This window comes from Synchiropus splendidus, chromosome 9, assembly GCF_027744825.2.
Source record: "Synchiropus splendidus isolate RoL2022-P1 chromosome 9, RoL_Sspl_1.0, whole genome shotgun sequence".
In the NCBI taxonomy this organism is placed as follows: Eukaryota; Metazoa; Chordata; class Actinopteri; order Syngnathiformes; family Callionymidae; genus Synchiropus; species Synchiropus splendidus.
In genome coordinates, this window is record NC_071342.1 from 17,349,023 (window position 1) to 17,421,111 (window position 72,089).

The window sequence follows — 72,089 nt, forward strand, 5'->3', positions numbered from 1 at the left end:
GTACAACAGTTATGGCCGCACAGTAACCCAGCAATCGTTTGGTTGGAACTGATCCCGGTCGTAATTCAGATGTTACTTGTAGTGGACAATCCAAAAGGAAACTAAGCGGAGTGCGCAAGCACGTCTTCACCTATCTGATGCTGCAGGTAGGAGGAGCCATTCCACTGCCACTCTGCATGACTACAGTAGTGGAAATGCTATTTGGGGAACGATGGTCACAAGAGCTCCAATAAATGCCCCATGCCCAGATACCATAAATATATCTGGGCATAACTATACTACTAATAACAAAGTCACTTTTTATTCTCAATACTTTAAGAATGACAAAAAAAAAAGTTGGTGGTTGGTGTTTGGCACCACTACGTGTCCGTCTGTGCATACCCCATCTGAAATGGTTCTTATTTGGTTTTGGAAAAGCTTTACCAAGCTGGTTCTCTTACGGGGTGAGGATACCTTGCTATATTTTTGACTTTGGTGTTGAAGTCTGTACACATTGAAGACCGGGGTTTGAATCCAGCCCTGCAGAGGGATTGTCCACTCTCAAGGTGCAGGCCCGTTGGTCACCAGTAGGGATTCAATGTCGGTGTGAAGAACCCAAAGGTAGAAGCACAGTTGGTGTTGTGTGACGCTCAGGCAGGGCTGGACGTGTTGGTGGTGCTCCATCTCATGGTGGAGTATGTGTACCGACTGCAGTGCCATCTTTGATGTTGTCTCTGCGCCGGGGATTCCCATTGAACTGGGCAGGTGTCATTCAGTGACATGATCTCCAGTAGGTGGAGAAGAGCTGGAGGAGGTTTGTGCGGATCGGGAAGTTTGGACTTCCCTGCTCCGAATGCTGCCTCCGCGACCCGACCCCGGATAAGCGGCAGAAGAAGGTGAAGGTGAAGGTGATGTGTGCTGTGTTGTGTGCTGTGCTGTCTCTGGGCCCACAAGTTTCCTCCCTTGAGCTAGTGACATGCACACCACTAAATTGTTGAACTTCTTCTTGACAGTTTGCTTCAGCAACCCCGGCTTGCTGGGACGAGATAAGTGCAGCATCCCACATCTGCAGCCGTGTTGTCTTCCGGGATCATTCATTGCCCCTCCTTGAATTAAACACAGCTGTACGATCCACATTCTTATATTTGGATTATTTATATCCCCTGCTCCAAGAAGTCGTCCTTGTTTGCTTCTGATTCCGTCGACATGCGGATGAATAAGTTATCCTCGCGCCTCTGTGTTCCTGCCTCCTCGGTCTCTCAGCTAAATATGTGTTGATGGTGTCAACCTTTATTGTCAATTAGAACCAGCGGGGCCCTGCCCTACTTTCCAAACCGCTGAGGAACAAATAATCACACTGAGCCCAGGATTTGCCTGGCACACTCTCAAACAGTGGATGCTTGTGTGCAACATCCTCAGCCTCAGCTTGTCTGAGGCTTTACAGAGGAGCTCAGTGCTTCTTTCAGTCATATCGAGACCTCTACTGCCACCTAGAGCGTGGTAACTGACATGTCACATTGTCTTCTGTTGACTCCAGAACATTCGTCTCGTTTAATTGCTGAGATTATTCTGTGAGTCAGACATTTATATCTGCTTTCCAATAGATTTGGACTCTCGTCCTGCGCTGTCGCCATGAGTGATTTTCAATCCGATACTGAGTAATGTTCATATATATATATATATATATATATATATATATATATATATATATATATATATATATATATATATATATATATATATATATATATATATTGCACAATTGAAAAAATGAATAATTTATATTAATTTAATTTTTTAAGGCATTATTTGTTTAAATATTGTACTAGCAATTTCAGTTTTGAGTTGCCAGTATAATAGTTGTTTGTATCCCCTTTTTGTTGATAGCTAATATTGGATTGGTGTCGGTATCGCCGGCACCAGCCTGAACATTACTCAGTATCGGATCGAAAAAAAAAAAAAAAAAAAAAAAAAATATATATATATATATATATATATATATATATATATATATATATATATATATATATATATATATATATATATATATATATATATAGGCTTAAGTTTGATTGAAAATAATACAATATTTGGTTGCTAATCTTGTGTTTTATTCATCTTTTCTAGTTTTCCACAAAGGCTGTTTATTGTCATTGCACTGTATCATTTAAAAGACCTTCCATCCACGTGTCAGACAGGATCTCAGCTTGGTTACTTTTCTTCGTGTGCCTGTTAAGAATATACATTACCTCAAAATACTTTTGTATCGAAAGTATTCTAGAGAAGATTTCAGAGAATCAAGATCCGGTATCGGAGGTATCGATATTTGCACATGACTACTCGCCGTACTCTCCTTCTCGCAGTGCACCAGCAATGACAGCAGCTCTCAGTGCCAGGAAAGTCGCCTGCAGCTCTATAAATGAACTGTCTGTTCTCAGTGTGGGAAGATTTCTCTTTTTATTACACTAGTAAACCCAACACTGCCAGAGAGCGAGAAAGCCAATGATCACCGCGGCCTAAAAAGCCTTTTGATATGCGATCGTCCAAGCCATTTTTTATTAAAGACCGGCTCATAATTCAGATGATTCCTTCCTCTTTTTAATTACCACGGTCATTTAATGAAACCATCTCGGGCACAGGACATTACGCTCTCCATATGTCAGGCAGTATAGATGGTAAAATGATGAACACCTCGTGATGACCTTTCTCAGTCACTGGCGCGGCTATTTCCTCGCCGTATTTATCTCGTCGGTGCGCGCCGTCCGCTAATCCTAATGGTCTTTTCATTAGCAGCGGAGCTTCGAGGGCATTCAATGAATTTCAGCTGCTTTTTTTTTTTTTTTTTTTAAGTGGTCCCTCAAGCTTCACGTCGCGGGTACACATTAATTTGAGGGCAGTTTAACCGACATTAACCTGGTGCTGTTCACATCAATCACTCTGGCACCTTGTGTTGCCTTCAGGTGCCGGAAAGATTGAGGAGATGGTTGTGTCATGGCTCCCTCTACGTCTTTAATGTTTTATGATAATGTCTTTGATGTTTGTGAGTAACGCTGTAACAACCAAAATTCCAACCAAAAGAATAAAGGCAGTCTGCTCTAATCCAGTCTAAAGATGTTTGACAGGGTGAAACAGTGGTCAGTGCAACATCACAGCAAGAGCTTGAGGAAACATTTTGGCTTTGCTTCCTCCCACACACTAAAAATATAGAGGTGAATAGATGAGTCAAAATAGTTTATATCTGTGAGTCTGTCTGCGTGTCATTGTTTCTCAAATTCGTGACTCATAAAAAGTCACTAATTCATGTTTATAACTTGGAACCAGAGCAAGAGGCATGTTTTGATTTGTAAATCCCAAGTTCAATAGAAGAAGGAAGTTATTCAGACGCTAGTATTATTGTATTAGTATGGATTATATTATATATAACTCATATCTAAATCATTAGTTGTCGACTATTTCTGGTTTATATCTGATGTAGGTTGGTTTCTATCGACCTGTTTCATCTTCCACAGTGTGACAAGTGTGTTCCTGACTACACCGGCAAAAATCAATAAATAAAAGGTCAGCAAAAAAGGAAAAAGAGTCCTCCATCTCCCGTGGAGTCATTTCCATTCTAAAGTAGGAGCCGTATTTGTCCGGCCAAACTGAACTCACATGGTGAAACCGGCTATTGGATGATGTCATTACACGAGTTCCTCCGAGTCTAATTGCATTTATGTTAACTCAGGACAATTGAGGTCCATTTAGGAGCCATTTCAGCCCAGAGAGTTTTTGTGCTCAACAGTCGCTTTCACTGCAGATCGCCTTTGATCGTACCAATAAAAAGAGCCATACAGAATATTGCGGTCAAGATACGACAGCACTCTTGTGGTCTCACACGGCTCATCCTGGGACTATTAAAGGTCCGACTCCTCCCAGACTAAAATCCAGACCAGTATCTTTCAATACACATTGTTATGGCTGTTATTTGCGTTCAGCATTTTTGTTATTATTTTTAAAGCTTTTTCAGTTCACCAAGTGAGGAGTGTTTTTCCACGGTGGAAGCTACCTCCTCTTTCTTTGCTGGTGTTTTATCTGAAATACTTGGTGGGTCATGTTCGTCCTGAGTCACGTGGTATAATGTAGAGGTACTTTAATGACTATCTAAACAATGGTTTTGCAATGACAAAATAGTGGACTGGTTGATTTTCCACATCAGCTTTGTTAAAAAAAGAAAACAACAACAAACGACATGAAACACAAGTACTTTTTCCACAAAATACTGATAACTACTCCTGAAAACGAATAATAACATGGTAGTAATTGCATCTCTTCCTTCACTGAAGCGGTCACCTTATGCCTTTCGATCATGCTCAATGACGCTCTAAATGTGATTTTTCCGTCATTTTAATTCCTTCATAATCGACTTCAAGTGGCGATTACATTGAGAGTGAGCGGTGGTGTCCTGCCGGTAGATGGCAGTAGTGTCTAAACATGCAGCGAGTACACCGTATACAAAGGTCAACCAACGCTGCGGGAGAAGTCAACACACATATATACCTCCAGGGACTTTCTCAAGTATCTCGCGCAGCTACTTAGTGTGAGATTTGCCAGAGGAAAAGGGCAGAAGTTCCACTTCCACCCCAACAAAATGAAGTCAGGGGCTCCAGGGATTTAGCTCTGACCTTCCAGCTCTGCTGAGTGATTTCAAAAATACCTAGGGTTAAAAGGTGTTGCTGTTCAAGTCCAGAAGAATTTGAGTTAGATCAGTATTAACCTCTAATAAATATCTCACTGACAACACCGTGGTTACGTGACACACCACAGTGTCCCCAGTCTACTTTACGGCTTCATGCCAATCTTGTTTGTTGAATGTTTCGTGGACAGAATTCCTCTGGTTCACTTTAGACCTGTGTGCGTTTTATTGGCTGGTGTGGGATTTGGGCAGGAAACCAGAGCTAATGCCCCCTTTCCCACTTCAAACGGATGCCAGGCACCCTTAAATGTCATGGGGTGGTTAGAGAGTTGAAGAAGGAGAGGGAGGGAGGGGGGAGACACTGGAGCTGGCTGGATGAAGCTCACCTCTTATCAGTGAAGGCTGGATGTAGCCTCAGCCAGCCTGTTAAGGGAAACCAGATGCAGTTCAGGTTGCTCTGTGCCACCATGTGTTAGGTACAGCCAGGGTCAACCTGAGGCGCCACGGCGCTACAGACCAGGAGGAGGAGGAGAAGTTCAAACTTGCTGCAGATGTTGCCGACTTGTGTACAGTAAAGCTGCGGTTGATGGACCGACAGCAGGAAGGTAACATGGTGTCACTTCAGTTCCCCTGTCCCAGGTAAGCTGCACGGAACAGCTCCAATAATTGCAAGCAAACCATTCCTAACCACAAAGTGCTCCTTTTTGCGAAAACGGTCATGACAGAACTCACTTTCTGAGATGACTCTCAACTCTGTTATCCCATTTAACAGCATCCATTAACCCAAAAAAACTGAGAGTCAGATCACATGACTTGGTCATGAAGGATTTGAGCATGAGCCTAAAGGTTGTTTCCCTACTTGCTTTTCTGATCTGGTGTTGTTCATCGGGAAGGTAATACAGTGGTACCTCGGTTTTCGAACATCCCCGAATTCGAACAAATCGGAGTTTGAACAAAAATTTCGAGATTTTTTGCTTCGGATTTCGAACGAAAATCCCGAACTGGAATTCCAAAGAAAAAAGCCGGAAAAAAACATAACGCGTGCAGACCGATCAGCTGACCCTCGACACGCTTTGTTATTGTGTATAACGCAGCCTCTGTATGCAGACGTGTCCCGTTAGCTACATTTACTGACTGTTTTTTCTTCATATTGAGGTGTAAAACCTTTCCTGTCTCCGCACTGGACCGTGGTAGAGTGTCACAGGGGAGGTGCTCGCTCTCCACACCTCCGAGGCTGGAGCGCACACTCCAGGGTTTGATGTTGTGGGCTGGAGCTGGGACAGGGATGAGGCGAGTCTGGGACAAAGCTAAGTTACTTGCTTTATGACTTTGTCACAGCCAAACTGCACAGAAGCGCACATTCAGAGCTGGACACGCACCGGGCACCTCTTCACTTCTGGAGAGACGTCACTCACTCGGCAACCCCTCCCACATGCAGCGGCCACACACATAGAGGAACAGCGCACCTGCAGCAGACACTCTACATTCACTCCTACAAAAGCCTATTTTAAGGCTTGGAACGCATTCTTTCTTTTTCCATTCATTGTAATGGGAAAAATCCATTCAGATTTTGAACAAATCGCTTCTTGAACGGCCGTCTGGAACTGATTGTGGTCGAGAACCGAGGTACCACTGTAATGGATTTCAAAAAATGTGATGGCAACGTTCTAGGATAAAAGTCACGCTAATGGCTACAGTGGAATTTTTCGTCAATCATTCGGACCTTTTCTCTTTATATTCTTTTGCTCTCTTTGCTGACCTTGCTTTCCTCTGCAGGGAGGTTGGTCCCAGTCTTTATCAGAATAAGGTAAAGTAGATCTCCTCAAGTCATTTTGGTGGAAAAGGTTGAAGAAAAGTTTGACATTTAACATAACCAACAGTCAATGTTTTCATTTGTTTGGTTATCCTCAAGTAAGGGAAGAGAAATAAAGTCAGTGGATCACAAAGACCTAAAAACACAACCAAATTCCAATAAATACCTGTCATCTCTTTGTGTTTGCTTCTTCAAATGATGACTAGTTACCTTAATCCAGCCCTGCTCTCTGTACGGACGCAAATAGAAAGGTATTTGCAAAGGTGGGTGGATCACCATCACATGATCCTTTTACAAGTAGCTCTCGAGCCAGGAAAAATAATAAAAACGAAGTTTGGTCAATAGAGCGATCACGGCTTGTCTGGACCTGCTTTCCTAGTCACTGCGGCCCGACCTGCCTCGGGGAGCTTTCACCTGCTCGTGACACCAAGGTTAAGAGGAATTAGCCTCTCGTACATGTCCTGGCATTGCTGCGACAACTTTTAAGAGCAACCGAATTAAACTGCTTTTTAGCCTTTTTTCAATGTGAAGCGCCTTCCATTCCCATCATGTTCTTTCTATGGCGATCATATCTTGTCCGTCGCTTGACTTCACCTGTTTTACTGCAAGAAATGAGGAGGTTATGGTGTTGTTGTATTGGTACTTCAAAGATTTGTGAAGTCAGAAAGCTGAACCTGGTTGCCAGCGCTCATGATCCCAGTGTCTCTGCCAATGGGCTTCTTCTCCCGCGAGGATTGACAGCTCTCTGTGGTTTATAGCTGCAATATCAAAGCCCTGTTGTTGTGTGTTCTGGGTAGCGTTGGTCAGAGGGAAACCCACTGTGTCTTTCTACTCCTGCCAGCAGCCGTGTTTATAGGATTTTGCCTCATTTTCTCCAGCGTTAATTTATTTCCATACAAGCAGCCATGACACATTCTCTCCTCCGCCGTCTGAGTCTGTGTGGTTCTGCCTCTCTCTCTCCGCTCCCAAGCCTTTCCTCCGACCCTCTGAAATAATTGAGTGCACTAACCTCAGTTCCTGTTTGTGTAGTTATTTTGACAACAAACATTAGCATCACACTCGGTTACTCTGTGCTTCATTAGTTTCTTGGGAAGAGCTACATATTCCAGCACCTCTGCTAAACCTGCCAACAGAACTGGCTCTACTGAATGAAAATGCAACTGTCATCATCAACATCAGTTGCCAAACTGTAAATTCTCATTCTTCACTTGAGTTGATGCTGTAAACACACATATTATTGTATGGAAGAGAAGCGCTCGCACCCCAACTGGGAGGGCACTGCCATGCCGAGTCGTCATTGCCCTACATCACCTTTAAAATAGCCATTGTGATTCGGAATCCTCATCTGCAACTGGTTGAAAAACCATTAGCATGTGTGCTTTTTCTGAGTGACCCGTGAACTTTCTCATCAACTGTCAAGCATAACTGGGCTCATCTCGTCCCCTCTCAGGCTCTTTGGACCCCCGGGGGCCTGGGTCAGGGTTTGGTAGTGTTTGTACTGTCTTTCTGTCAGACTTGCATGATCCACTGCCACTTAACAAGGGAGAGCGAGGCTGAGAAATGAGGCATTTCCGGGCCTGGGGCTTTATTCCTGCAGCACAGTGGATTACATGACGGCATACAGACAGAAGTTATGAGCCACTGAGAAATGTTCCAAACTCTGATTATAGTTTTCTTCATGTTGCCATGCGTCTTGATCAAGCATTTCTTCCTCTAGAATAATGTTGAATTTAGTGCTGTAAAAATCCAAGTTAAGACATGAAACAATAGATTCCCAGTCCATTACAATCAAAATAAATTGATATTTTTATTGACATCCAACTCTCCCACACAAAATACAGGTATAATTCTGATACATAGTCAAGGACACACATAGTGTAAACATAATGACAAACCACCTCACACCGTATACAATCCAAAAACTGCTGACATGAAGCTTGACCACTTCATGATTCAGTTCATTCCTCCATATTTCAATAGCTCCAAGATTTTGTGGACATTTTTATGGACAAAAAATGCATGACTTTTGACAGATGTTCTAAAAAAAAATGTGGTGAAAGGTCATTTAGGTGGAACAACATGATGGGAAATAATGGAGACACTTTTCAGGCTAAAAAAAAACAACAACCAGGCTGCAAAGGTTTTAACCAAATATCCTTTATTTGCAAAAAGTATTTCAGATGCAAAGAACAACGCTCACACAATAAATAAATAGATTAATAAATGTGAATACAAAAAAATAACTATATATAATAGGAATGTATTGGAGGGGAATGTTTGTGTTTGTGTGAGTTGTTCAGCGGCTCACCAGTACAGCGAATTACAACCAGTGATATAGCATGTTACACAGGGTTGGGATGTAGACTGTCAGAAATAGCGTTCTCGCGGTCAGCCATGTTTGTTTACGTCTGCCCTGTATAGTGTTTGGGTGACAGCGCACTCCACTAGAGAGTTTTGCTGTTCAGTCCTGTCTATAATAACATTAAATACTTGGACATTTATGAATCGACTCCGAATCGTTCATGTTTGAATCGTGATCCGTGGCAGCAATATTTTGTGGGCAAATTGTTTGTGTTAATGAATATGAAGATAGATATAGAGGAGTAGGCGATAGGAGACTTAAGAGATTGGTGGAATTTGTGTGTATGTTTCAGTGACTGGACAAAATTATAGTGATTAAAAATTGCAATTTCTTGGAGGGACTGAAAATTTTCTGTGAAACAATCTCATCAGCAACAAACCCAACCTTCCATGCCTCACGCTGGAAAATAAAAGTAGCGTAAGATTTAAATGGAAGTGTCATACAGCATGCAACAATCTTGATATTAAGTCTGAAACCTCCAAGTGTCAGGTTCACCATGAACTTTGGGTGCTAAATTAGGATTATGGTATGGTACAAACTTGTTAACAGCAAACAAAGTAAGCAAATTTTCTTTACTGCTTTCCTTTTCTTTGGTCCAACCAAATGGAGTTTGTCAATGGAGTGTGCTGCCTATTGGGCAAACTCAAGTGTTGCGGGAAGATGAAGCATGACTGAATGTCCTGAGTCATTGGTTAGATTAATAGCGTTGCTCATTTTTAACAATGATGCATCTTATTCTTACTTAAGATCTTGATATTCTAAGTTTCTGGTTGTTGCAGTGCCTCCTAGTGGTGTTGGCAGAAGCTGCTCTGTGGGTAGGCAGTTGGTCTTGAGAAGATCTCTACAGGGATAAGAGTGTCCTTCTTGGATAGGAGAACAGAAAAATCCCCATTGGCATGTACGACTTTGCATGCAGCTGGTTTGGTTTATGGGCAGCTCAAGTAAGACTTGAGTTGAAATCTTTGCGGGATGTCTGGCCCTGGCCTACCAAAACAGTTCTGGGGGGCTTTGCATTCGGACCCCGATATTGCAAGACCAGACAGTTATCCTTCTGTCAACTAATGATGGTAGTGATCCCTGCCATGATAAACGGAATGGTTCAGATACTCAGAACAAGTGGAGAAGTTTGGAGGCAAAGTTAGGGGGGCGCAGATGGTTTGGACACATGAGGAGGAGCCTGTTTGGACCATGAATGGCTCATGGATGAATGAAGTCATGAAGTTCATGGCAGCTAATATGGAGGAGGATTGAGATGAAGTAAGTAGAATAAGGATGACTCGCTGTCCCAACCCCTGTTGGGGGAGAAGGAGAATTCGCTTGTTCTGACTCAGAGACTACTGTCACTGTCCTCAAATGGCCATCAGTTTCCTTTGTGATGGTGTTTCCGTGGCGATTTCATCTCTCTCAGGGCGTTGCTTCTGCAATGGATCAGTCAGATGATGCCGGAGAGCTGGGTGCAGCCGGAGGGTCATGGGCGGCGGGGGTTGGCGAAGGACGACAATCTGGGCAGTGGGTACTTGGAGAAGCTTGTTGAGGTCTTCCTCTGTTGAGTTGATCACCTGGACACCATTAACTTCCACAAGCCTACGAACCATAGAACGTGGGTTTGCATGTTGGTTTCACTCAGAAAGACTTCAGCATCATGTCCAGGTTGCTCTATGACCATGGTTCTCAGATGAAGAAGTGTATGGAATGTCTTTCCCGTGTAAGAGCCAATCCCTACCACCAGTGAAGGAGCTCAGGTGTCTTGGGATCTTAGCGTGCGCGAAAGTTGGAGCACGAGGTGGACTGTCAGATCAGTTAAGCGAATAAGATGACAGTCTGTCTGAAGAATAGAGCTGAGCCAAGGGGCAAAACTTCTGTAAATACTTCACCTCCCCCAGAGAAGCTTTAGGCACTGACTACGTGAACATGTTTGAAGGGCTAAAACCAGTCACAGATCTCTTCTTATCCCAAACATCTAGGAGAGCTCAATGTGGACCCACTGGTCCTCCACATCATGGAGGGAACATCTTCAGTTGGCTTGCTAGACAGAATGAATACTGGATGCTCCAGGTTTCTAAAGACTGTTGTCAGTATATAGTCAGTCTGGCGCTGCTTGTCTTTGGTTAAACTGTGTGTGTTTGGCTGGTTAGGACAACAACCTGCACCACCCAGCCCTCTGAGGACCGGATGCCCAGGTCTGTATCTAAGGTTTCCAGAGTTACCTGTCGTCGACACACAAGTGGGATTCCTCCGCCTTGACCACCACCAGCCCGCTGCCTTCAGTGTACCGGCAGGTGAAGCCATAGCAGCCGTCCGGTCCTCGTCTCTCCTCAACGACAAACATCATGGCAGGGGACTGCGGCGACACCAGCTGGCTCAGACTTCCAATTGCAGGAGTCTTTTTTGGAGCCTTTTCCTGAATGAAAGGGTTTCAATGTGAGAGCAGTTACACTTGAAACAGTAGCGTTTACTGGACGGTTGTCTTCAAACCGAATACCAGTTCACAATGACTGAATTATCCTGACTAAACCTAAATCCCAAGTTATAATGGAGACGTGGTTAAGACAATAGAGTCAAATTCCAAACTCTTACATGTTCTCTGTTTATCCTACAAGCAACTTAATTTAATTTTCTCTCTTCAATAGCTTGGATAGCTTGGACACATGAGCACATATCTGGCATGGAGAAGTGAAGGATGTGTTTTGACGGCTGCTGCGTCACTGTACTGTGGTTCTGCACGGATGGTTTAACATACTGTTGAAAGGATTTGCTGCAATCTGCAGAGATATTTGTTGACCTCTTTTTTTTTCTACTCTAAAGTGTTGCTGCTGCTCTTATGACCTCTGGCTTTGATTCGCACTAGTTTTTGCGTACATGAACAGGTGAAGAGCTGCTTGAACTGCTTCATGTTCCCGTATTGATCTGTTGTTTGATCCAGAATCGTAGCTGTTTTATCCAACGGGACTGGTCTGACCTGCACAGAACCAAGTAACCAATGATCTCTTTCTCACCGTCAGCTGTTTCCCTGGAGCCCATTGACTCGATTTTAATGGCCTCCTTTGTGGTAATAAATAGCAAGCTTCTATTCGATTCTTTTCGAGCTTTCCAAGATAAATCTGTGCTTTAATGCATTTGCTTAATGTGCTTTGTGTGAAGTACAACAGGCGACAGACGCAGGTTGCTGCCACCAAACCGCTGTATAAATATGAGCCATTATTTCGCCTTTTTTTTGGATGGCTCCAACTGTGCAACACAAAGATGCAATATGTTGTTGTCATCGACGTTTCCTCTAAGCTGTGTGCAATTGCTCACAGCTGATACAATCTCAGTGCACGAAAAAATCTACGCTGTGCAACAAAATGTAATCTTGAATTGAATGTGAATTATCGCAATTTCCGGACAACAGGGCGTCTTACCGTCCTGAAATAAAGCCTCGTGACGTTCAACCAATAAAAATGAGCGCCCACCTAAGCGGCGCTTAAGACCGTCCGTAAACGTTTGTAAACGTTTACGTATATTTAATTATTTGTAAAATACAAATATTAAAAATATTAAATATTTCTAAAAGTTGCTTGAAGTACTTTGATATCCAGCACCCTCTTAATGCTTTATATATATATATATATATATATATATATATATATATATATATATATATATATATATATATATATATATATATATATTCCCACAATATTACTGAATCAAGTGATGGACCCATACGTACAATTTTGAATTTCACAAGTTCCATTCCTCAATGTGAATTATGCAAATAAAAAATATTTTTGTAAACGGTGTTATAAACTACGACAGCAGTCACCACAGCCGACAACGACAGATCGCTCACAGTGGTCCAGGTGACCGCTCAGAGAGTTTGTGTGCTAGAGGGAACATTGGTTGTCATCATGAGTCATTTTAAGCTTCAGTATCTGTGAGCTGTAACTTTCTGTAGACGAATATGAAGAAGATCTAGAACCCTTCTTAGCGTGTTTGTATGCATTCACATGCTGTAAGTGTATCGTCCCGATCTGAAATGTCATCGTGTGGCATTCCAGCAGAGAGAAGTCGGTGCGTCACGCTGCAGACCACCAAGATGTCATGATTCGTGCTTCAAGGAATCACACCACCAAGCAGCTTGTGGGGATCAGGAAGAAACTTGTGAGTCTGACCACTGAATTCCAGCGTTTCCTTATCCAGCCTCTTGGCTCCCTGCCCCTCCTCTAACTGGCGTGTGAATGCTTTGCGGCAATAGCCGTCGTCTTGCCAGGGTTACGGGGTCAGAGCTTAGAGCCCCTTTCCTCAGACAAGAGGACCAGACAGGATATAACAACGGAAACTCAGCTGAGGCTCCTTGACAATCGCTCTCTAATGCGCATCATTTTGCCATTTATCTGACCTCAGTGTTTAACATCAACCTAAAGACGTATGGATTTTCTCTTCATTTTCCCCGTGTTTAGCTATAAGATCCGGGAAATCCAACTTTAGGGGCAGAAACAGACCACTCTGTCTGTAGCCTCGACATATGGCAGTGAAGAACTAAACATTGACTCAGACTGTTCTTCTTGTAATCGCTGTGGTTGTTTCAGCCAAGTCCAACTGTTCTTGCAGTGAAAGGCAGGGGACACTACTACGTTTATTCAGACTTCTACTGACATGCAAGTTAAAATGGTGAATGTTTTCTGTGAAGCTGGAGCCCAGATCACAGCCTCCTGATGACACACACTTGCTGGCAAGCTCGGCGAAATAAATGTTGACATCAGGACCAGGGGCAGACGGTTGCACATGTGTGGTGTTCTGGACTACCATCTGGATCCAGGAGTCTTTTGAGGGATTTGTCTCTGACCTGTTTGGCTACGATATATTTGCGGAAAACACATCTTTATGAAACGCCATATGATCAAGTCCATTAAGTACTTTCAGGTGGCTGTGGTGCCAAAATGTAGTTGCTCTGGGGTTGCTTAAGAGGAGTGCTTGAGGGATCTCAGGAACTTGGATGTCCTGACTCTTCTTGAGTGCAGAGCTGTTCTAACAGGTCGTGCTGCTACTAACAGCTTCTTTGAAAACCAAAATAACATTGGCTGAAAATGACTTTATGAGCTGCTTGGCAGAGGTCTGCATCCTCCGACCACTTTTCTCCCGTCCTGCTTTACTAGTTTGTTTCGGACCTTCTAGCGTAACCAGACGATTTCCCATTCACTGTGCTTCCTGGTTTGCAAAGTCAGTTACCGACTTTATGTTTAAGAAGGTGTAAATTGTGAGTCTACAAGTTTGTTTAGGACTGTGTTGTTGCCTATTTCGGACCCTCTGACTTACCTAGTTTGAGACCCTTACATTCACCTCATATTTTAGACTAGGTGTATTGGATCCATTTCTCCTATTTTACCACGTCTTCAAACTTATTTAAACAACTTTATTTTCTGAGTCTGATACAGTATGTCTAGTTTTGACTATGTCAGAGTCTGTACTGTAGTTAACCATGTCTTTTTCTGGCTGGTTGGAACTCATGTTGATCCAGTCTACTCACCACTTCCTAGTCCACCAGACTTAAACGAAAAGTCACACTCTGACAATTTCACCATTGTCTGAACACACTCAGACCAAAGTGTTTGCACTCAGATGAAGTGTGTGATATTTATTTATGAGCAATTTTTTTGGCATCACCACAAACGTGATTTTCTTCCAGACACGCAACAGTGTCTTGAGTGGGTTGTGTTAACCCAGTGTGAAAATATTTAGACCCAAAGATACTGTGTGGCATGTTGTTCAGCACACACACTGCACATCTTCATTTCAGTCAACCCTCGGGCGAAACACAGCAATGTGAGACCAACTTTTCTTTTCTTGCTTTTTTTTTTTTAATCTAAAAAAAGTGGGACAAGCTGTTCCCATTTTAATACCCGATCGATGACAAATTATTCTTTTGTCTTAAAGCAATGAGAGCCTTGAGCGGTGAAATGAAAAACAGCGAAATTCCCCTCTTAAGAGTCCGTCTGAAGTTGTCGACTTTCTAAGCCAATTCCAGATAATTTCCGCTATTTGTTGTCCTTCCCCTCCTTCCTCCTGCTTTGTTTCTCTTTCCCCTTCCTTCTCTGCCGCGTTATTGATGCTCACCAGTTGGAGTGGATCCTGGAGATTAGAGCGCCGATGATGAAATATTTCCTGACGCTCTGTAATACCGCGCGGCCTACGAGACAAGCGCGGGGCGGTCTGCTCCTTATTAAAGCGGCGGCTCCATCAGTTCCCAGGCTGCCGCTCGGCTCTGACCTGTGTGTTAACTCTGATTAGGTCATATGATAAACATTAACGCTGCTGCTTTTCCCACAAACTCAGCACCTAAATCGGCGCGGCCCGGGGGCAGCAACGTGACACAGGGCACCTTTTCAAAGCTGAAGCCGCGTGTGTCCTTTCATGGCACCTTGTTAGGACTTCTCCGGCGGGATAAAAGACCCACATTAAAAAAGGAGAAGTGGGCTCCTTCGGGGTTAGATGCAGATAGTTTTACACACGCTGGCCCACTTCTTCACTGCACTCTATAGCGGTGGCTTTTGTCGTGCACATTCCATTGTTGGTATGGTCACAGACTCTCGGGTGTCTGCGCTCGACTTTCTCCCAGAAAAAAAAAAAAGAAAAAGAAAAAGAAAAATGCACGTCCGTGTTAAATACTTGAGTCTAACTACCTCTGCGCCTCCCAAAAACAAAGTGAATGCTGCTTTGTGTTGTCAATCACAAGAGGAAGATCAAAGATGATGGACATAATAGTGACGGCTAATGGTTGACACTTTCAGGAAGCCGCTTGAGCGAGAGATTTAACCTTTTGTTGGCAGTAGAATGCGATGTGACCTTTACCCTTTCCACGGATTATTCCATCTTTCATCATAGAAAAGCAGTTATTCCAGCTTAAATATAGTGTTCGTATAACTAGTATGTTTATATACTTCCTGTTATTCAGAGTGAGATTGTGTCAGACAGGAAACATGGGCAAAACATGGGGAGAATATTTGCATTTAAATCTTTTTTAATAAATCACATTTATTTGAATATAACTGAATGTGGGAAATAACTGTATTTTCATTCTCACAATGTATGTTTATTTAATTTGAAAATATATGTCTTCGTTTCTTCTCTCATTCATTTCTTTGAATATCGTATATTGTCACTTGTTTATTTTGCTTTCAAAACACAACTTTCTTTTTTACCTTTGGACACTAAAACAATCTTTGTTTTAATTTATTTTTTTTTCTTTTTACATACATGAATTATTTGACAAGAGCCACAGGATTTTTACCTTTTAAAGAATTGATTCAAGGCCAACCTGAATTCAACATAAAGGGAAACATCTTGGTGCTCTTTAAGCTTCACTGCCAGGTCATGTTAAGATGTAAGATGTAACATCACCTTCCTCACATCTCATATCATCATTCTGAGAGTATGCCATGGACGCCTGGTCCAACTCATGCGACTCAACTGTACCTTGATGGAGTTCTCTTGCAGAGCAGTTTGGAGGTGAGCTATCTGCCGGTTGAGATGAACCATTGTGATTTCCTCTTTAAACACCTGACAGTTCATCTTCATCTTCTCCAAAAGCCGCACGTCCATCTGCCTGGGTGAAAGTGTAAATCACGTGAGTTAGCGTCCGGTTATTCCGTTTCTGATGACGGTATTTTTACTTCTCTTTGTGGCTGTTGGAGTTGTTGGTGTTGTCACGCAGACTCAGCATCATCCTCCTCTTCTCACTCAGTCGACTTTTCAACGCCTCTAGTTTGTGCTTCAGCTCATCAGCGCTCAGCTTCTCCACATTCACGTCAACGTCCATGTTCTTTATCTCCGAACAGAACGCGACCAGACTGAGGTGGAGCTCCTGGACCTGAGCACCAAACAAACTTGGTTCCTATTTGACTTCAGCGTCTATTTATTTTGAAAGTATTAAACCCACCTGAAGGATGACGTTCTGTAAGGAGTCCACCTGTTGGTTCAGCTCCCTGATTCTCTCCTCCTTCGCCGGCTGGATGTTTATGTTCTCGTTGGACGTGTCGGCCTGTGGTCTTTTTGGTGCCGTGTTACTTGATGCTTTCTCCTGATAATGAGACAGGAGCATGAAGCCTCCATGATGGCGCTAACAACCATTTCAGTTACCATTTTACACAAGTGCAGCTCCAACTGGGTGATGTCTGATGGGGCACTGAGAAGACTCCCAATCTGCTGATCTTGTGAGAGCTCGGCCGCTGCATCTGGACACGAGGCGAGTGAAGTATATATATATATATATATATATATCACTATATATATATATATATATTACCTTTGTGCAGTCTGAGTGAAAACAAAGTCCGGTCTTCCGTCATTCCAAGCATCTTCAGGCAGGAATCCATCACTTTAGCCACCGTTGTCTCGGTCGGGGTTCGGAGGTGAACGATCCTCTCTGATGCTGAAAGACACACACCATACACTCTCAATCTTTCCATAAACAACCACACAACTCCCCTTTTCTTGCTCAACTGAAGTACGTTTACTCTTCCAGCAGACCGAAGAGATCACCGTCTTTTCGTCTAGACAGCCGCCTCCAATTCCAAAAACATGTATGTGTGCAAGCAAACGATTCTGTGAGGATCACTGCTTGCTATATTACTGGTTTCATGTCGATGTTGTGTTGTGTCGATGTGTTAACTGATGTAATATTTCTAATACCGCTAAAAGGCACTGAGACAGTGGACACTTCTGACTGTCCATGTCTTTATGAAAAGACAACATACAATCAAATAAGTAGAACAACTTCCATGACCCCAGAATCTTTGACTTGAAACCACAGCCATGGGATCAGAAGCATCGTGCTCTAACTGCTTCCCATTGAACTTTATTTTTGTATGTCTAAGTTTCTGCACAGGCTATGGACTCACGGAGTAAGTGGACAGATAATGTTGAAGGGGTGAAGGAACAAACAACAATTGGTTGAGATTAATGTGAAGAAGTTTTGTTTCTCATCTTGTGCAAACTTTCTTAAGTTAATTTTTAATGTCAATTTAACATACTGTGTCGGTCTTTAACCCACATTTACCAACAAGGTTAAGGAGGCTACTTTTTGCCGATGTTTGTCCATCGGTTCGGCAAAATAAATCAAGAAGTTTTGAATTGATTTCAATAGAAATGTCGATGAGACAATGAACAGGCAATAGAATTCTGTCTGTCTTCCATGTGGCTCCTGTGTCCTATAGACTTTGCACTGTCATGGTTGTCTTTCCCACCAAGTAGTGTCAGCTCAACTTACTTTCTTCCATGGCGTCTACTGGGTTTTACAACAAGCTCTGCAACCTGCTGTCCCAGTGAGCTCATATGAACTTGACCAGTTCAGAAAATCTGTCATATTTCATTAAAAAAAAGTATTTAATTATAAAGATTAAATAAATATAGGCCAAAAATAATGGGAGAAATGGGGAGAAAAGTTTTCCACTATACTATACTTTTACAATTTTTCTCGTGGAATTTTATCATAGCATTATCGTCCTCAGAGGAGTGAATACCTTAAAATCACATCACATATTTTTGTTTTCACTCATTCAGGGGAATAAAGTAAATAATGTTTTTACAATTGTAATAGGCAGCTCAATTTAACCATCATTCTTGTTCATGTCATACTTGTCACTGAACTACGACTGCAATAGAAATATATCCCCTTTTATGGCTCTTATATATGCTTAAATCCATATTATATCTGTATACAGAGTATCATTAAACACTCTTGTTTCTCTGAGATGGTGGTCTCCAGTATGACTTTCACAGCCAGAGCTCTGAAGTGAGATGACACACAGTTGCTCACCGTTGATGGTAATCTCGATCAGCTGAGGGTTTCTTGGCACAGCGTAGTTGTGGTTGTTGTTCCTGTCACGAAGAGATCAACGTTCAAATAAGCGTTACAGCGCATCTTTACGCCGCGTCTCGGGCCGCACCTGAGCGATCGACGATTCAAGCTCAGGCAGCTGACGTGAGGCGACGACTTGGACTTGCTCATCGACGCTAATGTTGCAGTAAATGTCTCGACATGATTTGGCCCCAAGGTTTCTGTCAAAGAAAGAGAGGAGGAAACTCTTTGATGTGTCGGATTTTGCCGTATTTGCTTTGCAGTTACGAAGGCAAAGGTACCGAGCAGGGAGTCGAGTGTCCGGGTGATGGTGCTGGGAGGGTGCAGCTCACTGTAGATGGCAGACAGGAGCTTCTCCCTGTCCTCCAGGCTGGAAATGTGGAGGACGTCCAACATGTTCAGGTCTATAGAGGCCATGTTGGCTCCGCACAGTTTTGCCTCTGTGAGATGAAGTTTTGCAATGAGGTTGTTAAGAGCGATTATAAAGGATTACAGTCTTTTCAAAGAGCTGCTATACGATATGTATCTATGAAATAATGTAGGACTGAACTTGCCAGTTTATCGCCCATAATTTTGTCTCTTTTCTAGATCGCATAACTGGATATTGAGGGCTGGAGCCTATCAACCCTACATAGGGCAAGGGGTGGGGGACACCCTGGAAAGGTGGCCAGTCCATTTCATATGGATCCACTGTGGTATTAAAAGGAAAAACCACAGAGTTTTACAGCATCACATCTTTGACTTCCCTTTCACATTTTTAAAATGACGTACATGCTGAAAACATGAAGTGTGAACGGAAAAAGACAATAAATCATCTTTAACATGCAGAAGTTCTACCTCATCTAAGCCTGGTTTCCTTTCATCTCTACCCGCAAACATTCATTAAAATCTGTTTATGTGATCTGCGGTGAGGATAAAATAATTTGGCAGCCGCTCCGTTCCTGATGCCGCCACAGGGCTGGGAGAGGAGACAGGAGAATGGGCCCTACCTCTGATGAAAGGGAGATATTTCGGCAGTCCAATCCTTGTAAACCACTGGCAGACTTCATCTGTGTTCAGCTCCTGGAGAGATTTGGCCTTCTGCCCATCCACATCCTGAGGAGAAGGAGAAGTCGCATACCTGTTGATTACTGGGGAAAATGGCTTTTTAGAGACAGAAAGTCAAAAAAAAAAAGTTGTGTGATTGTTGTGCTGCCAAGGGTAGGTTCACTCAAAATCATGGCTGTAAAAGATGCAATAAGTGAATGATCTGGTAATGACATTTAATAGTTACACTGAGGTGAAAAGTGTAGACTCAGAAGAAAAGACGATTTTGTTACTGTTTGATCATTCGTGAAATTATTGGCAATTATTCGACTTTAATGAAATGTCATATGTTAACACCTCATCGCGTTCATTCAGCGACTGAGCTGCTTCATGAGGTCTGAGTTGATGCAGCTGGAACTGCTCCTTCTGTTGCTCCTTTGGAGCGAAGGAGCGAATGTAAACACTCAGAATACCCAGTACTTCTATGGAAAGAAAGTATATTCCCCTTATTGCCCTGTCTTTTTTCATCCCTTTCTCTCCTTTTTCGACAACCTAGCTTGTGTTTGAGGCTCTTCGGGTTGCAGCATTGATTTATTCACTAATTTATTTTCCAAAACACACTGTACATTATTGTGAATGGATCAGTATGAACAACAACTGAAATGATCTGTTGATCCAAAAGCTTTCATTGACTTTACTTATCTTTAACACAAAATGTACCCGTCATCTTTATAAAGCTAGTTATACATTTCATGTGAAAGGCAGTTGAAATTTGATCGAGGGCCACAAATGGCCCCCAGACCAGGCGCTGCACGTGACAGTCCCAGGTTTCATCCTTCACACACTTGTGCTATAGCAATGGATTTAAACTGAATGTTCTATTCACTTATAGGTCGCACAGTGGAACGATAAAAAAACACCTTGTGAATATAGACCGGCAAATTTCATATTCAAATCTGGCCCTACAGTTATTTTATCAAGCTCGAAATAGGAACATGTTGTTTAAATTCAGTGCACTGAAAACTCATTTCCAAAGCTGGTCAGTTGTGACCCACCAAGATGCTCGGCCTTGAGAATTAGCTCGCAACTAGAGCTAAGCTTCATGTGGCAAGGGACCGGTCAAGCCTATTGTCACTCACGTCTGTGGACATTAAATGTGTGTTTTTGGATGTTGCGGAGGAAACCAGAGTGCTGGGAGGAACTCTAGAGAAGCAGAGAGCGAACATGGAATCTCCACACATGAAGTTGTAGTGATGCGCTAGCACTCACAAAAAAGTGACTTCAAACTGCAGCGACTTGAATGCTGAGGAACAAAAGCTATTTTCTTGTGAAGCTATAAGACCTGTTAGTACCTGCTTAGTTTTTGTTTGTTGTGATGTTTCTCAGGAAAATGAACGTGGAAGCCCATGCTGCCTCAGTCACAGATTCCTTGTTTGTGACGTTCCATGGGAAGAAAACCGGCTTACCGGCTGCCAGCTCAGGCTTTGCAAATGACTAACAAGATAAGTGATGTCAGAAGTTTGCCTGGTCCCACACATTCCAGCAGTACACTGCCAGATTGAGGGTTTTTATTTTGAATATCATGCACGTTCAGCGATCACGTGTGATGAGAAACTTTGATTCTGAACTGCAGATAATTGGAAAGATTTATTTATGAGTGGATTTGTGTTTCACCGATTGCTATAGAAACGGGCTCGCTCGCTTGGCTGCACCACGCGGCGTCATTGCTTTGACAGATCAAGAGAGTCGGGAAATATAAACAGAGAATAATCTGTAATTGCAGTGGGCCACGTCTGTGTGCTGATGCCACCCTGAAGGCCTTGTTTTCATGGGTTACCTTCTCAGAGAAGTTTCCATTCTGATCCTTTGACTGAGGAATATATGAAGCTGTCGAAAGAAAGAACAGCATTAGCTTCATGTCTCATTCATCTTCATGTGACTGGTTGCGTACCAGGTGGCTTCACATCTCCGCTGGAAGAGTAGAAAGTGCTCCTGCTGACCGTCTCCTCAAGACTGCAGGAGCGAGTTATCCGCCTCTGTCACGTAAAGCACATTGCCGTGAACATCGGACAGCGACTTTGGACTAATCAATTTAGCATCAGTGAGCAAGATGGTCTCGATCACATGCTGCGGAGAAATGTGAAGTGGCTCCCAGTCGATACTGTAACTGCATTAAAGGTGCAGGGCTTTTTATAGAGGCATGTGATTTACAGTATGCAGAATCATGGGAAAAGAAGTTGGGTGAGCTTGTATTTACCCTTTGGTGAGTAAATGTGTCCATTGTGGCGGACTGTGGAGGCAGGGAAAGGTCAGTCTTCAGCGTGTCAGGGCAGCCCACATTTCTGTGGCCTGGATCATCTGTGGAAAAAAAGGGAAACGCCAATAAATGGCACATTAGAGGAGAGGTTATTGTGGTGCCTGCAGGCACTGAAAATGAAGACTTTGATATTGTTTAGCCAAACAAGCAAGGTTTCTTGCAGGGATTTTTATTTTTTATGGAAAGTTTAAAAATAAGTTGAGAAGAGAGAGACTTGAGGCACGTGATGGCTATTTCGGGCTCATTCTTTGTCCATTTGTTTTGTCGCTAGCATTCACACGACACGTTGGTGAGAGGAGAGCTACTCCAGGGGGTCTATCCGAAGGACTCGCACACTCGAATATTTAGTTGCTGGAAAGGCACAAGGAATAAAAATGGTTCCTACAGCGGCAAAGCAGCTGAGGGAACTCAAGACAACAGAAATTGTGTTGATGGAACTAGAAGAGTTCACCAATCCAAAATATTGCAAGGTATTTAACCACAAAAAGGGCCACGTAAACATAGACAAATGGACTCATGTGGCCCCTCCTTGCTGAGATCAGACATTATTTTCTTTTTAAAGATGGTTTGCCACACATCCTCACTTCCATGTATTGACATTGGGAAGTGGACTGTTCCGTCCTACACTGACGCCGAAGGCTGCTGACAGCGTTGTCTATCGACACATAAGGTTTTCAATTGAAGCACATGTTTCACTTTCCACGGCATACCCTGATGTCATGGGCAGTAAAGGAGAGACAGAGGTTGCGATTAGGTAAGGCAAAGGGTGACACGCCTTTTCTTCTTGATGCTTGTAAAGACCCTCCGTCACAGTGACAGCACTGTCAGGAGGAGAGCCACATAAGAGTTTATATGTAGCCAGTGGCATCCATTGTAATTCGGTGTAAAGAGTTTCCGAACGTCTCCCACACAGACGCCTGGCTTTGGCATCAGTATAGGACACAAATATCCCAACGTCAATATGTTACACCATAGGAGTGAGGATGTGTGGAGTTGTGAGCTACTTTGAAAATGCTTTGTAAGTCATGTCCATCCTGATCTTGACCCAAACCTAACCCTTCCCAAGTTGTTGGGGAAAGGCTTTTGTGTGTTTTTAATCTCTCACGATCCACCTGAACTACCTTTTGGCCAGTAGAGTAGACCCAGGTGGCGGAGCTTCCCGGACAACTCTCAGAATCAAGACCGGACCTGCGTACTACAAAACAACTCCAAATGCGTTTCAGTCCGCGCAGTTTTCAGGCTCCTGTTAGTGCGTCCCTGATGGACAGGTCAGCGAGTCTATTTGCAGTGCATTAGCTGCTGGTGATAATGGACTGGGCTCAACCAGGTTGCCCGGCAACCCGTCAGACACACAAGCGTCTGTCTGCTTGATGACATACTTCTCTGACAACTCGAGTCCTTTCCCACAGAAAGGCACACTTTCTTGCATTTTCCGAATGTCTCTCGGTCAGTAAGCAGTTTTTTTAAATGCTATCATAACAAGCAAGACGAATGATCGCGGCTTTCTCAGGCCGCCAGTCGCAGCCCTGTGATTGTGGCAGATGTTGGAATGTTTGCTGATCTGACTTGTAACTTTTATTCCTCCTGCTCGCGTTTGATAAACAGCAGTGTTTTCCGAATACCAACAACAACAACAACAACAACAAAAAAAGGCTGGAACACATGTTTTTCATTTCAGGGGCCTGATTCTGAAAGACCTGTTTGACGTGGATGGGAGTTTAGTCGAAGTCAGAATCAGATAAGACAGTGTAATGGGTTTATGTGTGTCAGCAGAGGAATCTTGTCTGGGTCCCGGAGCGAGGGAGCAGCACGGAGGAGGAGGGGGGGGAGGGATTGTTGGCACTCTCTCCATCACCTGGCCGTCCTGTGAGTCACGCTGAAGAGGACCCTTCTATCTTGCAGCCGCTAACAAATTCCAGAGCATTAAACACTTGAAACACAACTTCGCTCAGCAGAGAAAGTGGGCGCTTAGCAGCAAACCCCAGAGCGAGCGTGAGGACACGGAGATCTGTTTATTTTCAAAGATCAGACATAACAATTGATCTGAGAAAAAGTAACTTAAAGTCTCCGTCTTCGTTTCAAAACCAAATATTTCTAACCTTCATGATGGAAAGATGGAAAAGCCGCTGTGAAAGCTGGAAGACAGCAAATGGAGGGTGCACCCACAGCCCTACCACAGCCACGCAGGGACTTCAAACAGTTTGCATCTTCCCAGAAAAGTCCAAACAAAATATGGAAGGAAAGAAATCTGCTCTGAGATTAATGGTGGAGCCTGGAATTGCATGCTGCTGTGCACGGAGAGATGGCTGTTGTAACCAGCCTCTGCACTGATATACTGCACGGTATTTGGAAACTTATCTGTCCGTCATGATGTTTTGAATGTCAGTAGTTGTTACAGTGGACGCTGTGACAGTTAGTAGAGGACATTATGGGACAATGTTGGCTTCTTTCACTGCACTGAGGTTTCCTCTGATAAACTGGGGAGATGAATTGGTGACTCAACTGTGCGTTTATTCTTACTTGTGTGGACCAAAATACCTCCTTATGAGAACCTTATGCCTATGGCCGTCCTCCACAAATCCAATCCTCAATTTGAGGATGAAAACCTAAAAATAACTAGGTCACTAAAATCAGTTTTAGGTTTGGTTCAGAGTCCTGGTTAAGCTTAGCCATTTGTTTTGGTGGTTAGGTTCAGAGTGGCGAAAGCATTATGTCAATGAGCGGCCTCCACAAAGATAGAGATTCAAACATGAGAGTGTATACGCTCCTATATATCTATGTTTGTGGGGACCAATTCTTGGGAAGACATCTCCTTGTGGGGACCCCATGAGGTTAAGCTTCAATTTTAGGATTAAAACTTCAAAATAAGTGGGTTTATGTTTGGTTTAGGTCTTGGTTAAGGTTAACCATTTTGGATGGTTTAAGTAATGTCCCCACAAAACATAAAACATGTGTGGGTCAGTGCCTGTTTTAAAGACAAAAACAAGAGATAAAAAATCTATGTAAGAATTACAAAGATTCACTGTAGCCACTGGGAGGGACCCAGAAGGCATGTGTCAAACACAAGGTCTGGGTGCCAAACCAGACCCACCAAAATAGTTTCCGTGGTCCACGTATGTGAATGGGAATTACTAATGATAAAGGAGACTTTTATTTCTTCTGAAATAAGCGCCAGCCACTGAGAGAAGCTTGAGATAAGTACGGTTGTCAATGAAGTCTACAAATCAAAGGGATGTGGGGACAATGCTGTGGTGCAAATGGCTTGTAACACTCATTTGAAAGCAGTGGTTGCACAGGATTTGTTGTTATTGCTTTTGAGTTGTGATGAACGTATGTATGAGTTGTTTGTAAGGCTTTCAAGAGTTTGGGATTTCGATATGATTTTTACTTCAAGGAAGCAGAAGCATCACATGCAAGCGTCTCAATGTAGGGTTTCTCTGCGGTGGCACCTTTAGAAATCTCACTTTTGGTTTGTATTTCAAATTGATGTTTAGATTTTAGGTTGAGGATTCTCAGACTCTTGTCCAAGAAGCAATCCCTAGCACGTCACAACAAAAAGAATGTGATTGGATTACAGCACTTTCAACAGGATGTCCCAATAGCGCGTCTTCCTCCAGGGCTTTCGTCGGGGCAAGTCAACACATAGATGGACAAACACGTCGCATCTTCCCATGTGCAAACAGACAGTGATTAATGAGGCGTGTTCAGCAAAACCTGACTCACACACACAAAGACGTGATGGTTGAGAAAAAGAAAAAAAGAAAAAGTTGGACTTCTCATCACGTTTGGGTAATGGATAGGCAAATGCGATGCCTATCATGTCCAGTATTATTGTCCTGCTGGGGTTGAAAAATAAAGTAAGCTCTTTGAGAGACAACTGAGGGAGGGGAGCGTGCTGACTCACAGGAACCCAAAACCTGGGAACCGCCTGCCCGACCAAGCACTGGGAGAACACACACAATAGCTAAAAAGGGATTTTTGACAAAGGGGAACTTCTGTGACTCCCAAAGGAGGCTTTCGAGGTACTGTAGCCATGTCACATAATGACCGCAATTTCAGCTGAATGGAGGAGTGAGATCAAAACCAACACATGAGCTCAACAGCTGCACGGAGCCAATCTTCCCACTGACCTCCGACCTGCAGCCATCAAAAATGCAGACAGTGATTAAAATACAGACAGTTTGGGGTTGAAAACGTACCTGATCCGTGCTGAGTTCGTGACAGATGGTTGATGTCGGGGTGACAGCGCTCTATGATTGAAAAAGGGGGGGTTGTTGAATGAGTTATCCATAATCCAATCCGAGGATTATTGGCCAGCTTGTCTTCGACAATAAAAACGGACTTCAGTAGTAGCCAACATGTTGGACATAGGCGTATCTTATCTTGGTGTTAGTGGCGCACCACAGTGAGGCTATGTTTTGTTTAGTAGTTGGAAAATGGGCTAACTTAAAAGTGGCTAGATTTAGGTGGTGTTCTGCAGTTCCATGGATTTGGGAAGGTTTTCTCCTTCAGCTGTACGTCTCCCGTCACAATCATCTGAGATCTGAACCAGCAAAAATTGGGACTTCAGAAAAGAGCATACAATTGAATCAATAAAAATAGATCCGCTCTTCACATAGTATGAAACTGACATGCAAACACATTGGTAGGCAATGGCCGCATTCCATAGTTGCAACTCATGAGTTGGTGCGAATACTGTTGTGATAAAATAACCACAAACTCTAAAATAAAGCTTTAGAACCTTATATCACCTTAAGATCAAATAGTCTAGGCTATTTCACAGCACGTTCTAAGGCATCACACATCGACTTTGGACTTTTGCGTCCAATGTTGATGCAGCCTTCCGTGTTCCGTGCTGGCGCATAAGGTGTTTCGTTTGGATAAAATGGTTCCCCCCTTGGGTCGCAACAGATCCCCACACCCTTGGCGTAATATACTGGCGTTGGGAAGTGGATTTTTTTGCGTCCTATTCTAACGCCAAAGGCCGCCTTCTGGGTTGCATGTTGACACACAGGACTTCAGCTGAAGCACCTTCTGCAGAAGGATGGGGTAAGGTAAGCCATGGGATGGTGTTCCTTTGCTCTACACGAAATGACAGGTAAATTGCTATTGAAAGCGCCTCAAATGCGTTTGAGATATGGTGACCATCAGTAACGGAGCGAGCCTTGTATGGCGACCCAGTTGCCCAGTGCATCAAGAAAGGCTGCGTGAGCCTCCACTAGTCGAAAGCCAACCACAGAAATGAGAACCTCAGTGCTCTCAAACTCACTTTTCAGGAGATGCTGTTGTTGAGGAGCCACTTGCCAACAGTTTTCTGTATCCCCATCAGTATCCAACACTGGCTCCTCTTCCTCTCCCACCTCATCATCAGAAGCTTCTTCTGCCTTCACCACGCTTCCTTCATCCACCATATTCTCACTTGATACCTGTCCTTCTGTCCTCTCCAAATCGTCCGTCTTCTCCACAATATTCTCGCCCGTAGTCATGCTTCCATCGCTCGCTGAGGTGTGAGGAATACTTTCTTCTGAGTTAGTGTCAAAGAACTGGTCATCATCAATGACATCTGATGGCGTTGGAGGGATTAAATGAATGGCCGGGGCTGTGTGGAGGCTCTCAGAAGTGAAGGTGCCTGGTTGGCTTCCAAATAGATCGACTTCTTCAGCCGTGTCCTCCTGCTTGGGTGGAGGATGGATGGGCAGCGAAAACAGCCGCTTCAGTCTCTTCTTGTGTAGAACCCTCAAGCAGGCAGAAACGGAGCTGGCTGAGCGGCTCAGGTCGCCGGGGAGGCTCACGGGGTCCTCGTCCAACATGCTGAAGCCACTGTTATCAATCCCAAGATCCTCGACCGTGATCATGATGGCTTCCATCTCACCTGGTGCGGCTCGATCCAAATGTAAATCGTCCTGCTCTGCCTTTAAACACGAGCCGCAGCAGAGCCAGAGACGATGAAAGCTTGTTCTCTGGCTTCTCTCTGCGACGTCAGTGCTTGCCATCGCTGCTTCAACGTGCCGCGGTTTGGACTGATATTTAGAATCGGGATAAAAGGAGCAGCATCTGTACACAGCAGTGTTGCCAAGGAGAGATGGGAAAGGGGTCCAATTCATACACAACAGGTCAGGTGAACACTCGAAATGAATGCTGTTGTAATGGCTGGGCTTTGATATGCTAAGCAGGGTTTTTGTGGCCTCAGCTTGAGTTTCAAAGAGAGTAAAAATGAGTTTATACATGGGAGCGATGTGCTCGACATGAGAGCAAGAAAAACCTAGTCGTGCCGGCGATGCCGATGTGTGCGGTTCTATTATTGCCAGTCCGTGAGTTTTGCCTGTGGGCCATCTGTCAGGGAGGTGTTTGGGAACAGGTGAGGATATGGGCTGGCGGATGCTTTGCTCGACCAACCCGTATGGCATCAGGTGACATTTCCTTCATTCCGCAGGCCCGGTCCTGTTTTCTGCCACATGATAAGTCATCTAACATCAGCCTCAAACCATTCTAGCTCACCACCCACTTTGAAGGCTCGCATTAAAAGATGATATCCTTGTCTCTTTCTCACGCCCACAGAGTGATGGGAATTATGAATCCTCCACTTTGCATTCTCTGGCAGATTAGGATCTCCCTCCTTCTCTAGTGTCAATCCTCAAAACTGCCCACCATGTAGAGGAAGGTTCAGCTGCTTGAATTTTCTGTTCTTATTCAAGACTTAGATTAGTAAGAAAGCACTGTGTTATTCACAACCTCATCTCGGGGGAAGGTTTATGAGCGATAGATTTAGAGTTTACAAAGAGTAGATTCTGCTGAAGCTGAAGTTATGATGACATAATAATTCGAGTCCGTGCCTTCCACATCATCCCTGGTCATCTGGTTTTATCTTTATTTACATGCTTATTTAATGACAAACACTAATGATATATTTTTTTAAATATTTAAGGCCTCTAATCAAATACAGTATAAATAATTTTATTGGAAAATGTAACACTATTATATATTATTATTACATAATTTTGCTTCATTTAATTTAACAGAATTTTGCTTTTTATGGTATGATGAAGGTACTTTTTTATTTTAAAATCACTTTATAGCGTGTATTTTTGTGGGACAAAAGCTACTGTTAAAATGCACATCACCCATCAGAAGCATCCAAATTAAAAAGGGAAAAAAGAAAATAAAGAGTTTTTGTTTAAAATTTGAAAACTAGTGTATGATGAAAAACATACAATAATTTTTATTGTTTTGCTCAAGGGCCGCATAAATACAGGCTGCTCATGGCCCCAGAATATGTATAATATATATATAATATATTTTTTTCTTGTCTATAAAAATATTTGTTTTATTTTTGTTTTTCACTTTGATTTTTGATCATTTTTTTAGGGTTTTTTTTGCATTGAAATGTAATTTTCAGAAGAAGTTGGTTGCTCTTTGACAGCCCTCCTTGACCAGTAACTCCAATAGGAACTAGTATAGTATAAAAATAGTATAAAAATGTATAAAAATGAGAGACAGATAAATGTCCTGCTTTAGCATTTCATTGCTAAAGAATAGAAAAGACAAGCTTTCCCAAGCATTCGCTGGGTTTTTCCTCTAAAAATCCTCTCATGCCTATTTTTTCCCTCCAGTCAAAACGGGTAAATAACAACACAAATAGCCTGGTATTTTTAATCTCTTCTACACATGTAGGGGTTTTTCTCTCCCACAATTCTTTGCTGGAAAAGTCCTCACTGAACAGATATTTGTAACAAGGCTGGCCTTAATTGGTATTTTAATAGTCCAGACTCTTTTCCCAAATAAAAAAAAAGTGACCTCAGACACAGTAAATTTCTCAAATTAGACAAAACAATTTGTTGGCTTGGAGCAAGGGGATTTTCCGCATGATGAAAGAGCTCATTTGCATAAAGGTTTTCCTTTTATTCCCTTATAATAAACAGGTATATGGGAGTCTTTATCAAGGACTTCATGAGCCTTCGATGGAGAGACGCATCGAAGGTCAGGAATAATATCCCACTGCTTAAATCAAGCTGCAAATTGTTTGTTCATTTTATTATCCTGCTTTGTGATCAATGGTCAATGCTGCGTTCCTGACAGAGGGGGGCAGTAGAGAGTTGGTGGGCAACGTTGACAGGACACAAAACAGAGCCCACCACTTCTCACAACTGTTCCTGCTATTCTCAAGTCTGGACAAAGTAAAACCACACAAGTGCTTTTCATTTGCAGCAGATTTTGAGATCTATGGTGGAAAGAAGAAGATCAAGTTTGGTTCTGATCCTTCCCACGTGTTGCTTGAACACACAAAAGAAGCAGGGGGTGTGAAGAAACAGTGTGATTCTTGTCAATTTTCTTAAACTGGGTTTGAAATTATCCGCCAGATTTGTTGAGGGTAAGTTCATGATCAGTGTGTAGGTGCTGTGGGGAGCTGTGGGAGATGCTGAGCAGCTGCTGCTGAGGCCTCCAGGCTGCCAGACAGACATGAATCGCTTGTCCTCTCCATGATGTAAACGCAAAGGAAAGACTCCAATTATTTCCATTTGATTCAATGCGGCTCTCGGCTCACGTTCCTCGTGTTGCATCACAGCTTCAGATGGGTGGATGCATGTCCAGACATCGATCCTGGAGCATGCTCAGTAAGCTGCCGCTCTAATCTCTCCACTGCTGGACGACCACAGACGTCGAGGCGGCCAACACCAACAACCTCTTTAACATTTCCTCTGACAGTCAAGTCTGCTTTTTTTCGGGGCGCAAATCCAATGCTAGATATGTCCCTCTTTGGCCATGTTGCACCAACATAAAATGGCATCTTGCTGGAGAAAATATTTTCAAACTCTGTATGCAGATTTGATAAACAAAACTGCAGCATGAGCCGCTTCTCAGAGGCATGTTTAGGAATAGTCTTTTTATATTTGACCACACCGGGACAAACAGGGAGCTATATTTAGTTCATCAAGAGGAGTTTACACAAACAAACATCCAACTGAGGTTGTCCAAAAATGACATGGTAACCCACTGCAACATGAGTCGACCCGAAACGCACAGGCCCACAGCCCTAGATAACCATACTATACTGCTATTCCTGTCAAACAAAAGGCACGTGGGCAAGATTTGGCCCTCCATATAACCATATATGGCCCCGAACATAACCTCACAATACCATTATTAATAGAATACTACACTGAAATAACACTCCCACCACTTGTACAAGGCCCATAATGCAGTTTTTCTTGATAAAACCTGTGTCAGTTATTCAAAAATGTTTCTCATTCATGACACTCCTTCTGCCTCTCCCACTTTCATAGATGGGAGGAGTCACGAGGTAGTGCTCGGTGGACCAGTAGATCACAACAGTAGGTGTCTCAACAGCTGGAAAAACCTGCAAACTTACATAAGATGTTCAATAAAGGACTGCAGGGGCTGTGTTCCAGAACTCGCCAAGAATGTGGGAAAAGGGTTTTTGAAGACTTTAAAAACTTCCTCTACATACTTGTTAACCTTTCACATGCCCTGCCTCGATGAGTTCCATCATCTCCAGGCGAAAAGGAATGATAGAACTTGCTCACTGGCTTGAAACAAAACCTGAGCTTTACACACAAAAAACACAGCACTGCCGATCAAGACTGCGTGAAGTGGTCACTTGGAAACGGAACAAGGTGTTAGTGCTTAGATACTTTATTTCAGCTACTTCAATGAGCCAGTGAGAGACCAGGATACTGAACTAGAGACACGTTTTAATGCTTTTACCACTGTTTACGCTCGGCAACATTTTCACTCGGCTCCTATTTAAAAACAAAAACAACCGTCTGGTGAACAGAAGCATCGCTCCGTCTTGCGCTGCCTTTCCTGTTTGTACTTGTCACCATCAAACCTCTCGGAAGGCCGACCAAGTGTGCCAAATATTTGCAGTTTCCCTTGTGGCTGATACCTAATAGCATGAGAAAAGGCGTCGGGCGGGGGGGGCGCAGAAGAGGGCAGTGACCTTGAGAACTTCGGGGTTGAACTTTCCCCTCTATCCCCCCCCCCCTCACCCGCTAGTCCTCTGCTCCCTAATCAATTACTGTTGGCAGTCAGGAGACCACCAATGATTAGCAGGAGCGAGACAGACAAGGTTTGGGGGTCGGAGTGTGTGATGCAGGAGGGGCGGCCGAGAAGAAGCGGCTTTGATCACAACGCCCACAGCAACACCCCCTTTTTTTTTTTAAATGCCCCGCGAACAGTCGTATGTATCTATGGAAGTGAAGGAGGCCGTCCCTTTGTGTTTTCAGTGGACAGCTGTTGATGCCAACTGCTGTTTATGCGCCGGAGAACCCGGCCAGAACAGACAGCTCAGAAACACAAACACGCTTCTCCAGGTCTTTGAAGAAAGAGGGAAATAATTTACTTGTTTTTTTTTTTTTTTCTCTCTCTCTCTCTCGGAGATTCAGCGATTTTCCCACGCCCAGTGTGGCAACGGCGCTCAGCAAAACCATTTGTCTTAGATTGGCTGGTTGACTCAGTGGAATCTGATAATCTGTCTTCAATGGTGATGGAAGTTTAATTTGACGAGAGGAAGACAACCACACCCATCCGGCGCTAGACTCACTTTCTCGTTTTTTTTTGTTTTTTTTTTTGTCATTCTCCTGTTGCGCTATCTCTACAGTTTATAGCTTGATCCCCTTTCAAACAGAGAAAGGCACATCAGCGATGGTAACTCTCCCTCCTGCTTTTTACGAGCAGCGACACGACAGTTTATAAGTCCGGGAGGAGACTGAGAGAGATATAAACACGGAGTCAGATTAAATAAAGGCAGATAAAAAGGACGGGATGATATGAGCTGCTTCTGCAGGGAAAGTCTGACAACAGCAGACCAAAATATTCCTAATGACTCTCAGACTAAAAACAAGTAAAAACCCTGCTTAACCACACTAAAGGGTGTAGTCAGTCATTTTCGCAGTGACCTGTTTTCAAAAAACAAGCGTGCACTTTTTGAGTCACAGATAAATAAACGTTTGGTTTAAGGTCGATTGGCACCGCTACGTTGGTCTACACTGATGGAATTTATTGACAATATAAGATGTTGTTCTTCACAAGCTACTAGCCAATAAAAGTACCTAACATTCTTCTTTGTGTACTTGTGAACAACAATCCGTCAAACTTATCAACCCTTCAGTTTACGTCGTCACCTTCGTCATTTTTCCAGATAACTGATGACGCACCTCCAAATGTTGCAGGCTGTCTCCCTTAGCTGGCGACACACTGTTAACTTGGCTCCCACTGACATCTAGAAGGATCTGACCGTGGCGGCTTCTCCCCGCGAGTTTTAAGCCATTCATCGATGCTCACTGACATTTAGCCACGATGTCTTCACATGGACCAATGATGCCGTCAGAACTAAGAAAATAAACGTAGAGCTTCAAGTAACTCATGAAAGAAAAACATTGACCTCACACACTTCAAAAATGAAATTACCTCAATGGCCTCTCTGAGGGAATAAAGTTTCTTTTGATCCAGGATTTTGATGACTTCCACACAAACCCTAGTTCTCAGCAGGGATGGCTCCACGCCACTTTTGGTCGATACCGTCGACTTGTCACTCAAAAAGCTGTTGATACTGTTTATGGATGTGAACAGCTTCATGCTGACACCTAAAACACCACATTCGCTGAAGATGTGCCCCACTGCTTCGGCTCAGTCAAAACAAAAAATTGCAAACATGGCAAAAATATTGAAACTATTAATCCAACAAGACAGAAATATGCACCATTGTAAATTCAAAAACACATTACGGCATATCAGGCAAAGGGGAATTAAGCTTATTTGAGCTCAGGGATCAGACGTGTTCTGAAAAAAAGAAATTAAATTCCTGATCCAGGCCAGGATCCGACCCGATACTAATCCAGGCCGATACTGATAACCATCCCTACAGTTGTTGCTCTCCCCCTCAATGCAGCAAAGATAATAAAAACTAATAATAGTTAATAATAACAAAGGAAATAGGTTCACATTACGAGCAAACATTTGTACATGAACATGTTTGAAACCTTTATTAACAATGAGAATGATGACTTAAAACATGAGTTGCCTCTGCTGGCAGCTCCAGCTGTTTTTAAGAGCTCTATAAGATATCTATATTATAGACCGTTAAATCTTTCTAAACATGAATGTTAAAGAGCAAAAACACATTACACCATCTTGTTACTGAGCTATATGTCATGAAGGAATCACTGCAAGTGTCTTCAGTCCACAACAGTCTTTGGCTGAAATATTCCATCTCAGTGTCAGCAAAACCACCAAAGCACCAATTGAGTATGTGTCCATTCAGCGTTGAACGATTTTATTTAATAAAAAAAAAAAAAAGACCAAGGATCTTTATCTTATCCTATCTATATCGGTACAATGCAGTGTCCAATAAAAACTGCGCTTGTCATGTATAACCTCTATTACAATTGAAATGTGTGGCGGAGAATCATAAACTGTCTGACATTTAACAATAAGTTAAAGACAAAAAATGTTTCATTCATTAACGCGACATAAATTTTAATAATAGTTCCGCATCTCGATGGCCGGAAACTTTTGAGTTGTGTGCTCCGGTGAATGATGTATTAAAAAAAAAAAAAACAACTTGATATGCACTGTTCATATCAATTTCTATGCCCTGTTTAAGTCATAAAACGTCTTTGGAAACTACCCAGCCTGCACTCAGGGAGTCAAATGTGAATTTAATTTCTGTTTACGTTTCCCTAAAAAGCGACTAAACAGTCGCGCCCTAATAGCACTATCAACACCACCGCCAAGTTAAACACTGGCAGTTTCCCATGGGAACACCAGCTTGTGTCAATGCCAAAACGCTGTGATATGGTTATCGTTCCCCTGCTGGTGGAGCCTAGTGGGATACTGATAAATCACATTAGGTTTTATCTTTAATTCCAGCGCCATCAAGGATTACCGTGATGCCTCGCTCCCCAGCGCAGGCAGGACTCCGTCCAAGGCTGTTTAGGAAGGGAACTTTGAGTTGCATTGTTTCCTGCGCTGGGTTTGTCTTTGTCATGAGATGTTTTTCAACACGCTCGCCCACCGCCACGTCTGCTCCATCTGAGCCTCATCAGGCATTTGAAAGCCGCTGTCATGGGCATTTAGGAAGTGGCGGAGCAAAGACAAAGGCCCGGGATTGGCACGCCGTCTATTTGGTTGTCCCTTTGAGGTCTCCTAATGACGTCCTCATAGACATCAGCGCAAATTAAATTTAACACCCAGTGAAAGGAGCAGTTAGTGCGGAGAGGATGGTACAAAGGGTGTTAAATATGGCGAGCAGCATGCCAGGCCACAGGCCAGACTCGGCACACATCACCCACAGCTGCCTTCACTGACCTATTTCACCCCATCAGCTGAAGGAGTTCAGGATCCTCCATTGTCCCTCCCAGTCTGATCTACGCCGCCGGCCTTTGATGCCTCTCCTAAAGGCTTCAGAGGGACTTTAATGAACTATGTCAGGTGATTAGAAGGTCCATATCGATCAGCAGTGTGAGGGACAGATGTTGTACCGCGAGGAGTACGAGCAGGATTCCGAACTATTGTCCCCGGGACAGAAACCTCGCTTTTAAGACCGGAGAGAAAAGTGATTTCAGATTCAATTATCTTCTTTAAAGGCGGAAATGGCGAGCAGATGGCAACAATAGTCGCGGGCCTCAGCGCGATCAGCGCTGCTCTTGGACATCTTTTCTTTGGGACAAATTTACCGTGACCTCATGAGGTTTTCATTGAAGTGTTAGCACCATGAGGTGAAGCTTGCCAATGGGTCAGCGGCAGTGAAGGCACGACAGAGGATTCACTCTGTCCCTAAACCTCTTCTGACACCATTCAAGTCCATGAAGTATCGTATTACTGGGGGTAAAAAAAAAGAATAACACATAATAGCTACCTCTAAGGTTCAAGAAATTACTGAAATTCAGATTGAAAATGTTGTTTTTAATTGGTATGTTGGCTTTTTTAAGGAAAGTATCCTGTCCTGAAAGATAATAGGCTAAAACCCTGTGGTTTTAATAAACAATTTAGTTTCTTTCGTGCTTGCACTCCTTTTGTTGGCCAATATCTTGACATGACAAAATGGTGTCGGCAAGGATGAAAGGGAAAGTGTCCAAAAGGGTGGTGAGGCCAGCAATGTTGTATGGTTTGGAAACAGTGGCACTGAGGAAAAGACAGGAGGCAGAGCTGGAGGTAGCAGAGATGAAGATGCTGAGCTTCTCTCTGGGAGTGAGCAGGATGGATAGGATCAGAGGGACAGCACATGTGCTCAGGTGTTTAGGAGACAAAGTCAGAGAGGCTAGATTGAGATGGTTTGGACAGAGATTGATGGAGGTGGTGAAGGAGGACATGAGGTTTGTAGGTTTGAGAGAAGAGGAAGCAGAGGACAGTGTGAGATGGAGGAAGATGATCCGCTGTGGCCACCCCTGAAGGGAGAAGCCCAAAGAAGAAGAAGAAGAAGAAGAATAGCGATTAATGCTTTGCAAATGCAAGGAACATGATGAGGGACAATAGTGCCTTAGGAAGGACTCTGTTTTCATTGTGAAACTGAACTCAACAAACCAGATTGATGTCTGATTCTGTTTGGACTCCTGACTGAGAGAATCAGTTGCTCCATGCTTTGGATTAGGTAGCAATGTATTGTGCTTGAGATTGACCCTAGACTGCAGAGAAAAACAATCCAAATATTGACCCTAGACCCCACGGGGTGCATGCGACAAGTCCAGTTGGTTCAAATAAATATCAAGGCTTTTAGCATTTATTACAGACTTTTATTTTTTTTATTTATGAATTTAATTTGTGATCAGGTTTTGTCAGTGAAGCTCTTTTCTATTCCGGAAATCCTTCAAGATGATCCCATCCTTATTCATCTCGTAGTCTTTTATCTGAAAATCCTCCAGTTTAAAGCTTTGGGGCTGTTTTACAGGGGAAAATGACTCCTGGTGCTCATGAACATTCCCTTACAAGATACAATCTCTTATCTGGAAGAAAAAGTTTTTCCTAAAGTGTTGACATAGATCTGAGATCATAATCTACGAGAAACACATGGATCCGTTTAGTTTCCAGGTTCTAATTGTAAATCAACAGCGGATCATTTTAACCAGATGCCTGTTCGGAGCGTCCGTTTTTGTGTCGGCGCATCTGGAGCAGAGGATATTTGGATTGTTTTCCGCTGCAGTCTGAGGTGCGTCTCAGGAGGCCATCTAGTCATGCTCGATGGCAGCAGGCTGTTCTAGCAACTCAGGTTGCTGAGGGTTGCTCTCTCATCTTGACCCCTCTGAAACTGGAGAACCCCAAAAACGATCCTCCTCTTTTCAGTTTGAATAGTTACGTCACGGTTTTCCCCAAAAATTTTCTTTGAAAATGTCGGTCACTCTAGTTATCACGCTTAAATAATGTGCTGACTTGTGTTGTGTATTTGTTCAAGTCAACAAAGCAGCATATCAATCTTCCACTTTGATGTTTTATTGGCTTAACTACAACAATTTGCAGAGACAGTTTGTCTCACTTCTGGTCAGCAAACAGCAAAACAACTGACTTTCTTTTGAGCACAGATTTACTTCAGAGGTGAGTGTGATGGCGCCACTGATAGCTATAGTTTGCAACCTAAAGGAACGCGCTAGAGCAGTAGAGAATTTAAAAAGATTACAGTTCCTTTTTTTTTTTTTTTTTTTTTGAAGTGAAGAATGAGAAGATCAGACTCCCGTCTGCATCAAGAGAAGCCAGTTGAGATGACTCAACTGTGATGGACGGCTGAACTGTCTCCAGCCCTAGGGAGCTGGGATATTTTCCAGCCCAACATGACTTCCTAAAACATCTTCAGTCTTTAACAAAACTAATATACACATCATTATTTAATATTTTTAAATTGAACTGTTAGGGATCCTCTGAGTGACCAGGTACATGTTTTTGGACTGGCAAAAGAAAAGTCCTACCAAAGGTGAGTTGTTTAGCTTCCACTCCTAGTGGTGTAGAGTCCAAAAAAAAGGTTGGTAATTTGAAGAAAAAACTATCTATTGTAGATGTAAGCAAATAAGTCAGCAGTGTTTCCAAGCGTGTGTTCGACCTGTGCAGTTTACCTTCTTAAAACAGGTTTAACAGACCTTTCAGAAATGCTGTTCTCAGCAGTGTGAAACTCTCTTCCCCTGAGGCCAAAACGTGTCATCTGTTTGTGCACAGGAAACCTTAGTTCCAAATAAGCACCGTGTCCGAGCTCCGCTATAGACTCCAGCGCAGGATAATGAAATAAGAAAGACTGGTGATGTCAGTTTGATCAGGAGTCCGAGTGTGTCACGCAGCGGCGGCTCTCCCGCCTCATCCTGGCCCGGGCTGGAATGCAGGGGAATCTGATGGCAGACAGGAAGTCCTTATTGTACTGGTGCAGATCTCCCGGACGCAGACAGCGTACAGGAGCGATGTCATGCGTGGCCCGGCCGGGCCGATCTTTGTGTCTGCTCACCCCGTAACAAAGACGTAAATAAACACTGTTACCCCCACTGCTCTTCAACTGTCATTCCAATTACACAGCGTGGTGATCGAAAGCCACGGGCCGTGTTTTTCCCAACCATGCAGTTACCTCTGACCCCAGCGGCTCGTGCCCGAGGTGATTTTCTTTATTAGTCCGTGGGGTCAGTATTTAGCCACCAGTGGTTGGCTTAAATCTGCAGAGTCAACACTCTGCCTTCCTGGCTGTTAGCTGCATTAGCACACTGAAGCCCCACAGCGCTTCCACTCCCACTCCCCAAACATCCTCCCCAAAGCCAGATAACATCTTTGTCCCGCTCATTCACGCGCCGGCCAAAAGCCTTTCCATGAACGCCTGAATACGTGACCTGAGCAAATGGTGTCATCTAAAGTAGCAGGTTCACAGTGGTGAAGCCGTCGCTGATAAGAAAAACCTCAACATCCGTCTCAGCTGTCCGCGTCGCCGTGGTGCCTGTTAGCTGCTTTGACTACAACCATCACAAGCTTTGTCATTTTTGTTGCCTTGTCAAGGGAAACAGGAACCTAATTTGACACTTAGTGATGCTTCAATAGATGCTTCCGCCCTCACGGCATGGTTGCCTAGGTTCTCACACTTACGTGTTGCTGCATGATGACAGACACAATGGCTTATTGTGCTACAAATCTGCTAAAAACCAGACGCATTTTCACGATACACACTTCCTTTCATTACCAGCATTGGTAATGAAAGGAATATATATATATATATATATATATATATATATATATATATATATATAGAACAATGTCCTGTTAGCTACATTTACTGACTGTTTTTTCTTCATATTGAGGTGTAAAGCCTTTCCTGTCTCCGCACTGGACCGTGGTAGAGTGCCACAGGGGAGGTGCTCGCTCGCCACACCTCCGAGGCTGGAGCGCTCACTCCAGGGTTTGATGTTGTGGGCTGGAGCTGGGACAGGGATGAGGCGAGTCTGGGACAGAGCGTGACTTGGTTTATGACTTGTCACAGCCAAACTGCACAGAAGCGCACATTCAGAGCTGGACACGCACCGGGCACCTCTTCACTTCTGGAGAGACCTCACTCACTCTGCAACCCCTCCCACATGCAGCGGCCACACACATAGAGGAACAGTGCACCTGCAGCAGACACTCTACATTCACTCCTACAAAAGACTATTTTAAGGCTTGGAACGCATTCTTTCTTTTTCCATTCATTGTAATGGGAAAAATCGATTCAGATTTCGAACAATTCGCTTCTCGAACGGCCGTCTGGAACGGATTGTGGTCGAGAACCGAGGCACCACTGTATATATATATATATATATATATATATATATGTATATATATATGGGCGAACATTGTTGAAAAGTGATGAGATGAAATGCTAATAAAATTATTTGACTCTTGCAAACATGTTAAATAAAGTGGCAGCAGCCAAGACAATCATTTGACCACGTGGCACTAGCATTGGTACTAGCTTCCGTACCTGTTTGTTCCATAGCCTTAAAGCCTTTATAGACTGATCTATAAAGGCTTTCGCTCTTATTCTGTGTGCACAACCGCTCAAAGCAATTGACTTAAAAGTTATCTCTGTGTTTGAAGTGAACATCGAGGCTACAAAAAAAATGGCTTCTCATCTAACAAGCTCCATTGCTGTCGTAATTGGAATAACTATATAAAAGCATTATTTATATAATGCTGTTTACAAAGTGCCCACATAAATAAGGACACGGCTTGAGTCCTCTCAATCTACAACATTGATTTCATCTTAATTTATCTTAGCAGCGAATAGTGGGAATCCATTGACTGTGACTAGAATGTGAAAACATTGTGTGCTGTTGGGTTCAGCTCCCCCTCGCGGCACATAACTGGTGTCCCACAAGTTTAAATATTCGGAATGGTTCCAAAGTGTGCCCACTTGAATCTCGGCGAAACACAAGTGCAGCTTAAGACGGAGAGAGTGTCTCTTCCCACAACCTCTGGGCTACCTGAACCTAATCTCACCGGCCATCTTAGCCATACAAACCCTGTCAACTTGAGTAAGATGATGCTTGTTGGTGGTGGTCTCTAAAGAGCAGCGGGAACAATGGATCAAATAGGAATGAGGACTCTTTGAACCATTGTTACCCCTCTCTTCCCGTCTATTGCTCATGCCCACCGTGACATACCTCAGCTCCTCCTTCGCTTCTGATACCACTATCTGAGCCAGTGAAAGTGGATCATTAGAGAGGAGGAAATTCCTTATTTTGCTATCTACCTGTGACCCAGATAGCAGCACCAGCTCAATGAATGCGTGTAGCTCTCAGCGTTCAAACTGGCTCACTAGTGTTTTTCATCAGATAAAACTGGGCTTGGAATTCCCCAACATCTGACTGCAGGCCCATTTAACAAACGCAGTTTGGGTGGGTAGGTAGATCATGTTCACTGCAGAACAAGAAGCAGGATTTGGAAATAACAGATGACATATAGAAAAAGGGCCGCGACTGATCCCAGTGAAGTTAATTATAATGTAAAGAAAATCCCGCACATTTCTCAAGTTAGATCCCCAGGAGAGCATGGTCTAATTTCAATTTTCAACAATAACCGCGTGGTCGCAAAAAAGTCATAATTTCACCGAGACGTGCACCGACAACAAGCGAGAGGAAATGTAGCTTGAAAGAAAAGAAAGAAGTTCTTTATTGAGTGCAGATAGAGCAGAGCCACGCCAGCTCACCATAAAACATTCAAATGGTATTCAGTCGAAACCTTTCAAGTCTGGAATATGGGGCTTTCTTTTGCGAGGGGAGTCTGGAGAAACATGATCCACGGATATCAATCTCTGTCCACGTGATAAAGACGCTGATGACAGAGGGCTTGATGACTATAGTCGAGGGTGGGGTCCTTACATATTTGTCTGCTGCTCTACAGTAAATGCTGGCGTCTCCACCCATGCTCCAACCACCAAACCCATTTGTCTCCTGCCCCGACATTCCCTCCAATATTTTAAACACATTTACCTTCCTTCCATCGGCCTTTTCCACGAGCAGCCTTGACTAAAAAGGACAACATCTATTCAAAGGCACGTGGGTGGAAGGCTACAACCCTTGTGACGCAGACGCCTTGAGCTTGCCAGTTAGCACAAGCATCCTGGCTTCATGGTTAGTCATAAACGGTTGATTCGCAATGTAGCAAGTGAAGAAGTGTGGCAACAAAACCCTGGTAAATCGTCAGATCTGGAGGGTGTTTGCTCAAACAGCAGCACGTTTCATCAGGTAGGGTGATAAAGCTTATCACTTAATGTGAAAACGTTGGCACAGGACGAAGCAGTTGTTTATAAAACTTTCACTGGGGGTGAATGGAAGGTGAACAGAAGAAAGCGGTTACTTACCAAAATACAGCGTCTGATCGTAGATAAACAATGGTATCCCGAGCGTGGCGGCTAAAAAAGACGTTACATGACAGACTACGTTTGAAGACTGTGGAAGCACTGGCATGACGACAAGCTTGGCGGGCGGACAGAAGAGGATTAATCCGTATTAAGAGGGTCCAGATGCAGGGCGCATTCATTCAGATGAAACCTTTTGACATATATATATTCTTGTGAGTACTGCAAGGCGAGGTTAAAGCTTCGACCTCCAGCCGGTTATTACTGTTTTTCTATTACACTTCATGAAGCAGACAGCGAGATGATTCTTTCTCTTTTCTTTTTTCTTTTTTTGTTTTGGTTTCCTTGTCTTCAGCTTTGTTGTTGAAAGCTGATTAGAGGGCCAGATGGACGGCGGTGCCCACGCCTGGTCAGGCGGCCCCTCCCCCCTCACATCTGGATGAATGGCTAACAAAGAGACACAATCTGGGTCACTCACTTCTGCTTGGATTGAAAGGTTACCATTAGTCAGGGAGTGTGTTTGCTCCGTCTTGATCTGATGACGTCATCGCCTGCCGGTGGGTTGCTTCACCTTTGCTTTGGACCGTGACAGTATCTTAGCTGAGAAAAAGATCTCAATATCTGATCCACAGACAACTTTACAACTCAGCCCATGATTCATTGTGACTGAAGTTATCAGCAGAGGTGGTTGAATTTTCTGTTGTAGGAATAAAGGCAGATGGATGGATGGATGATAAATGGATGGATGGATGGATGAATGGATGGATGGATGGATGAATGGATAGATGGATGATGGATGAATGAATGGATAGATGGATGGATGGATGAATGGATGGATGGATGAATGAATGGATAGGTGGATGGATGGATGAATGATAGATGGATGAATGAATGGATAGATGGATGATGGATGATAAATGGATGGATGGATGAATGAATGAATGGATAGATGGATGATGGATGAATGAACGGATAGATGGATGATGGATGAATGAATAGATGGATGATGAATGGATAGATGGATGTATGATAAATGGATGGATGGATGGATGATAGATGGATGTATGGATATATGATAGATGGATGTGTGGATGGATGGATGGATGATAGATAGTTTGATGGATGGATAACTAGATCAATCATTTTATGGCCTTCTGCGTCATTGTTAGTCATGTCCACTGTCAAAACACTGCCCCTTGTGGTGGGAGGCTGTCACTTCACATGATGGTACAGTACATATGCTTTAAAAATTGGCAAGGGTGATAGACAGCTCAGACTCATTGTAATTGATACATGCGGTATAAACCAGCTTGACAGAGCGCTGAGCTTGAATGTCTTTTGAGGTCTTCCCCCCTGTGTCATCCATGTCATTTTTATCATACGTGTTGTGCTGAATACTCTTCTACTGCACCTGCCTATATGGACGGTGGCACCTGTTAAGGTATGAAACCAAAGCCCTCGCTCCATTCTGTAATAACAACAACACGGTGGAGCCGCAGCAGTGAGAAATGGCCCAAACCTATAATAGCAGCTATTGTGCTTTTGGTCACACAGTGGCTCAAGTGCAATACTCAGGAAGGCCAGTTCATTACGTCCCATGGAGCCTCAATCATGTGTAAAATTTGCAGTTTGAATGGGCTCACTATCATATCAGTCATCGCAGTGGAGGCTCAGAGGGGCTCTTTCTTCCTGCCCACTCTTTGTGCTTTCACTCGCCGTATCGGACCGGCCCTGGATCCAGGCTGTTTAATCGAGACAGACGTTTCTGGACCTGCTTGATCAGGGTGTATGCATCAATGTGTTTCCCAGAGATTAGCACACGCTTGACTCAAGGAAATAAATCTGGGAGTCTGAGCGTAGCGCGCCAGGTTAAGGCCCTTAAGATGCTTGTGATACTGCTGAGGGGAAAAGAACAGTTTGTTGTGTTCCAAGGTCAAGCTAAAGTGTAATTGATCCTCACATTGTTCATACGGGTCGGTCAGATTGTGTTTTTTGGGACTGGACAATGGATGAAAGAGCAGCTGTTCGTTACTCAAGTACTATGAAGGGAGCTTGCGGACTATTGTGAGATAAACTGTTGAACCTTGAGGAAAGAAACCGATGACTCAAATGTTCATAAAAAGTTGTGTCCATTATTTCTATTTTGTCATTACATACATTGAAGAGATCCATCCAGTATATTGCTTTTCTATTGATTGTTGCAGTCAAAAATGCCTGATAGTGTGGCAGTTTTTTTGAAAGAAATTGCAGGGAAAGTTGCAATCACTTGTGGTTCGGGAACAACCTTAGTTTGTTTAAAAAAGAAAAAACAAAACCCAAAATAAATAAATCAATAAAACAGATGTACATTTTTTTTTTCAATGATAAATTAATATAATATAAATAAGAAATAAATATACATAATATAAATAGGTACATTTTTTTCATTGTGATGTTCGGTGAGTCGTATCCGGGCTGACGCACGTAGTGTGCACTTGTTTTGTTACAGAGCTCCTCTCAAGGGTGAAGACTGACCTTGCAGAGTGTCAGAGAAAGATGGGTCTTGCATGCTTGTTTACATCCACCCCACATAGTGTTTGGATGATGGCACGCTTGGAAAAGGGATGTCCACTTTTCAGTTCTGTCTGTTATACGTTTAAATAATTCACGTCCGAATTGCAACCACTGGCAGCGATATTTCTGGGCAAATTTGAGCATTCGGCGTTGCGCGTGACTTCATCTCAAGGAGACTGACCTTTGGATGAGCAGTGTCTTCTATTTCTATCCATGACACCAAAGGAAGGTGAAGAAGAGAGTGCAGGCAGGGTGGAACAAGTGGCAACGACACGGTTCAAAGAAGCAGGAAGTATCAGAGATGAAGATTCTGAGGTTGTTTTTGCCAAGAATGAATATATCAGAGGGACAAGGGGAGAGCTTTGGGGTCACAGTTAGGGAGGTCATCTAGTGGGGGTTATGGAAAATGTCCAAAGGAACCGCATATTTCTAAAACATTTATAGATTCTAGGCATGTTGGCTGGACTGTGCGGTCAAAGACTGCACAAATCTGTTTCACGTTATCTATAGAGCCTGTTATTTCTTCAGTGCAGTGTTTGAAATACCAGTGGATGGTGATGAGTGGTAAAGGATAGTGGGTGGGAGACGTTTGGAAATTCAGTTACAAGTATTGCGATATGTATGTACAGTATGTATGAATATTAGATCTAACACAGCCATAATACAAAGAAAAAGATTGTCAAAATTAAACAATGTCCGACTGCAGGACCAGGACCAAGCCAATTCAACATGTGGTTCATGAGCAGGAGGCACCGAGTCCTTTGTTAAGCAACTATTTCATTTTTATCGGAAAAAAAAGCCTTCTTTTTTTACAAGAAAAAAATTCCCTCACCATTTTTTTGTAAATCCAGATAAGGGTCTCATCCTACCAGACTGTAAGTGTCAGTCCCTTTCCTCGATGACCCACTTCACTCATGAATGGCGGCACTTTGTGAATAAAAAGAGGAAACGTACTGTGGGAGACCAGAAGGATGCTGACGTTTGAGATTCACCCAACAGCTGCAGGAAACTGAGCAAGCCAAAAATGGGTGGATGCAGTCATCCTCACACCACAAGCGATTCACAGAGGCGACATATCTACAAGATCTCATAAGCTCTCTGAGCTCGATTGAAACTCGTGGACTTCATTACAGCTGCCGCTCCGAGAATGTTCACTCCAGAGTCTTGCTAACAGACTCACACCACAGTCCTTCATGTTTTACCAGGGTTCATTTTTACCCCGCACCACGCGTGTTTAAAAATGGAGACGTAAACAATGGTGAACCTTTGACTTTGTTTTAAGTTGAACTCACAGTGTGTCACATCGCGACAACAGAGACTAATTTATTGAGGCAATAATATTTGTGCATCAGAGTTTTCTCATGACTAAAATAGTACTAGGTGGTTCCTGGTTTGTTTCAGCACTGACTCATTTATATGAGGGAAATTTAGAACAGCAGCCAGACAGACGTCTTATCAGGCCAGCTAGTGATCACAAACACTCACGGAGCCTTTGCTTCTATACTGGGTAGATTTGTTTAGTTTTAGTTGTTAGTTTTATCCATTAATGCAGTTTTTTAAGCAGTTTTTTAATGTAGTAACTACCTAAAATATATGTGTGGTCCACATCAGACAAATACTTGGTGTGTTGGTTTACGCCCACCCAAACAAGTAGCCAAGACTCTACTGCAAAGCACCAAAAAATGTCAAGTATTGAAGTTTCACCCACGGTAAATCCAAAAATTTTTAATCTCTTAACCGTCTTCTGTTCAGTCTACGCAAACAGCCCCTGATTTTCCTCTCGCTGAAAACATTCCCTGGGTTTTCTGGGTGAATACTGTTTCCTGGTCAACTGAATGAGATGCTACGCCAGACCTGAGCAAAGCGCGGCCTGGGGGCCATATGCAGCCCGATGCCTGTATTTTCGTGGCCCTTTTTCTAAAACTATAACTGAGACGTTGTAATTATTTTGCTTTTTTTTGTTCGTTCTCTTTTAGTCACCACCACTTCAGCACTAAATATAGCATTTTCTTTTTTGAAGACTATAATTTACTTCTTTTCATTGGCCATTTTTGTGTGTTTTCCTTGTTACTCATTGAACGAATGTTGAAACTATATTTTTAAAATGAATTGCCTTTTCATCTTGAACATCTGGTCCATACTTATGTTGATTTATATTCAAATTAAATACATATAAAATAAAATATTTCAATAAGTTTCAGGCCATATTTTCAGTTTCTTAATATCCTTACTTGCATTTAATATTTTCAGGTTTTGTCCTTGTTACTCAAGTATATATTTGGGATATTTTTCAGTCATGTTTTGTCGTCATCACTGTCTTTTTTTTTGATGATGGCCCCTCACAACAGTTACAGTTTCTAATGTGGCCCTCTGTGCTACGCTACGCTATTCCTCAAATCACTGCAAAACCAAAAAAAATGGCGTAGACAAGAATTATGGACAAAATCAGTAAAGGAAAATGAAGAAATTTGTTTGACCTCAGTTGCATTTAACCCTCCACATTAAAAGTTGTTTTTAAGGCGCTTACTAGCTAAAATGCTAGCTTCTGTTCACATGCGCGTCACAGGCGCTGACGTTATGCGAATCAAAATACGAATCTTTTATTGAATGGACGGCTTATTCCTCTCCTTAAAATCGTTCACTGTGCCACGATGACATCATCTGTGGTCTGGCTGTTGGGTGTGTGTAGCTGGTTTAACACATTAAGCTTGTTTACAGATGTTGTGACTCGGAGCGTGGAAAGCGGGTGGTCAGTCCCCCACAAACCCCTTAATTTGCACTCTCCCAGCCTTGTTTTTTTTATGACGTTTGGGGACAATTATACATGCGAGGAACATTCTGGCGTAAACATTTTACAACTGCAGATGCTCTTTTCCGCAGACATCACAGCAAGTCACGACTTCATACGCTTCGGCAAATTCATATCAACGCAAGGTGCTTTGTTAGAAATCAAGTGCGGCTTTTACTTTCTAAACCCAACACAGTGTTTTTGTTTTTTTTTGTCTATGTTTAGACCAGTTTTGCAGAACCCCACTGTGGTTTCTGGTGCCTTGTAAAGTGTTTTTATGTCTAGACAAAGCAGCTAATTAGACACGCTGAATAGACTTAGCTGGGTGTCAGCTCTATCTCGCTCACAGGATCGGTGTTTTCTCATGACTAAAAAAAGGACCTCAGTGTCCTGGTTGTTGTCAACTCTGAGAGACTTGTCACTGTAATTGGAATATGGATAAAAGTAACAAGATAACGTTCTTATCGGACGTGATAGCGATCTCGCTTGTAGCGAGGGGAACCGCCGCGTCTGGCTTTTAAAGCACTACAAATGTGTTCTAGCTGACAAGTCTTGGACCTGTAATTGTTCCGACTGTATCTGTCGGATCTGGGCGACGTTTTAACTGGGGTGTTGCTGACATCATCCATCGGATGGAAAACATCTTGTAAACATATGACTCTGTGGGTGTTTTGGCAAAATAAAACCCACATTTTATTGCGATATATTAACATTTATTTTCACTTTCTTCCATGTTTGGTTTCTTTTTGGCTACTGGAATCTTTTAAATCAGCAGTGGGACTCGAATGAAAGAAAATGAATATTTATATTAAATATTTTGACACCATAATGATCAGATTTATGAACACATGAGGGAGGAAGTGCTGCGGTGATGAGCAAGCTCCGCTGCATGAAGTGCACTATTTTATTTTATTTTATTTTATTTTACATTGGATTTGGTTGCACCAAAGACTGTTCCCTGCCGAATTAAGTGTATATGCATTTAATTTGTGTTATTTGTGTCAATGAATTATATTAGTTTCACCGTCTACATATCTCTGTTGGCTGTACATTTATTTTTAAAGAAATAATCTCAATTTTTTTCCTGTATCCTTCTCTCACTCCCAAGCCTGTTGTGCACCATTAACAGAGTGTGTGGTGTAATTCTGTCCAAAACAACAGTGTTATAAGAAGGTTATAAATCTCGCACGTTTCTCCATTTCCTCTTTTCTTTTTTTGGAACTGAAAATGGCTGACTGCTCTGCCTCTCATTTTCTTAAGGCCTATGGCTGAAATGAGGTTTTCCCCAGACATTATACTTATTGGAATAGCTTTTGTTATTTCAATTGTATATACAAAAAAAATGGGATCCAATGTGGGGTTAGTGATATGTTTCCTTCATGAACCTAGAAGGCCAAAAAAAAATGTTTTTCACACCATTAAACTACTATTACATCATCAAAGTTAAAAACAAAACACGACAAACTCTTCACGTTTCAACCCGTCTATCTACATCTATAGTTGGTGAGTACATTTTCGTTGCATCCTTAAATTCAATGGTCACGCTCCAAGGTATTATGGTCACCAGCTGATGCAAATATGGACAGATATTTTTATGCAAGGGAACAGTGGAACTTTCAAACTTCGAACAAATCAGAGTTTGAACAAAAATTTCGAGATTTTTTTTGCTTCGGATTTCGAACGAAAATCCAGAACTCGAACGCCCCCGAAAAAAGCCGGAAAAAACATGACGTGCGCAGACCGATCAGCTGACCCACGAGGCACTTAGTTATTGTGTGTAAACGCAGCCTCTGTATGCAGACGTGTCCCGTTAGCTACATTTACTGACAGTTTTTTCTTCATATTGAGGTGTAAAACCTTTCCTGTCTCCGCACTGGACCGTGGTAGAGTGTCACAGGGGAGGTGCTCGCTCTCCACACCTCCGAGGCTGGAGCGCACACTCCAGGGTTTGATGTTGTGGGCTGGAGCTGGGACAGGGATGAGGCGAGTCTGGGACAGAGCGTGACTTGGTTTATGACTTTGTCACAGCCAAACTGCACAGAAGCGCACATTCAGAGCTGGACACGCACCGGGCACCTCTTCACTTCTGGAGAGACGTCACTCACTCGGCAACCCCTCCCACATGCAGCGGCCACACACATAGAGGAACAGCGCACCTGCAGCAGACACTCTACATTCACTCCTACAAAAGACTATTTTAAGGCTTGGAACGCAATCTTTCTTTTTCCATTCACTGTAATGGGAAAAATCCATTCAGATTTCAAACAAATCACTTCTCGAACGGCCGTCTGGAACGGATTGTGGTCGAGAACCGAGGTACCACTGTAGTTGCAATATGCAGTCCCTATGTGGGTCAGAAAGGGTCAAGATGTCACCAGAGTTACACAGTGTTTCGTCGCAGCATGTGAACAACACAACACATGATTGATACCTGGATCAAATCAACAATGAAATTCCATGTTGAGTCTTTCAATAATCCATTTTATCCATTCCTGTTGCGATCTGCTTCAGCGTCAAACCCATCAACCCCATGATCAGAAGAGGAAGGGCAGAACAGCAATGACACTCAAGGTTTATCGACTCCGCTGTTCCATTTAAGTCTATTTTTATTCCCTTCAAATGTCTTGGAACGGTTACTGCCATCCCGCCCTCTGGAAAAAGGATTCAATGTTCAAACAGGGTGTACAGCTTTTTCATTTCCAAGCGTTTCTCGCTAAATTTTATTTGAAAGGTGGTTGCCCAAAGAGTCTATGATTCAGAGTTCAGGAATCCCCTCCGTCACTAATGCACAGCGACGAAAAGGGAGGAAGGATCAGATTTGAGCAACATTTTTCCACGGGCCGCGCGGAGCAATCGATTTATCACAGCGCCGCTCGGCCGCTGCCAAGGCGCTCATGTGTAAGTCATGACGTGCCGCTCACAGGGACGAAAACACGCCGATGGCCAGATGAAGCTCTCATGAGACTAAACCCTGTGGGTGGGTTTGTCCCGGTGCCAGGAGTCCACTTTCAGCGTGCCAGTGCTGTTGGTGGAGCCGTGTGACGGTGCCAGTTGGTGTCATGAAGATGACTTATGAGTGGCAATGCATCTCTCCCAAGCAGATGTGGTGAGAAGTAGTCAGGGCGATACATTTAGCAAGCTCTGCTGGCTGACCTCCGTCTCCAAAAATGCTTTTATTCACTCAACTCTCATGTGCTTGGTGTGATCCGAAACCTTTGGAGACATGTTCAGAATGGTGCAGGACCCTGTGCAAAAGTGTTTCCCACTCAGCTTTATTCACCTTATCTGAAAAGGTTGTTGTAGTCCGGTTTGTCAGGGCAGTGGTCTCATCATTTTGGTTCCACCATTTCCAGAGGAGGGGTTATGTCATTGATGAGCTACGACCATAAGACAGAGCAGATTCGAGGGTGATGATTGGATGAATTTCAGGCGCCATGTGACCAGTTCATGTCTGTGATTGGATGTCTGCAAAATACAGTGATATATATCACCTTAAAAAAAAAAGTAAATATTAATATATATATATATATATATATATATATATATATATATATATATATATATATATATATATATATATATATATATATATATATATATATATTTACTTTTGGCTTTTGACTTTTCAGAGTACACAACAATATGTCACCTGAAAAAATAAATAAATAAATAAATAATAAGAAGAAGAAGAAGAAGAAGAAGAAGAAAATGAAGAAGAAGAATATATATATATAGACATACATACATACAGGGGTTGGACAAAAGAATGGAAACACCTTCAAGCTTTTTTAACTTTAAGGTGTTTCCATTATTTCCATTCCAATGTGCCCTCCCAGAGTGATTATATACCATTATATATATACCATTATACCATATACCATTATATATACCATTTTCAGAGGTGTTGTGTTTTGTTGTTTTTGTAATTTTATTTTATTTTATTTTATTTCAGGATTAAAAATTTTTTTTTTTTTACAAATTCTGCAGACTCAGAACAATATTGATTTTATTTATTTTTTTTATTTTACAAACTGTTGAGGAACAGTCACTGCCGACACATGGAACGTGCAGTTGTGTTCTTGCTCATCCTGCAATGTCATCTATCACTTTGTCTATAACTCGCACATATGTCACATAAAGACAGTTTTTGGCTTAGTATGACCCCCATGAAAGTGATACAAGGAAGCATCTATGTATTACTGTTCGTTTATTCGTGTTTCTTTTTAACTTGGTGACAAAAAAGTAAAAAAAAAACTGTTTCAATATATCTGTATTCCATGAATCCGTTGGTAAAAAAATGCCTTGTTTATTGCTTTTTAATTTGATGATGGGCTCATGCGGAGTTACTTGCTATCTGATTTGAAGACACACACATTTAAATGGTACAAAACCTCTGAGTGAACTGATCCCACAAAATGGCAATGACCTTGTGGTTGACCATTTTAAATAAGCCCACATATGAAGACTGGCACAAGAAACCAGCTGGTAACAGTCACAGTCCGTGGTTAAAGCCAGCGAAATGGCGAGCAGGGCTCGTTGGTATGGCTGCCGTAGCTGGACCGGGGTGACGACACCCCATCACAGCGGCTGTTTTTGTGAAGCCCGGACTGATGTGATCCGTATTGTGCTGATCTGCAGTCAACAGACAGCGGCTCAGCTCTGGCAGCCGTCTGCAATAACAAACATCAGCTTTGGAGAGCAGATAGTCTCTTACTCTGACTAACGTCTGCCTCGCATTCATCGGGGCGGCGCTTCAAAAAAAACGCTTTCAGACACTAAAGCCATGCCAGGGGTGACATCACAGGGTGACGTGACGAAACCAACTCTGCTTACGACCGCGGCGGTGTCAACGCCCGTTTATTTTCATGTGTGTGGGTAGGTGTGCCATTAAAAGTCACGTGTCGCCTGTTTGATGATGATGCTGCGTGTAAAGTCACTTTCCGCTTTTGTTCTGGAAGTGTGTTGGAATGAGTGAAAAAATACATTTATTGGGCAACTGAGGCAGTATTCCGAACCCCAATGCCTGGTCCAGTAAAGAGCTCCGGATGGCTGGAGTGTTGCCGGGGAATTACATACTCTACATTAGTGGTTAAGACTCCACAGTTTAAGATAATACCCCGTCTTTCTGTTGGATGCTCAGCTAAGCTTGAAGAACAGAGAATATACTATTATATTGTTATCGTTTTTATGGCGCTGGAGACCACCTCCTGCCTTCACTTCATCCTGGCAGCGACTGGAGTATTTACGCACCACATATTTAAAGCTTACATCGCCCCAGAGCGCTCCATGGCTCAATTTATATTTCAGCTCTGACCGCAGATGAGGACAGGGGTGTGTGTTTTTGAGATGGATGGAAGGTTACTGGGAATTGATGGCCTCCCGAATCCAGTTGATAAATTATCTGTAATGATTCCATTTGTTGGATGATGCATGCCGCAACACATTCTCACTCCAGAGGCGCCAGAAACTGACTAGTGTCCAGCAGACTTTGGTGTCCAACGATGACGGAGTAGTCTGCCGTCCACACTGAATGTTGGTGCTTTAGGCATTTCAGTTGAAATATGGCTGGGCCTGGGATTATGAAGCACAGGGCCACGGTCCAAGGAGGGCCACGCCATGCCGTAATCCATGCCGCCTAAGGTGTCAGGTTATGCGCATCAAATCCTGATGTGTCAAAATGCTTCCAATTGGTGCAAGGTCCAATTTTTTTTGGTCAATATTTCTCAACAGATGACGATTTTTTTAATCTCAATTTACAGTAAGTTTCAGTTAACATGCGATTAATAGCAAATTTTGTGTCTGTTCTAAATGTGAAAAACTTACAATGAAGTCCCCCAGGTGGGCAAAGAGCGGCCCGGGGGCCACATGCAGCCCTTCGTCTGTATTTATGCGGCCCTGATGCAGTACGAGCAAATCTACAGAAGAAACTGCTAGATATTAAAAAGGGATTTACAGCAATAGAATAGTGCCCTTATACATTATATATTATTTATACTTGACGACAATTATATTCAATAAAGTAATCCACAATTAAATAGCATATTTTAAGCATATCATGTTTTGGCCTTTTCCTCCATTTTCTCATTGTTTACATTATTAAAGTAGCAAAAATCAGGTGAAATTCAAGACTGTCTTTCTTCTGTCCTTCTGTCTTTTGGTGACAGCCGGTCACAACAGTCACAATAGATAATGTGGCCCCTTCGGAAATGTAGTTGCCCTCACTTGCTCTAGTCCGAAAGGGTAAAGTGGAATAGTCCTCCTACTGATGACAGAAGACTAAGAAGGTCCCATGTATTCAGAGTGAAGGCCTGAAGGGATGAAGTGCTTTCGCAGAAGTCACAACTTGACTGGACTAGAAGGGAGCAGGTGACGCTTAAAAGTTTCAATGACAGAAGGCGAGGTCAGTTGCCAGGGATCAGAGGAATAGAAGACATGTCTGGGACACATCACGCTATTTTTGCTAACATTTGAAAATGGTTTACTGATGAACAGTAACAACTCAGCATGGTCAAATACAGTCCTTTTCTTTATTACGGAAGAATGTTGGTCATGTAAAATCATTATTCCACATGATTCAATTAAATTTATCATGGCAACTTCAAATAGTATTTATAAAAGTCTGAAACCTACACTCTGTAAAATACACACTCTACATGTTGCGTGTACATTTGCCTGACATCAACACATATTTTCACTCTGTGTTGTGTCAGCACATAATTGATTCCAACATGTATTACTGGTCGTTCCTGCAGTTGACGTGTGGACCCTACGAACACACGTTGGACTTGCACCATGCAATTCAGTGCTGGTTTCTGTGGTCTGTGACTTGTGGGTGACTTAAGAGTTCATTGTATTTAATCACAAATGGAGTTTTTTTGGTGAGAGGGAATGGAGAAGAGGCAGTGTTTTCTCCCGAAACTCTCCAGCTTGCCTTTTTGTGGCAGTGTCTAACAGAAGAGGGCTTCAAGGACTTGATGTCAGACAGGGATGGGCCTGAAAGAGGCATATTGTGAGGTCACATTCTTTACAAATACAGGCAGGAGCCAAGTCAGTAGCCGGCGGAATTACCCCCATGAATCATGCCCATTGTGATGCCTACCCAGCATGAGAACATGGAAAGGAATTAGGTACGGCAGTGTCTTATCTACTTCCTATTCGGGAACCGGTCCTCCACTTGGTTGGAGCGGACTGGACGGCGTTCGCATCCTCTCATGTAAGGCCGTGCACGAGGAATTCCTCTGCTGCCATGTGTTGTTACTTAAGGCTTTGCAGCAGCCAAGTTGCTGCGCGCTTTTCCATCCACGCCCGTCCTCCTGTCTGTGCACTTCCTTCCCTCCCATTTACCCAGAGATCTTAGTGGTGGGTCCCGGGGTTCAAGCAATATTAGGTTGCACCTCTTAAAATGACTTGTGGTGTAAATTAAAGAATGGAAAAATGATGGTTGACATAAAGCTTGCATTCATGTTTTGAAATATAGAGAGGATGACAGCGGTGCTTTTTTTAATAGTGTATTATTCATATTTCACTCCTTATTTTTAAACTGCTCAGTGCTCAAGACATATTAGGTGTGAACATTTGGGGGCTGTAATAGTTACGGCAGTGGCTGCGGGGGAAGGAATTTGTACAGGAAAGCGTACTATTTTCTTCCACACTTCTCCGCATTGGTAAGGTAGGGACGTAGGACCCCACAGATTCAGGACTCAGGACTCCCACAGGGTTCATTTCTCCAAGTTGGTTACCATCCAGGGGTCATTCTTTTAAGATGACTGAGCCAGCACATCTGGCACTTGACAATGTGGAGGAGATGTGAATCTACGTTGAGCCTCTCTAGGATGACTAAGCTTCTGAACCCACCACAATGGCGCTCAGTCACCCTGCAGAGTAAACTCATTTGGGACGCTTGTATCTGCAGTCTTGTACAATCAGTCACTACCCAAAGCTCACATAGATCAAGGGGTAAGTCGAGCGCTGTGCCCTAAGGCTACACTCTTTCTTCACCATAAGAGACATCATCGTGAGTGAAGAATAAGCATGACATGCCGTTCTTTCCTGACTCATAAAGACGACCTCAACAAGTGGAAGTCAGGGAATTATTTATTTTCTAAGCGGATATTCAACCCTCTTCTTTGGATTCATTCGTATTGCGTGTGTTATACCGGATACATAAGGCTTCCTGAATTCACCTTAGCTGGTGTTCGACCCAAAAAAATCTGTTGTTTATTTACACTGTGTGGTGTAAATGAAACTTAACTCGCCCCACAAGATTTTGCCATCTGGTTTCAGCTGACCAGCTGATGGAATACATCCAACACACAGACGTATCCACTGGAAATTGGGTATGTAGCACCTTAAAGATGGAAACCATCTTGGAGGTAAGAAGAAATTGTTCAAGGATTTGCCTTTAATTACTCCAAAACCATTGAATACTATAAATACTGCATTGCTTACGGTGCGTTTTTAAACTGTCTTTCTACATCAAATGAATGAAACGGAAGTTTCAGCAAATCACATAGCTGATCCATGGATTGAACTAGATACAGTGGCTTTACCCTGAGTCATCCTCGACGCTGCCAGGTTTTTTTTTGTTCACATCACGACTCAGCCTGTCGATTGTGAAAGTAAGAGGTTTGGTCACCAAAAATCGAAGAGTTCCAAATAGCTATTATAGGTTTACGGGGGAAAAAAAAAACATTTCTGAATGTGTAAGCTTTATGGTTCTCAGAAAGTTTTTTTCTGCCGAATACTTTATTGAATAGTACGGATTAATGTCAGCAGTGAAAGAAAAGACGGATGAAGCTTTCGGGTATTTTGACTTGGCAAAGACTTCTGACAAGAAGTCTCATGTTAGAATTTTTTATACAAGAATGGAGATTAGCAGTAATCTGGCTGTGTAGCTCTGTTATTATTAGTTTGTAGGTTGCGGTATGAACAACACCAGTCGGGACAGGACAGGACAGAACTGGGTGTGAGCAGGAATCACCCCCGTCCACCCTTCCTCAGCATGGGAAGGGCAGTCCGGGTGGAGCTGGTAAAGCTGTGAGGGCCCCCATTCCTCATAAGGGCATGACACAAGCACTGACTGCACACATCCGGGGAGTGAAAGCTTTGTCATAACACAGCTCACAGAAAAATAAAATAAACACAGCAGAGGAAGAAAGGCGCGGGAGGACCGCGATAAGAGCCGGAGAGAGCAGGTAGGAGGGAGACGGGGAAAGGCAAGCGCTCCAAAAACAATGTTTAAAAAAACAAAAAAAAGGTGTCCCGTGAAACAAAGCGACTCGCTCCCCCAAGTTGATTACTATTGACTAAGCCCCGAGTCCATTAGCCTAAATAACATCCAGGTGCTGCTGTGGCTGCGGTGGCTTTTTTTCAGCGGGGTGTAAACGACCTGCTCCTTTTCATGCTCCAACACGGGAGGCCGGGAAACAGGCCAGACAAGCGCCATGTCACCTTGGGCTATTCCTCTCGCCATCACCTGAGTCCCATCAGGAGCGCCTCCTTGAGACATGTTCGCTTCATCTGCGACCGTTGTTATCACTTAAACGCACTCTCTGATCTGTGTGTGAGTGTTGCGTGTGGGTGTCTTCTCTCCCCGGGAGAGACCTCCCTCCATTTATTGGTCCCCTACCCACATCTGAGCAAGAACACACACCGAATGCGTGCTTTCTTTTTCATGTGTTTAATGAGGAAAAGGCGAAAAATAATAGTTTTTCAGTTGTTTCACTTGATGCAGTTTTGGACCTCGAGACAGGTTTGAAAGCTCGGAGCCGCATTACGGCCGCGTTGCCTCTCATTACGTCCAGATAAGCAGCAGTAGACCACAGCTGGCAGTTGTCTCTCTGTAATGACCACTGCACTACAAATTAGGGGGCTGTAGCCGAGCCCAATCTCTTTTGTAATTATCCCGGGACCCGACGGCCTCTGGGCCTGCGCCTGGCTGCTTGCACTAACCTTGTATTCCACGTTTAGTCCAGCAGGTTGTACGCTACATTTAGCTTATTTACATTATTCAGTAGCTCTGAAAACATTTGAAATATCATTGAAAGATACCATCTCAATCTGGTAGCAGGTGGCTGGACAACAAATCCATAAAGGGAGAAGCGTTGTAGGTGCTTTCCACTTCCAAACTTCTGCCATATTATTTCCTGAAAATTAAAATGAAATCTGGTATTCCAGTTACTTTGCTGACAGAAACACATCCTAATGCTGATCTCTTTCTCCTATAAGAAATACATTGATTCTTTAATGGTTGTGAACTGGTTGCTTTTAAACGTCATTTAATTCATGAAGTTTTCTCCATTCGGGTCTCCATGGTTAGTCCCACAGCCAGACCATTTGAGAACCACTGTTCTGGAAAGCATCAGGAAGGAGATCCAGGTATCCAGGTTATGCAGTGAAGTTAAGTGAAATATGAATTTATCTCCTGCTAAGCGGTTTACATGCATTTCAAAGGTCTGCAAACGCAGTCGGTTTCTGTGCCGTCATGTAACCTTGGTCACTGAGAGACAGGGACTCAAACTCCTTCTATATGTTCTACGTTCTTGTGATGGTGTTGGGAATTTTAGGACCAGCTCAACTTTTTCAATTGTGCTGCCTAATCCCAGTGGTCCCCTTCGAACCCATGGTGGATGGGTCAAAGCACTCTGGATCTCCAGGTAGGATTTTTCATGGCAAATAGGTCCAAAAAGAAAATCTGAAGACTGATATAAATGACAACCTTGCTCATTCTCAAGGTCGGGTCACGAGGGCCCCAGCATCAATAGGTTGGTTGGGAGTGACTCGGTATACCACCTTGCGTGAGTCTGTCAGTCTGTGCTAGTGTGGTTCCTGAGCCAGGTATACGCTTCATCCAAAGGAGTTCAGGATAGATCCAACTCTTTGAAGTGTGTACAAACTTCATGGTCAGTTTTATCTGCCAAAAGCCCTTCAAAGTTGAGGAGGCTTCGTGGGCAGCATTTGTCCAAAAGCACTGGCCGGCATTCGCTGCCCGAGCAGATTAAACACAACATTCTGCAGTCCTGTGGTGATGGGCTGCAGGTGGAGTTTGAAAATGTTCAGGTTCAGAAGTAAACAGCATTCAGTTGCACATGATGTGTTTGTCATAAACCACTCACCCCATGAATCTCAGCAGTAGATTATGCAGTTTAACACTTGTGGATGAGAACTGTATGTACAAAATGTAACTGTCCATGCGGCTCCTTTTGGACAGTACTAGTAGCCAAATACCACCACCTTCCCACTTGGAGTGTTTATGAAAGCTCCTCCACGCATGGAGATGAAAGACTCATTGCATCTGTTTAGGATTGGGCTCTTGGTGGGTTTTCAGAATCACAATATCATTAAAGCCAACAGGTTTACAGCTGAGTAAAGTTTGAGCTCTGAGGCAGAGAAATGAGATTGAAATGCAACCCTTTGAAGGTTGGTTGGATGGAGAGATGGACGGATGGATGATGGGTCGACCCAGCTGCCTGCTTTAAATCCTGTTACAGCACAGTTGAGAAAAAGCATCTGCAATATTCAGACAATTTGATTCAATGACCCGATACTGTATTATCATGCCTTATCGATATTGACAAGGGTGCACAACTCTCACAGCTAGTCCTGCTAGTCCACACACTCCAAGCCAGCTGGTTTTGAGCAAGCAAACACAGAATTAATTTCCTTTCATAATAGTATTAAGAGCTACAGTAAGTGCCAAGTGATATTTGTAAGTCTGCATGTTTACATCAAATAACACAGTGTTAATCCTCCTGAACATTTAAACTACATTTGAGTATTCAGTATTCCGACTTTTCTTCACAGATATTCCTTCACTCAAGAGTGGTTTTTCCGTCTGATATTGATAAAAACCATGAATCTGTTTACAATTTCTGATGCTATTTGTAGCTGCTTCTTTTATATTTGAACTGTGGAACTCTGAAATATTAGATGATATTTTACACAGTCATGTTGTTCAGCGGGACATCATGTTTTTGAAACTGCATCAAGAAAGTCTATTACATTACAGATGTCTATTACATTGAAATTTATGTGGAGAGATGTTGGGCACCAACGTTTGAAGTGCTCCTGCATGAATACCGTACTGTGTTTCGTCACTCCACCCATCCCAGTCACCTTCAAATCAGCAGTGTTTTCATACATGTCAAAACAAGATCTTCAGACTTGACTGCTTATGATCCTCCCTTCACAAGTGGATATTAACCCTGCAAGTGACTGCTTTGTGTCCCCATCTTCATCACCCCCCCCGACAATGGGCTTCACCTCCTTGCACCCTGTTCCTGTAAAACAGCTTCCTCTGAGGAGAAACGTTCACTTAACCGAGAAGTAAACTGTTTTAGGAAGCTGCATTGAGGAGAAACCAGGCAGAAAATCCTCTGCTCATTGAGGTGACCATTAGATGAGGTATGTCGACATGTGGTGGCTTTGGGTGGTGGATGAGGTGAGGAGGCCTTGCCTGAAAGCGCCACTCACAGTTGCGAGTATTTCAGCCATGACAGCAGAACAAAGCTGACACTCTGATCCGTGAGCTCTGTAATGAGTGGGTGCATGTCCTCCATAGGGACTGATCTCATTTATGCTTGCCGTGTTTGGCTCTGTGATCTTATGTCCTCCGCTCTATACGAGCGCCGAGCACAATATCAAGCTTTGTTGGGGAAAAATCTGGGCTCTCTCCAGCCTCATTATCGCAGGCTGTGCACGCCTTGCAGAAGAGGGTGTATCAAGACTTGTGCATGGGGTGAAGAGCACAGTGGTGGGTGGAGGACACGCAGGTGAGAGCGTTTGTGTTTGTACATGTCACTGTTTTAGAGTTTGTGTAGGGGTTTATGAGAGGAACCCATTTCAACACCAAATTTATTGCCGTTTTGACAGACGCTCACACAGAAGCTGACGACAACACGTTTGGCACAAATGGTGCAGGAAGGTAAATCAAAGTTCAGTTCAGTTCTACAGAAAATAAATATTAATGGCATATTTATTATCTTACATGTGAGTCATGTTTTTATGCATCTGCTTTTTTTTGCCAAATGGGATGTGGGGTACTGGAGGCTATCCAAGCTACAAGGCAGGTCATAAGTCGAGGAGAATGGCAACACAATCGTAACTACTGAAAACCGACCTTCAGCACATGGCTTCACATTGTTTTTGGGAGGAAATCAAAGTTACCGGAAACCTGCCAAAGCACATGGAGGACACACACACACCAAACTGGAAGGAGACAAAGTTGCTTCCAGCCAAAAGTAAACTGAAAAGGTAATGAATCTATAAATCTTGATGTGGTGATGAATCATTTTGGAGCTAGATCTGTTGCCCTTGTGAAAGCTCTGAAAACTACATTTTATTCAGTCTATTTTGTATTTTTCAAGGGTTTCATTTTCTTCAGCAGTGTTCCTGAAATGGGACCAAAGGGGGCCCAACTTTGTCCCAGTTAGCTAGGGTCAGAGGCAAGGGACACCGTGGACCAGTCCCCAGTCGATCACATGACGCATATAGACTCTGTGAGAGGAAATCGGAGTTGCTAAACACAAGCAAAACGAACAGACTCCACACACAAATGGGCTGTAAACCAAGAGTTGCTTCAATTTGGATTCAAACCTGAGACCATCTTGTCGTGAAAACCCGTATAACTGCAACACATTCTGAGCAGATAGACTGAGAAATGCATGTATTGACAGCTCGGAAATTTATTAGGTTTCCTTCCTGCCAAGCTGAGATCCACAACTGCCATGGCATTTTCCCCCCAGGGAGGGGCAGACACCACTTAATCCTTTCATTTTATGATAAATTTCCCTTTATTATGCTGCTGACATCACGGTGACGGCGATTTACTTCTCATGCAACACCATTTGAGAGATTTAGATGGAGCAGTTTATGACAAAGAATTTCATCCGTCACACACGGTTTCGACGAGGAGAAGCCTCAACTTAGGTGCACAACTCTGAGGAGAGCTTTTCCCGGTGTGAGGTTTCCGCTGGCTCCGTCTCGGCCCTGCTCTGCTGCATTACCGTCGTTTGTATTAACCAGCTTTATTATTCTTTATTATGTTTCATTTGCTCAGTAAAACAGAGTTTCCATGGCAATAAGGACTCTATGGAGGCTCTGTTTGTTTGCCAGTTGATTTTCTTGCCCACGGCGGTTGGACTGAAGGTTTTTGCTCGATTTGATGAGCAAGGAGAAACTTCGCCTTCGACATTCTTTAAACCACAGAAAATGAGTGTCATCGAGAAAATATGGTTGATAGATGATGAAATGCTGTCTTTACATCAGTCTAGTCTGTGACACCACAAGCCTTTATTGAAGGCGTCAGACTTAAAACTGAAGTTATTGTGATAAGACTTTGATGTGGTTTTGAGTTGGACCACTAGATTGACCTGAAAGTTTCAAGGAAAGTTGGGGTGGTTGTTAATCCTGGCTGCACTTCAGTCATGATGCAACTGCTGTACCAATCGTGATTTATTGTTTGAGTTTTGAAATTATTTTTTCATGACTCAGCATTTCAAGGTAGCTTACAGCAGTTGTGGCAGGAGTCAGAGGCTGTCACATGAAGAAGGTGGCAGGTTCAAACTTCCCACATTTCAAAAACATATACATAGGTGAGGGTTAGGTTGTCAGTTGACTCTAATTTGTCCACAGGTCTGAGTTTGTTGGTTGTCTGATGACTGACTGGTGACCTTTCCAGGGTCTCCCTTGTCCCCCGAGTTGCTGGTGTAGGCTCCAGACCCTTTAGAAAATGAGTGAAAATGTTTGTTGTTGGTGGATGGTCCAGACGTGGTGTGTTCACTTCATTTGGCCAGGTGTGACAGTGAGTGGCAAAACATGTAAAAAATGTAGAGATACATGTATTGTTAAGACAATATTTAGGGGAAACAGAAATACATTAAACAATATTGCTTTATTTTCATACACAAAATAAAACCTGAATGAATGTCTTTATAGAGGAAACAGGATTTGTTAAGTGGCACATCGGTTTACGAACGTCGTGGAATTCGAACAAATCGGAGTTCGAACAAAAATTTTGTCTTTTTTTTTGCTTCAGATTCCGAACAAAAATCCAAAACTCGAACGCCCCTGAAAAAAAGCCAGAAAAAACATAACGTGCGTGGACCGATCAGCTGACCCACGACGCGCTTTGTTATTGTGTATAACGCAGCCTCTGTATGCAGACGTGTCCCGTTAGCTACATTTACTGACTGTTTTTTCTTCATATTGAGGTGTAAAACCTTTCCTGTCTCCACACTGGACCGTGGTAGAGTGTCACAGGGGAGGTGCTCGCTCTCCACACCTCCGAGGCTGGAGCGCACCAGGGTTTGATGTCCTGTTGTGGGCTGGAGCAGGGACAGGGATGAGGCGAGTCTGGGACAGAGCGTGACTTGGTTTATGACTTTGTCACAGCCAAACTGCACAGAAGCGCACATTCAGAGCTGGACACGCACCGGGCACCTCTTCACTTCTGGAGAGACGTCACTCACTCGGCAACCCCTCCCACATGCAGCGGCCACACACATAGAGGAACAGCCACCTGCAGCAGACACTCTACATTCACTCCTACAAAAGCCTATTTATTATTATTATTAATTTTTTAGCAAACCCTGTTGTTTCTATAAAGACATTGATTGTGGTTTTGTGTATGAAAATAAAGCAATATTGCTTTCATGTCTTTTCTAGACACTGTAATGATGTGGCTTCACTGATGTGACCCCTGAGTGCCTTATTCTGGTGTTTCTCTTCCATCCAGCTGGTGACAGAGCAAAACAAGGACACAGTGAAGGATGACCTTCAACCTATTTTGGAAATGGCTGTCATTTGGAGTTGTCTACAAGGGCATGGGAAAGATGGCAGCAGTCAGTGTTGCAGCCAAACAAAGAAGAAGCAGCTCAAAAAAAATTACAAACCTCTTAGAAGAAGGCAAACACAATTCAATCTGTAATTACAGGTCAGAGGATTCAAAGGCTGTAGCGGAACATCAATAGCTTACAAGTGTTTTCTTTTTTTTACAGTGGGATCGGCAGAATTAATCATCTCTTCCTAACCTGGGGTTTACTCCTCTGCTTTGAAGTTCCAGGGCACCTGCATCCGACGTCTCGCGACGAAATCCTTTAAAAGTCTGATGCATGTTTACGTGGCTGCCACAGAGACATCAGCGCATTATCAAGTCTTTTAAGTCAGAGGCCAGACTGAGGCTTGGGAGCAGGAGCACGAGGAAATACCTGGAGACATAATAAGCATCAGATGATAACGCCCGGGCAGCAGGTCGTCTCCTGTGCGCGGCACCAATTCCCAGGCTGCACCTGTGTTCCATCAGGATTCAGTAGATTCACATTTTGACTGGGTGTGAGAGGAAAGTGGAGGTTATGGACTGGTTAAATGGTTTTGGATCTTATCTGGACGTGGCTGGGAGAGGTCGTGTCAGTGTGGTCACTGATGTGGTCATAGGGAACGGATAAAGAAAAACATTTTCCAGACGGGAGGTGTTTAGACAAAGAGAAGCGAGTCAGTGCCAGGGCAGCCTGGCCTTCTACTGCCCTCCCTCCCTCTCCAATTCGACAATCTATAGCTCTCTATTTAACAGTCACGCCCCTCGGGGGGTTCCCTACATCACCACCTAAAAGACGCAGCAGTTTGCTAAACATCCGACGTGAAACCGCCCGCAAATGTTCATTCTATCTAAATCAAACCTGGCAACTCTACACGTCCAGTGACATCAGTTGTTTTGTTTAAGCCCAAATGATCTGGCGGCAATCCCAGAAGCCTGCCATGACACTGATGGCAACGTAAGACAAGTAATGTCTTCCAGATGCAAAGGTAAATCCTAGGATGCTACATGGCACCAGCAGCTGCTGGAATAATCTCCTAACACCTCCGAAATGCTTTTCTTGGATAAGGAGAGGAAGTGATGATCCCGATCTGCAACAATCTGCTTTGATTTCCTGGGCTCCAGACCACCACCTTGTCTTGGCTGGCTGGGACTTGTAAACTGTCGAGGTGGTTCAGCCTGTGGCTCGAAGCTTCAGCCAAGGCCACCCACACCTGACAATCCTGGGTAATAACCAGTAAAATGCCTGGCATTAAGTGATCAAGCAGTTGCCTTTGATTCACACGCTCGGGTTTGATTCATCGGGACAGCGACTTACCGACTCTCGGAGAGTCTGACAGGGTTCCTGCTCTAACAATGTAAACAATATGGCGCGGTCTGGCTCATATTAGACTCATCTAACAGGCACTTTCCGCGAATCCAACGACGGACAAAGGATGATTAATGTGCTGTAAATAGAAGCCTCTTCTTTGAGCTTCGCAACAATGTGGGAATTACTGCAACATACATGACAGACTTCTCCATTTTCTTCTTACTCATCGAGGAACTGTAAGAAAAATGAGGTGGGACCTTCTTCTTTTTCTGCCAGGGGGCAGAGCAAGGGGTGGTATGACATGATATGTCACCTGGATATGAAAATCCATGGGCGTTCCTGTGCCAGAGTGACCAGTCCTCGGGTCCTCAGGTCTTAAGCGATCCTTGACTTATGGCATTTCAACAGAGTATGTTTTGGTTTCCCTCAGAAAATCCTTTCATCGTGGGGGATGGTGTGGAGGGGGGCTGTGAGATATAACTTTCGGTCTGCTTACGATACAGATGCTGAAGATTGGTGTTGCTAGCGTCAACATTTGATGCGTACAACTTTTGTGAGACTACTTTACTGTGGTACAGTACTTCTTACTTTTCAGTAGAGCAATACTGACTTAGGATAAAGATATTAGAAGAGAGAGAAGAACAAAGCAAAAGGCGTATTTCACCTTCAGACTCTATAAAACATGATCAACTAAAAACTACTAAAGTCAGTGTGAGGCACTTTCATCTCATGACCTTGCTGACATGAATATGGTTGGATAACTTTACTTGTGGTTTATGGTTTGGAGCGTCTTGTTGGGGTTCAGATGTGTGGGCTGACTTTAGGACCAACACGAGGCGACTACGTAAATAAATGCCATATTTTCCATTGAAATTACTTGTAAATTAACTGAGGTACCCAAAATGTAATCTATGTCAACTGTTGCAACAGACTTTTCATGTTGTTTTTCCTTTGTGTTGTGACAAAAGCAAACCACCAAAAATATTTCTGCCGCCATGTTCACCCATTTTCACATCCCCCTTCAAACAAGTCCAAGTCATCTGGCCTCCCTGACTTAGTTACCAAACTTCTCCACTTGTCTCTTGGATGAATTCATTTCACAGCCTTATCTTTCTAGTCACTCCCAATGACAATGGCAGGAGAACATAGTTGGCTGTAAAGCAATGCGGGAAACCCTGGTTATAGCCAGTCATGACAGTGACGTATCCAGTGCCTACTTAAAAAGTGATTCATTAGCTCTCTAATAATAAGCTAAAGCATCATCACAGCGTTTGTCATCAATTCCCGTCTTGCCAGGACCAGAGGGCACGAGGGCCCGTCCTATCGGCTGAGCCGAGAGGGACACCGGTCCATTACAGACATGCCCTGTCAACTGTCTGCTTCAACATGCAACAGCTCTTGAGGCATGAATATTACTCAGATCAGTGACAGGAAATGCAGTCAAACCCTGCGTCATGGGATGTGTCATCAGTTGAGCGGTTGCCATGGCGCTCTGTTGACGTCATCTGGCACTCATTACCTCCCATCATCCCCGCCAAAGGAGGAATACCCTCTCAAATGTCAACATGGAAAACTGCACGCACTGAGAGTCGGCTCCTCGCGACGGCCGCACGCGGCTCGGCGCTGGCTCCACAAACATCCATTATTGCTCTGATTGGCCTTCATTGAGAAAGCAATAAAAGGCAGCCGATTCCCTGCCATCCCACCAATCGTACAGATATTGCACTCACTTTCCATTGTCAGCTTTAATTCTCCGGCAGAGGATTCATTCTGTCTTGGCGGCGACAGCAAAGACTTCTTCTGCATAAAGCATTTTGAGTTGCCAAGACAAATAACAGTGCAAGAATTTGTCTTGGCACAGGAAGTGGAGAGGCAGATTGACAACATACATGAGGGAAATACGTCTGCTGAGATACCGAAAATTGATTATGAACAGCAGGTATCACATTTTATTTATGGCAAATATGCGAGCCAAAGACACCAATGGTCTTTGTAGGTCAACCCTTTTTCCTGTTCTGTTGTTGAACCACGTCTGTTTCAGCGAGTTTGAATCTTGAGCAAAGATGTGGTGATGCAGTGAGACTACTGTACTGCGGTACGGTACTTCTCGCCTATTACTTTTCATTAGAGCAATACCGACTAAGCAGAAAGATATTAGGAGAGAAGAACGAAGCAAAAATGAGTATTTCACCTTCAGACGCTATAAAACATGATAAACTGAAAACTACGTAGGTCAGTGTCAGTAACTTTCTAACAAAATCTAGCTTTGCTTGGTTTGTGGTTTGGAGCGTCTTGTTGGGGTTCGGATGTGTGGGCTGACTTGAGGACCTGCACTGGGCGACTGCATTAATGAATGGCATGTTTTCCACTGAAATGACTTGCAAATTTGTCTATCAACTGAGGTGTCCAAAATGTATTTGTCGACTGTCGCAACAGTATTAATCTTCACATTTCTTCTTTCTCTTACGGCTTCTCCCTTCAGGGGTCTCCACAGCGGATCATCCTCCTCCATCTCACCCTGTCCTCTGCTTCCTCTTCTCTCAAACCTACAAACCTCATGTCCTCCTTCACCACCTCCATCAATCTCCTCTTTGGCCTTCCTCTCCACCTTCTGCCTGGCAGTTCCAACCTCAACATCTTCATCTACCAATGTACTGGCTCTCTCTCACCTCTGTATAAATATGACAAAAGTAAACCACTAAAAATAATTCCATCTCCATGTTCACCTATCTTCACATCCCCCTTAGCCTCACCTGTCATTTCTATGTACCTCATTGACCGTCGTCCTCTTTGTCCAACACTGTCCCTCTGCACCACGTGTCCAAGTCATGTGGCCTCCCTGACTTTGTAACCAAACTTCAAACTTATCCCTTGGATAAATTCATTTCACGCCCATCTTTCTAGTCACTCCCAATGACAACCACAGTAACTTCACCGCTGACTCTGCCTCTTGAATCTCTAAACCATACATTCTTCCATGTCACGCTAGCCACTGATGAGTTGCCCAACATCACAGATTCCACCCTGCCTGCACTCTCTTCATCACCATCCTTGATCTCCGCCAATTCAGTCTTGCTTCTACTGACCTTAAATCCTCATCTTCTCCTTCACCTTCTCTTCACTCTCTCTGACTCAAGGGCTGCAGCTAACACTTATTTTGATAGTCAACTAGTCACTCTACAGGTTGTCGAACACAGCAACATGATTGTAGTCTCGTAAACAGAGTATTCGTTGTTGCAAACATTGTTTTAAACCCGATATTTGAAGTGTATTTACTCAAAATGTGATGTGGAAACAATGTGTCCTTTGATGTCGTAAAAATGTTCATTGTTTTGGGACACGATGGTCGTCCTCTTACTACAGACTAAGACAGTAAGGATGTGAACACTAGTTAACCAATGACCACGTTGGCGACTAATTTAATCGACGATTATCATCTACTAGCACATAAACATGACATGAACACGACATTGAAAACTCCACGTGGATACACAGGAGGTTGATTTCAATATTTGGAAGTTGACATCTGCGATTAGTAGCTCAACTTTTTCAGTGATCCAGTTGCAATTTCAGTTGATGGGTAAATTTGCTTAAAAATTGAGCGTATAAAATTAGAAGCAGAAGTCGCCCATAAGCTAGACTTTATATAGTATGACTCTATGCTATGTGGCGACTTCTCAGTGTGTTGGTTGTTGCCACATCTGACCATGTCTTATTGGTATTTAGATGAGCAGTCAAACCAATGCAGCACTAACATGAGCATTCAGCAACACTTTTCCAGCTCATTTTGAATTACAAATGGTGAATATTAATAGTGACCTTCACAGATAAAAAGATAAGTAAAATGTTCCTGACAAATCATGTCTTTTTTTTTGCATAATTCATGTTCCAAAAACTTTTATATTTGCCACAGTATGTCCAAACCAATTGTGCAAACTGTCAGTTCAACATTAAGCAGGTGTTTCTGTTTTCTGTAAATACTCCATACTCCAAATCAAAATTGAACCCAAGCTCTGTTGCTAGATGTGTTTTGTGAGTCACTGCGGCATAAATGGTGGGTGAAGACACACAGGTTTTCATGTGTGTGGAAGGTTGGGTAATCCCTGTCTGCCATGCAAGAATATAGCCAGCCTTCTGTACCTGCGTGGGAGTTTCCCTCGCAGGCACCTCCGGAACATACCTCTCTGTTACGATCGGGCCGGGATGAAACTTCTGAGGCTTCATACACAAATGTCAGCTACATATGAATGAATGCAAACTACAACCAGATGAAGGTGACGGCAGACAAAGGGAGTGCAAATGGACAATGACTGCAAGGTCTGGTGTAATGAGAAGCAGTGGGCTCGCTGGAAATACCCCGGCGACGTGATGAGATTGATTTTGTCTGCGCAAACGCATACTTTCTGGCCATACTTGTACTTACATGCATCAGAGCCCTGGTGGATTTACTTTTCTGGGCATGGTGCTTGAAGTTGCGCCTGTTTGACGCTTAAATAAACATTTCTGTTGGAGGAAAGTAAGTCACAAAGATGTGCTGTAATTTCTATATCTCACCTTGACTGTCATGCTGGAGTTGCGGGGGGGGCGTATTTTGAGTATAGGAATGTGGGGCAGAGGTTATCATGAAGGTCTGTTTGTGAGTCAGAACTCAGCCTTGATGTGCCTTCAGAAAATAAACTCGAGCGTTTTGTAAAGGACACGCTCTTCTTGGTGCTCGTGTACATACAGCTAAGCTTCCAGTCTGCTTTCAATAATGTACCACAGCAGCTGGCGAGCTCCGACCCACACCTGGGTAAACACACTTCGCTCTCGCTCATGTCCCAAATCCCTTCGCTCTGTGTTCTGCCGATGAAGATCCCCATCCGATGCCTCATTTGTCTTCCCCACTCATTCTGCGCGCTGTCATATTCACAGGGCTCGGCTTCGACCGCAGATCAATCTCACTTCACCGACACTGTCTATCCAGTCACCAGAGGGACGCCATGGGCCCCTGCGAAATCCTCTCAAATCCTCCTGCTGAAGAGCGCGCAGTGTGCATAACCTCAGGAGGCTGGCGTGGGCAGGCCTCTCCACTCTGGCCTGGGAGGCTCTCAGGCAGAACTGTGATAATATCTGCTCGAAAAGTTTCTGCTCACCATGCTGACAGCTGTCAGTCCATCACTCCAACCTTGTCCCAAGTATCCTTTAATTCTATCTATTCATTCTTCTGTCTGTAAATGCCTGGAATCAAATACCTCCAATACAGAGTAAAATAAATCTCTCCACTTTGCTTCAACAAGTTCATGTGGTACTTCGATGAAAACTATTTTTTCCATGAATGCATTTGACCTATAATAATAATAATAATAACAATCTATTTTTGTTGTTGTTGTTGTTAATAATAATAATAATAATAATAATAATAATAATAATAATAATAATAATAATAATAATAATAATAATAATAATAATAATAATAATAATAATAATAATGTCATTATCGTCATTATTATATTATTATTTGTGGCAGTCACGTCATTTATAAAGTTATGGGGAAATAAATGAATGTAATTACCAATTGCATGTGGAAAATAAGATAATAAAAATAAGTAATTGATTAAAATATGTGTATTGGCGAAAAAGAAAACCTCTCCCCCTGCAAAAAAAAACAGATTTTTTTTTTATCTACTTTTTTGCATTCAAAATAAATGCAAAGAAATGGTACAGTTTTTTCTGATTCTATTTTCAATATATTTCAGGGATCCATGCTGTTGAATCCAACCGTTGCAGATGCCGAAACGTCTAAAGTGCTGTGGAACAAAACAACAACAAGGTATTTACAAGCATGAAGAAACTAGTGGTTTGAGCCATGATAAGACAATAAGGCAGTTTACAATCCATGTTTCACTCATGTAGAAGGATTTGGAATCATACTTTGAGAGGCCAGGCTGAAGGTTTGACAGTGTTGGGGGTCCAGGGTAAAAGAGGAAGAGAGCCAGTGAGGTAGATGGAAAACAAGGGCATGAAGAAGATGGGTGTGACCAGGGAGGAGGTACTAGATACAGTAGGTGAAGCTGCCCAGGATCTGTGACACCTGTAGCGCCACACCTCAACCATAACACGCCTGCTGCCTTGGCACTCTTTCACAAGCTGTAATTCACTCCTCTGAATTGAACACGCCTGCACCGGCACTGACCTTTCCTCAATTGCGTTGGCGTCTACGTGCTGGTGACTTAACCCCTCGCCTGTAAAACAAGTAAGAAAAACCCCCAGCTCGTGATGACTGCAGCGGTGGCCTGCTTCTCCAGGCAAGGCCTGGCTCAGGCTCCGCGCCACTGCAGAGGCCCAGCGGGTATTAGCGGTTACTGTAAAGGTTTTTTTTTCAGAGACAATTAGTTTTGCATCCTGCCAGGTTTTGCTGGACTGACCCTTCCCTCTCTGTCCTGCCCCTTGTGGTCACCCCCGCTGCTTCCACACGGAGTGGGGAACTCCACATTTTGGGGTTTTGAAGATCTCACAGTGTGTTTAAATGCCGCAGCACCCTGGCAGGGGCTTTAATGAAGGTGAGGCACTCCCATGTTGCTCCGCTTGCCTCAGTAAAGTTTTACAGCGTCCCGGCTCACTCTCCAGAGAAGCCAGGGGAAAGTGACGCCATGTCCAGGAAAGTGCTCGGCGCTCGCGCCGGCGCTGACACTCTTGATTTAAGGGCTCAAAATGGATGTCAAAACTTCGGAACTGTCGCCTTTGATTTTCTTTCGAGCGTCCCCGAACAATCAAATAGTGCACGTGGAAACAAGTGTACGCCGCGGAACGCTGTCAAAACATTTGGTGCCGTTGGTCGTGGCTTAATGCGCAGCATCTCTTGCTCGACTGGTGTTGCTCAGCCCACAGAGCCAGATGTGTCTGTCAGACTTCACCAGCACTGAGGCTAATGGCTGGACGCTTTATCACACTGATTCTCTGTGTAAAGAAGTCCCCCTTGTCAACCCACCCACCGCTCCTTCTTCCCTCATATGGCCTTGATGAGATCCAGACACAATGTGGAAGCATATTAAAGTGGCCCAACAGTGTCAGCAGGAGAGCTCAATGGAAGGTAGTGAAATCTTTTGAACTCATGTTGCATTATAACGCTTCTAAACACAACCAGCTGGGTCCAAAGTTCAGCGAAGACATTAAAGCCTTTACCTTGGAGGATGATAATAGCTGAGCGCCACTAAAACTACTAAGACGCTGCACAATCAAAGAGCTCAGAGGAAGGACTCCCTGCACGTCTTACGGGCTGCTAATGGCCAGTGTGTGTCGGAGACAACCTCTGTATCTCCCGCGACACTGGCCTAGTAAAGAGGGGGATTTTTCTGTCTTAGTGATTAAACTCCATTAACTCTGGGTTAATTAAACTACAGAAGACTGAGAGCAGCAGTAATTACATTGTCGGTAGGCAGGTCACGCTTAGAGCGACTAGCTTGGCTGCCAGACGTGGTTTTACGACAGTAGACTGACTCAGTCTATATGACAAGGGTGAGAAGCTGGACATGGTAGAGTGAGGCCAGACTCTATACATGGTGAGTGTGTTCCCTGAGCTATGTGTTGGCTGCGGATTCCGCCGTGGCATCTCAACCACACACGATAAATATGAGCTTGTGGCTTGAGGCTGCGGTGACCCAGAAATGCTCACATGTGGTGGAGCGGCTCTCGCCACCGCTGACAAGAGAGCGAGATGGCTTTTCGGTCATCGGGGGTTTTGGTGAGAAGCGCTTCATAGGAGGCCATGGTTGTCGCTGGCGGTTTCCTTTCTTGGCTGAAGCGTGTTATTTGTTTATGTCGATCTCCAG

General features: G+C 43.4%; 1 protein-coding gene across 1 annotated transcript; it reads right to left on the reverse strand.

Moving 5' to 3' along the window:
* Window positions 1–8,228: 8,228 nt before the first annotated feature.
* LOC128765054 (uncharacterized) lies at window positions 8,229–41,933 on the reverse strand. Its single transcript, XM_053875440.1, has 15 exons — window positions 41,818–41,933; window positions 21,948–22,048; window positions 21,642–21,726; window positions 21,528–21,577; window positions 19,654–19,759; window positions 18,946–19,104; window positions 18,753–18,864; window positions 18,623–18,684; window positions 17,111–17,236; window positions 16,945–17,039; window positions 16,745–16,885; window positions 16,479–16,675; window positions 16,282–16,411; window positions 11,034–11,227; window positions 8,229–10,410 (listed from the first exon to the last, which is right to left on the reverse strand). The coding sequence occupies exons 1-15, from the start codon at window positions 41,921–41,923 to the stop codon at window positions 10,176–10,178; spliced, it is 1,899 nt and encodes a 632-aa protein (XP_053731415.1). The 5' UTR covers window positions 41,924–41,933; the 3' UTR covers window positions 8,229–10,175.
* Window positions 41,934–72,089: the final 30,156 nt, after the last annotated feature.

What these genes read in the sequence shown, in the direction of transcription:
- LOC128765054 (XM_053875440.1), bottom strand. Translation starts at nt 41,923, where the DNA reads ATGCCAGTGCTTCCACAGTCTTCAAACGTAGTCTGTCATGTAACGTCT. An exon ending in ACACATTTACTCACCAAAGG is followed by an intron (nt 21,727 to 21,947) that starts GTAAATACAAGC and finishes TTTACGTGACAG; the next exon opens with AGGCGGATAACTCGCTCCTG. An exon ending in ATATCTCCCTTTCATCAGAG is followed by an intron (nt 19,105 to 19,653) that starts GTAGGGCCCATT and finishes TTCATCTCACAG; the next exon opens with AGGCAAAACTGTGCGGAGCC.